The following is a 72,089-nucleotide window of genomic DNA, read 5'->3' as shown; positions in this document are numbered from 1 at the left end:
CATGCTTCTGTTGATGCAGCCCAGGATGCGGTTGGCTTTCTGGGCTGCAAGCACACATTGCCAGAGCACGTTGAGCTTCTTGTCGACCAACACCCCCAAGGTCCTGCTCATCAGGGCTGCTTTCAATCCATTCTCTGCTAAATCTGTGTTTGTGTTTAGGATTGCCCCGACCCAGATGCAGGACCTTGCACTTGGCCTTGTTGAATTTGATGAGATTCACACAGGCACACCTCTCAAGCCTGTCCAGGTCCCTCTGGATGACAATCTTTCCCTCCAGCATGTCGACTGCACCACACAGCTTGGTGTCATCAACAAACTTGCTGAGGGTACACTCAATTTCACTGTCCATGTCACTGACAAAGATGTTAAACAATATCAGCACTGACCCTTGAGGAACACCACCCATTACTGATCTCCACCTGGACATTGAGCTGTTGACTGCAACTCCTTGAGTGCGACCATTCAGCCAATTCCTTACCCACCAAGTGGTCCGGCCATCAAATAGAATCTTTCCAATTTAGAGACAAGGATATCATGGGACATGGAAGCCATGGCAGAGCAGGTGAATGTTTCCTGAAGGGACTGTGGCCTATGGAGAGCCTACATTAGGGCAGTTTTATTGAGAGCTCTACAGCTCATGGGAGTACAGTACTGCTGGTGGAGCAGGGGAAAGTGTGAGAGAATAAATGGCAGAGAGGGACCATTATGCACTGACCATAATCTTCCATCCCACTTCCCCCCTGCACCATTTGGGACAGAGAGTAGAGGAGTTGGGAATGAAGGAGTGAAATTGAGCCAGGGAGAGGGGGAAGGAAAGGTGTTATTTTAATATTTGTATTTGTTTTTCATGACCCAATTTGTTTTATTTGACAATAAATTGATTTTCCCCAAGCAGTTTTGTCTGTGACAGCAACTCATAAGCAATCTCCCTGTCTTTATTTCACCCTCCAAGCCTTCTCATCCTACTTTTTCCCCCTGCCCCTCTCTCTTTGAGGAATGAATGAGCAGGTGGCTGGGTGTTTGGCTGTTTCCCAAGGCTAAACCAACACAGCTTCAGACACAGTTGAGATTAGCATATAATGCTAATGTAATGCATAGCCTTTACTAATGATTTCTAAGAACACATCCTTTAAAAAAAATAATTAGGAACTGAGTTTCTTTGTGATATTGTAACTAACATGTTTAGCATACATTTTTAATTAAGTTGCCTAAAGCGGGGCTAAAGCAGAGGAGCAGCCACTAAGGGCTTGACTCATTTGCCAGTACTCAAGAAACTTGTGCCATATGAAGTAACCTGGGAGATATCTGGCACTTCAGAAGGGCTTCCTGTAGGTCTTATGTCTTATCTGAGCATAGCATGCATGTATTTTTCTTATGATATCTGAAATTACACTAGATGCTAACAGCTAGTTATCTCTTTGAAGATAGCCAAATATCTCTTTAGACTCTGCTAACTGAACAGACTACATTTCTTCAGACTAACATAGCAAATCTGTAAACACTTAAGTATGGATACTTGCATTTAAGTGACAATGTCAAACTGAATTTTACCCTTCATAAACATTTTTTTTTAATTTAATTTAATTTTATTTTTATGGTTTCTATTTGCAGATGTGAGATACAAGGTCTGCTCTTTCTTTAGCTTGACAATTAAATATTTCATATCCACATTCACATGAGGTGATTCCATACCAGGTTCCATTTATTGTGGTAACTGAAGAAATATATTTACAATTTGGATGAATCTGTATCTATTGTACATCACAGAAAATAAATAAATAAATAAAATTCTACATTAAAATAGATTCTGTCAAATTTGCTCAGCCTTAAGCATAATACTATGTACACAGAGGCCCTTTGTAGTTTAAAAGTTTGAGAAATATGCTATAAGTAAGTTAAAACTAATCATCTTTAATTTAGGCTGTAGGTCTTCTCAGCATGACTCATACCCTCATCATTATCTTACCCTTCCAGCATTACTAAAATGCTACTGTAATTAAGATCAGTATCTTACAAAATTTATCCTGAGGAAATTTACAACAGAAAAAGAATATGTTTCAGTTTTTGACAGTATGAGACATAACCTCCCTTTATGTTCGTAAAATTGACAGTATATGACTCCACTATATGGTAAAGAAAACTTCTATATGATTAATTGTTGTGGTTTAACCCGGCCGGCAGCTAAACACCACACAGCCGTTCGCTCACCCTCCCCCCTCCCTCTCTGGGATGGGGGAGAGAAACAGAAAAGTGAAGCCTGTGAGTTGAGATAAAGACAGTTTATTAAGACAGGAAAATAATAATAACAATAATAATAATAATGATGATGATAATGGCATTACTAATAATAATGTGTACGAAACAAGTGATGCACAATGCAATTGCTCACCACCCGCTGACCGATGCCCAGCCTATCCCCGAGCAGCCGGCCCCCCACCCCGGCTAGCCACCCCTATATATTGTTTAGCATGACGTCAGACGGTATGGAATACCCCTTTGGCCAGTTTGGGTCAGCTGTCCTGGCTCTGTCCCCTCCCAGCTCCTGCTGCACCCCTAGCCTGCTCGCTGGCAGGACAGAGCGAGAAGCTGAAAAGTCCTTGGCTTGGTGTAAGCACTGCTCTGCAACAATTAAAACATCAGCATGTTATCAGCGCTCTTCTCATCCTAATCCAAAGCATAGCACCCTACCAGCTACTAGGAGGAAAATTAACTCTGTCCTAACTGAAACCAGGACATTAATGTATTTAAATACACTGCTTATGATTGCAGAATACCAAACAGGTAAAACTAATCTACTACTCTATTAGGAATAATGTGACTTCAACAATGAGAATTAAAATGCTCAATAGAGTTGCTCCAATGTTCAGCTCTATTTTCAGTCATTTCAAGTATACATGATAAGCAAGGAACGTTACCTGAAGCAGTATTTTCAAAGACATAAAATACAGATAGAAGGATAGAGAAGTATGTACAAAGACACAAAAATTAAACAGTCTTTCCCCCAAGTTTTACAGAAATATTTAAGTACCAATATAATATATTAAATAATTCAGGTAAATATATGCATGAAATATTCTCTGTTGAAGACCTTTTTTAAATTGAAACAAAACAATACAAATAAATAAACAAACAAGCAAAGTCCTCAATGAACTTCAGAGGCAAAAAGTAATCATTTTTATCCAACTTCACGAAAAGTGTTCAGCTTCATTATGTTAAGCAAGTTTTAAATCAACAACTGTGGAGAGCTGTGTAATCAACAGTGTGACCAGTTTGTTTTATCAGCTCAAGAGCAGAATTTTTACATTAAGATCTTCATTGTGATTGTAGTAGTGAACACAGTGGGATTGGTGAAGCTGATAAGAAAAGTTATGTGTTTTTTTTTGTTTGTTTGTTTTGGGGTTTTGTGGTTGTTTTGTATTTTTTGTCCACACTTAAGAGGTACTTCTCTGGACCATGATAAAGATTCAAATACCTGCAGATGCCTTCATTTTTTCCTACACTCATTATCTCAATGTATACATGGAATCATCTCCATTACGTACACAAATAAAAAATATGAATTTACCTTATGATTCCTATTATTACATCAGTTTATTTTGCAAGTAGACATTTATTAAGTAAATATGAGTAGGAGTAACCAATAGTATTACAGTGTAAAAGTTACCCTCTGATGTTTGTGTTTTTACACCTAACCTACCATGTAGAGAACAAGGCAGACCAGGAACTGCTAGGTGAAAAAAAAATAGACTAAGAAATTAATAAAATAAAAGCTAAAAGTCAAGTAGAAATTTCTGGTTTTAGAAAACCTCGTGTTTTTTACAGTTAATATTAAGGATATTCCTGGCACTGTCTTTTTACAAATTTGTATGAGAAAAATAACATCTTGACATCAACAGTCTAAAATACAGTAGCTATCTTTACTTCCCAACATTTTATTTTTATATTACTTCATAAATAATTTCGTATTACATGAGGGATCTAGAACTAAAAACACAGCTATTTTTATGACAGTTGGCACTTTTTGTCCTGTCCTGTCAGAAATGTCAAAGCAAGAAAATTTAAGAAATGTGTCTATCCTGTAAAGATATTTACAGTGTTTTAGTGGACTTTTAATCATTTTTAAATAAGCTAACTTCAGTTCTTGAAGTAACCTAGCAACAGAGATAGAGATTTATATGAGTTTCTTTACTTCAGACCTGCAGTCCTGATTTCAAAGAGATCCCAAGGAACAAATAGATGAAATTATATGAATAGATCAATTCAGGAAAATTATTATTATTGTTGTTGTTGTTTTTATTATTATTATGACTATTAGTTTCATTACAGGCCCTGATTTCCCACATAGAAAATCAGAAAAATAGTCCCTTAACATTTCACTTATAGAAAATTAGAGGAGGAAGAGTACGCCTAACTCTAGGGATACATATGAATAAAAGCATCTCATCACCTCTTTGTAAATGTGATTGAAAAATATCTTCATTGAAGACAAACAATGAAATGGAACTGCATGTATCAATTTCACTGACTTTGCCATTCTGTGAGAGGACCTTGCTCCGTTCATCATTTCTTGGGGCCTTCTTAACCGTATGAAACTTTTAAATCATTCAGCTCTGCTGGTCGGTGTGATAGTAGATTACAGAGGCAGCACTTCAAAGCTACAGGAGCATGATCCATTTTCACTTTCTTTTGAAGGGACATGCCAGAGTTATTCCAGCCAGTTCAAAAGGCAGGGAAACAGGGAAATCAAAGCGGTAATAGAAAGTACAAACAAAGCCTAATGTCTGCTGGGCCTGATTCCCATACTTCAGCCCTTCCAAGCACAGAAGGTTGAGACTTCTTCTTTACATTTAAAGGCCAGTTCATCCTCCCCTGTAGATAACAGACAAAGGAGTCAGTAGCATACAAGCATCTGCTCTTTCTTCTTTCCTGGGTTGCTCCTACCTTTGTGTGCTAATAGATATCATTTACTTTTGTGTTGTCTATCATACTTTTATTTTTTAACTACATATATTATCTGCAGCCCTTTTCTGAAGTAGACTTTGACCCCTCTGGCTGCTATTCCTTTTTAACTGGGCTGCAGTTCTCTATGCCAGCTACTGCTAATTGGTCCCTTAGTTGCAGCTAGAGAAATAATTGGTTTATATTGGCTTCTTTGAACCATGATAGTGTCTTTATATCTTATCTTATTCACAATACTCCTGAATACCCATCATGCTGAAAGATTCAGAAGTTCAGAGCTTTAAAAATTCTAATACATTTAGCATTAAAAACTAGTTCTCAGAGTGTGTCTTTGGATTTGAGTAAGGTTGCCAGTCTTAATATATTCTGGCGTAATTATAGGTGGAGATTGTGCACAGAGTCATTCATGGGGGTTCAGCAATCAAAGGATCTGCCGCTGTCTGACCTAGTAGAATACAGTTAGCTTGTTTTCCCATAGAAATATACGTACACATTTCACTGAAATCCTACCAAATGAGGTAACATACATCTTTGTAGTGGGCTGTGACCACACCAAGAGAATACTTAAAGGTCACACAGTCAGAGCTCTGTAAAAGACACTGATAGATTATGATGCAGAGAGGTGACAGGATGCATTATTTGTTGAAAAAAATAACAGTGGCAACATGGCCACTTCCCCAGCTCCTGGAGCACAGCCAGGTACATTGGTATTATAACATAAATGAGTTTGTATAGCACATTTAATGGTGTATCAACTTGTTTCATTTACCTGATAACAGCTTTATATTATTCTTAAGAGTTTGCAATTTATTCTGTTTGCTTTTCATTTTTCTTCGTAGAGCATAAGCCATCCAAAAAATTTTGGCACGAATTTCAATGCTGTTTACATTATTAGACCAGCAAATGTGAGGTTATTGCACTTCATGGGATCATTTTGATTTGTTGTTTGTTCAGCTTCTCTTTTCATCAGTGTCCAGCAACAGTATTCTCTAATTGTTCCATTTATTTTGTTGAAATAGTAATCAACCATGTATTGGAAGTAATCAGCTTTAGGAAAATGAATACTTTTTGATGATTTTTGCCTATATACTCTTGTTGCAACTTCCAAGGTGTGACTTTAAATATGTTTAGTGCAATTTTTGGCATACTTCCACTAAAATTTTGTGACGCCATTTTAAATGAAAAAAATATTTCATTAAAGTGAAAGATTGGAATCCAGAATAAGTGGGTTATTTCCTGAGTTCTCTTATAGCTCTCTGAGTACTTTGGATTCTGTGATTAGCTGGGACAAAGTCACCTTGGACTCACATGTCAGTGTTTGTCATGCAACTTAAACAAGTAAAGCACAAGCACCCAAACAGTAGGGTAGCTGGATTATTGAAGGAAGAACTTTATAATGAGATTTGTCTGAGTGCTTCATGAAACAGCATATTAGCTACAACAAAATGTAATGAGTTTTAAAGACTCATCTACCTATTCTTTCACAGCTACAGAAAAATCACGTCCCTGGAGAATTTACTACAAATGCAGGAATGCTACAATCAATTTTATAGTACAAGTGTATGAATAGGGATATGCGCACCTTCTTTTAAGGTTTTGTCCCCTTCTATTTTTGAAGTATAAACATTTTAGGATTCACTGGCTTGCTATATATTACTGTTTTTATCCTTGCCTTGAGGATATTGATCTTAAATGTAAATTGCAGCATCTGCACTCTTCAGATCCTAAGTTATCAACAAGTCAGATTGATCTGTACATGTTATGGAGGTTATTGTGAAGCTTATTTCAATTGATTCATTTTATTCAGCAAATGAGTTAGAAAAGGATAGAATTTTAGATTTTGTGACCTGAAACTGTGTACTGAATACTAAGGTCTCTGAGGTTGATTGAATATATTTTTAATTGATTTTATTTGTTTGCTTTTTATCTGTTGTGCAGAACTTCATTCTGTTAAATTACAAAACAATAATTACTGAGACCCTAAAGGAGAAGTTGGAAACATTAGTACAAGAACACTATTTCAAGATGTCTTTAAATTCAGTGTAGCAGAACAACATAGTCAATAGGCAAAGCAACCACCCTAAGTTGAAGTGAAATCTGAGAACTCTCATGCAACAAATTAAATTAACCATTTAACACATAATAGCACAACCATGAATAAAGATGGTTACAAAGAAAAAATGATTGCAAACACACAGATAATATCTGTCCTACTGATCTTTTATGACTGAAATTAAATAATAATAGTAATAATAATAATTTATGTCAGATGGAGCCATTAGTGGAGAGTGAGGTGTTTTAGATGTTGACTCCAAGGAACTTAAAATGAAGAAAATAAAAGTTTAACATGCAAAAAGCGTTCCCAGTGGGAAAATGTTTCATCATTCATGCACACATACTCTCATGCTCTTTGAACAGAATTTCAGAAGGAAGATAATCTGTGCCATATCTTTAAAAACACCTGAACAATTTAATTCACTCTCTTCAGTGCTGAGATATATTTAAAACAATTTCTCTTTAACCTACACAAGGTGTTGCATGTTTTTTCCTTTGTTCCCAACAGTTAAATTATCTGGGTCATCCTGGGATGTGTCAGCCTGGGAGTGCCAGTATACCTGGGTGGAAGACGGGCATTTTAGGATTGCAATTAATCATGTGCATGTAGGGTGATCAAATAAAGTGGAGCCTATGGAATCTAGCTAAGTGCAGATTTAGCTCAAATAGATACAATTAGCATTGAAATAACAATTATAAATTTAACATATATAAAGAAACAACTTTTTTTCTTTTTTCTTTTAGTTTGTGGTTAATTATTCTCCTATGTGATCTTAGCAATTATATTTTGGAGTGATATTTAGCCAAATCCTCTAGTAGAGGACAATATAATCAATGGTTTATTTAAATACATTTATCTTCAGCTTTTGCTGAGTTTTGATAGTTTTAGCAAGATCTCTCTATCTCTGAAAATAATTACTGCATTACAAGTTTTGGCACTGCATTACATAAACATACCTATTTTTAGAAAACAAGGAGGAATTACAGATCTCTGTAATTCAAAACATAAGATGATTAGTTTAAAATTATATCTATCAAAACAATGTATCTCTCAAATCCGTCTTTTCTGTGGGTGTTACATATATATATATATTAGAGGATTGAAACATTTTTTCCCCCTGAGGTAATCTCAGAAGATCATCTACTGATTATTTCTTTTGATGAAACTGTATTTCTAAATTCGTTTCCAGAGTGCAGTGCATTCTCACTTATTGCACTGCTGGAAAATTTAAAAAGAATTTTCAGAAAATATATTCTTGAGATGCTCCTTTTCTCTCCCCCTCTCTTTAATTTTTGTGAATCGTTATAAACAGATTGATTTCATTTAAAAGATATTCAGGGACAAAAATCTTAGCAGATTCATACTTTTTTTTTTAATGGGGACAGAATTAGGAGCTGTTCCTGTCACTTTTCCATCACCCTAGCCTGAAATAAAAGAAAAACTTTTACTTTATATACAACTATGGAGATTTTGTGTTAGTACTTGGCCATAAATATAAATTTGAGTGAAGCTATCCTAAATCTTACTCTACTGCTTTCTTATCCTACTGGAAGCTTCAGCTGTGAAACTATACTGACTCGTACCCTTGAAGATGTGGTGTCAAGGATGTTGACCCATATGTCAACATTCCTATGTGCAGACATGGAATACACTCAGTGAAAGCTTGAAGAGAAAAATTACTTCTTTCAAGATGATGATATGAAAACAAACAAACAACTTGAATGGATCTTGAGTTAAAGAAATCTCTGATAAAGAGGTAAAGTCTTTACAGACCCTTGAAACTAGTCTGCCTCCCTACGTGTATGTGAGAGCAACAAACTTTGAGAGATGGTAACAAACCACAGAGAAAGCAGGTGGGAATCCAGTTTCTCCCTTTATTTTGTTACCTGAGCTAAATGGTTTCATACTTGCTTGGGTATTTCTGCGTGATGACGCAACCTATTGTATACCCTTAAGTCACTTTGTGCCTTCTATATGATTCTATTTTCATAGACACGTACTGGATTTTTTTTTCTTTATATCCTTGAAAGTAACGTTTCTCTAGAGATGGAAATGTACAATTTAATTGATAATTTAATTGCCCTGGTTTAAGAATAAGAAACAAAGAGATAAAGGTTTATTGAGATCAAATCTTATCAGGAGATCAAATCTTAAAAGCTTTAAACTTACATTTAATTTCTAAGATAAATATTGACTGACTATTACTAAAGTTTTTTGTTTGATGTTTGGTTTTGGCTTGGTTTGGTTTTTAGCACAAACAGCTCACAAACTTCTTGGTACAAATCTTTAGGTATTTTATGAACTGCTGATTTCAATAGTTTTGAATCTGGAGTCTGTAAATGACAAGTTCATGCCATCCAGTGGGGACCAAATAATATATCACCAAAGTGGGAGTCAGGTTGATATGCTTGCGTAAGTTAGGAGGGAACCACATAGCAATGAGAGGAGTTAAAACACACAGACTGTAACAGTAAAGGGTAAAATCAAGATTTAAAAAGTCACATGCCCGTTTAGGTCAAAATTGACCCCCAGATCATCAAACTGAATATAATGAAAATCAGGATGGATTTGGAGACAGGGACAGGCAATATGAAGGATTGGGAGGTAAAGCAGAAGCTCATGTAATTTATAGATTCCCTACAAAACGGTTTACTAAAATGTACTTGACATTTAAAAATCCTATGGTGAAATTTCTGTTAAGAAAAGCTGTCATTTTTCTAATCAACAGAATTATGTTAAAATCTATTATACCTCCATTTTTTCAGATGAAGGAATTAACACTATCCTGTGAAAATCCAGGAAAAATCTACAAAGGATATATTTTTACTCATTTTTGTTAGTGGTGATTGCACCTATGAGATTCATTCACAAGATGACAGGTGTCTACAGAGTAAATATCTGTCTCATAGAATCATAGAATAGTTTGGGTTGGAAGGGAACTTAAAGACCATCTAGTTCCAACCCCCCTGCCATGGGCAGGGACACCTCCCACTACATCAGATTGCTCAAAGCCCCATCCAACCTGGCCTTGAATACTTCCAGGGACTGGGCATCCACAGCTTCTCTGGGCAACATGTTCTAGGGCCTCACCACCTTCTGAGTGAAGAATTTCCTCTTTAATCTAAACCTACCCTCTTTTGGTTTAAAGCCATTACCTCTTGTCCTATCACTACAGATCTCTAAGTTTGCCTCTTTAAAGTATTTTTCAATTTACTGAAAACAATAAGGCAATTCTATTATATGATCATTCTAATACTTCCACGTCCCTCTTGTGCTGGGGGCCCCGGAACTGAACACAGTACTCAAGGTGCTGTCTCATGAGAGCTGAGTAGAGAGGAGGAGATCATCTACCTCTAATAGGATATGGTTAGCTTTCTGGGCTGCAAACACATTACTGAGTCATGCTGAGCTTCTCATTAACCAACACCCTTCTCATCAGGGATGCTCTCTATCCATTCAACACACAGCCTGTGTTTGTGGCTGGGATTGACCCAGCCCAGGTATAGGACCTTGTACTTGGCCTTGTTGAATTTCATGAAGTTCGCACAGGCCCACCTCTTAAGCCTGTCCAGTCCCTCTGGATGGCCTCCCTTCCCTCCAGTGTGTCCACCCCACCACACAGTTTGGTGTCATCGACAAACTTGCTGAGGATGCACTTGATCCCAATGTCCATGTCACCAAAGATATCAAACAGCATTGGTTCCAATACCAAAACCTGAGGGACTCCACTCGTTACTGATCTCTACTTGGACACTGAGTCATTGACCGGAACTCTTTGAGTGCAACCATCCAGCCAATTTCTTAACCACTGAGTGATCCACCTGTCAAATCCATGTTGCTCCAATTTAGAGACTAGAGACAAGAATATCATGAGGGACAGTGTCAAATACTTTGCACAATTCCAGGTAGAGGATGTCAGTTGCTCTTTTCTTGTAGAAGGCCACCAGACTTTTCAGGTACTGTTGGTCCTTAGTGAAGCGAAGCTGGCTGTCACCAATCACCTCCTTATTTTCCATGTGCCTTAGCAGAGTTTTCAGCAGTATCTGTTCCATGATCTTGCCAGGCACAAACGTGAGACTGACTGGCCTGTAGTTCCCTGGGTCTTCCTTTTCTCACCTTTTTTTAAATGGGGGTTATGTTTCCCCTCTTCCAGTCAGTGGGAGCTTCACCAGACTGCCACAACTGCCCACGACGGGGTGATGCCCCCTCCTCATCTCTCCTGCCTGTCCTTCCTAAAGAGCCTGTATCCTTCCATTCCAACTCTCCAGTCATGGGAGCTATCCCACCACAGGCCTGTAATGTTAATGAGGTCTCAGCCCTGTGGGCGTGCACACATTTCTAACTCCTCTTCTTTATTCCCCATGCTACATGCATCGGCATAGACATGTTTAAGTTGGGTACCTGATGAAGCTGACTTACTGGCTAGAGGGGCTGGAATTCCTTTGTGCTGTTCTTCAGGTTCTCTCCTGCTGACCCGTGACCCTTCTCCAGGCTCATCTATCACTGACACTGGCATCAAGCTGGGAGGAGTGGGATGGATTAAGGTTTCCCTCCCATGGCAACTTTAGTTTAAATTTAGTTTAAACTTAATTTAAAGCCCTCTTCATCAGATTGGCAAGCATATGGCCAAAGATGCTCTTCCCCTTCTCTGATGGGTGGACCCCATCAGCTGCCAGTAGACAAGGTTTCTCAAGGTGAGTCCCATGGTCTAAGCAGCCCATCATGGTCTAAGGGTCCTTTATCCAAAGCACTGATTAGGCATTTGAGTTTAAAGAATAATAATAATTATTATTAAAAAAATGAGTTTAAACATCAAGCAAAGAGATGGGTGGGGAACGGAATTAACTCCATGGCAATATAAGGATCTGAACTGAATGGTTCAAAACTGATTTTTAAATAGGGAAAAATAGCCAGAATATTATATTCCCAGAAGAAAAAACACCTAAGCATCTGGTGACTGCTTCACACGCTTATACTAATTAAGCACCTCCACAATGAGGTAACTGAGTAGCCAGGAAATTTTGAAGATTGTTGTCAGCAGCCTCATGAAAAAGCCAGTCTATAAAGAGTCTATTCCACCCTTGATTTTATATCAAACCTCCATACCATAATGAAAAGTTTATATCCAATATTGATAATGGAATAAGACATCTTCATTTCTTTATTCCAGCAAGTAAATCACTTTGTTTCTCTCACTCCATGTCATATGTAAGGAGCCAAATTATAGCCAAAAGTTCTAGTTAAGTGAAACATTGTCTTCATCTTACTGGTACTCCGTCATATTACATTTGTTAATAGGAAACTGGCATTTATCTCTGTGAGTGATAATTGATATATTGATCATTTGAGATACTGCACCTTATCGCAAGCCACCACACCAAAATCTGTTCATTTGGAAATTACATGTAATACCATGTTACACAGTGTATTCATCCAGTCTTGGCAAGTGAACAGGTGAAAAGATAAATTATTGACAGCATCTTAGAATTAGTTTGGTTTTCTCAGATAAAACAAAGGGAAAAAATCCACATCTGTGTTCTTAACATACATATTTGCTCTCATACATCAAATAACGTATTACTATACACTGAGATCAGATGTAGATCGCTCTTAATCTGAAAGAGAAATCTTAGTGGTAAATATGATTCCAATATGAGTAAAATTAAACAACAATACCTTTAATATCACTGGACATTTTACCTGATTTGGAGAGAGTGGTAGGAGTGGGGAGAGCAAATATTTGCCAAATTTACCAATAGTAGTGAAGAATTATTACGTAAGAGGGAAAAAATATATACAATCTGTCCAGTGCCAAAGATGGCAAAAGCTTTTATGCAAGAAAAATATGAAACTTGGTGTTTTCTTAATCATTTGATGGCAATATGGAGTCATATACTGACCTTACTTGAAAATGATCATTTATGGTTTATATTATATCTTATATCATACTTGTGTGATGCTATAGTCCTTCAATGCATTAGAAGTACACGGAGCATAATGTCTGAAACTTTTTGAAAATGTAATAAAATTTTACATTTGAGATAATATTAAGTAATATTAGTTAAGCAAAAAATACTTTTCTAAATTAAAGGGAAAAGTATGGCTTGGGTCAAATACTACACATACACACTCAAGGTATAGTATGTAAATAATGTTATTAAAAAAACTCTTTTTTTGTCTTTGTTGAAATGAACTGACGTAAGTCAGACCACAGAACAGGTTACTGTAACTCATACTGGGTTTGTTTCCTGTGGGAGCAAATTATAGGCATGGGGTTCAGTTAAGTAAGAATAAAGAAAGTTTTCCACTGGACATTGACCAGTTCTCATACAGCTCCCCACAGAAAATGACAGGAAAGGCTTGAGTGTCATCTACTTCTTCATGCATATCACATAAATCATATAAATCTGGACCTTTCTATGTGCACTATAACTTTAACCATCTCCAGTGTTATCCTTGCATTCACCAGGGCTGGATTTCATCCATATATTCTTGGAAATAGAGCAATATGTGAAAATAAATTGTTTCAACTCTGTCATCAGCTGCTGGAAACTAAGCAGCAAATAAAGTTATCAAGCTAGCCTGTGTAACAATAATTCCTCAAAGATCAACAGAATGACATTCATACCTAGTCCTTTTCTTGCGGTCATATACTATACAATGGATCTGGTGTAATGGAATCATAGAATATATTTGTTTTTCCCTTCACGGAGATAATACCTACACCATTATTCCCACTGTCTGTCAGCTTTGATGTCACTTCAGAAAACATTTGAAAACAGAGAAACACAGCCCAAGTAAACAGCTGTAGATACACAGACTTTCTGTTACCAAATGCCCCTTTCATTCCCTTAACAGCCATTCCCACAACCCACTCATTTCACTACAGTGACTTAATAGTTTCTTTTCCAGGTGCAGCAATAACAGTGACAAATTTGGCAAGCCAAATTTCCCACAGTTGACAAACCTATCTCACCACCTCTGGCTATGGCTCAGGCCACTGAAGACTCCACCAGCGTACAATAAACAAGCAGAAATAAATGTCCCATTCTGGACCAATGCCTCCCACTTCTCAAATTTGGCTTTTACTGCAATATCTTGGAGACCAAATAGCAACATTTTATACCAACATCTGAAATACATTTTATTTCAGCTGACATTAATTTGCTTTAACATTGACTAGGTGGTGTACCTTGAAGAAAGTACGAAAACAAAGAATAAATAGTTCAATAAATATTTACCACTAAAACCAGTCCTTTTTCTGTATCACTGCACAAATTCTTCTAATCAGTCTCTGATTTGTAAGGCAAGACCAAAAAAAAATTTTAAATGCACTTTGTCAGGTCTTAGAGAACCAAAAGGTAGCTCTGTCAAGAATGCAAGAATGCAGAGAATGCTGGTCCTATACTATTCTTATAAACCACATGAAAGTGCATTATAGGCATTTCTTTTTTCTCCCTACAAGCTTATTTCAGGTCACCTTACGCAATATCTTTCAGGCCTGATAGGGTATCACACTGCTTTTCATACTTCAATAACTTCACTGACTTCAGGGAGTTCTTTCTGATTTACACCCGTGTAATGGAGCACAAGATCAGGCAGCTGTTCCTTCCCAGGAGACAAGAATTAACATTCCAATTTCAGGGAAAATCTACTGCAGGCCAAGTAAAGACCTTGCAATGTCTTGATGTTAATGTGCTGTATCCCCTCCATGCTAATCATACCAGAACAGAGTTTCAGATGATGGAAATAGTTGTAGCTTCAAAATTTCACCTGAGTTATACTGTTCTCACTAGCTGAAGATCCAGCCAGTCATTCTATAGCACGGTACACAGCGCAACAGAAGATGTCTAATCAATTTTTTACATAATTAAATGGGGAAAAATATATTAATAGAACATTATGGTGGTGGTGTCATGTACACAATAGACAACATATTTAAAATTATAGCCCCCCCTCCAAGCAATTTTAACTCAGCTGCTTTGTGTTGATATATTAAAGCATTAAAACTAATATAATGTGCTGCAAAACAGAATACAACATATTTGCCAGGGTAATGAGATATCATCAGAGAGGGAACTGTAACTTTTAATTTGCTGATTTTGCTGAGCATAAAATCTAACCTTTGGCATTATTTTCCATGTCTTACTGTTTTATTATTTCACCTTTTTAGTTTTGCTGCAGTTAATTATTTGCAATTTATAAAGGAAAACATTGTCTGTTGATCCCATACACTCTATCTCCAGCTCTTGAGAGAGAAATGTCTTTGATGTAAAAATAAGTTACACAATATGAACATGAAGGATAATTCACAAATCAACAAATTCACAAATCAAATACTAGAATACAGTTCTAAGCAGAAAAGCTAAAGTTATATGGCCCTCCTCAAGTCAAGATCCTACCAGTAGCAAAATTTAATTCTTTGAGGCCAGTGATATGAAATATTTTTTTTCTAAATTGTCATTAGTGCCTAAGACAGCCAAAGTTCAGGAAATTCACTGCCAAAATCAAAGCAATTTAAATCTAACCTTTACAGATTTCAGAAAATATTCATAGTACACACTAGATGCTATTACTAGTATGTAATAGTACACACTTCTGTACTATTTCATCTAAGTCCCATTTGCACTGAAGAGTGTACAAAAATATTTATGACTTAAAATGGTATATAGTTATGTGGCTACCATTTATGTTGAAGAAAATTGCAATTAAAATGTTCTTTTTTTTATTGTGGAAAGAAATAAACATGGAAACTTATAAGGAACATTGCATGGTTTGCACGCACAATAAACTCTCAAAGAATCAGCACTCTATATCTTTTATCCAAAGCAGCCTTAAGCAAAGATAAACAACCTTTTATAAGTTAAAAAAGAATTGATTCAGTTCAGTGAAGTGATGGATGATATAGGGCTACAAGGTAACTAATTATTAACTGTAACATTAAACAAGTAGTTAACAAAGATTAATCTTCAAGTCAGTTTACAACAAGCACAGATAACTCATTAGATTATTATTTTTTTATTTGTGCCAGAATAATAGGAATGATGCACAACTCTCATTAATGAGGATGTTATTTCCTCTCTGCATGAAGACTTTTGAAATTTTTGTTTGAACATCGTGTTTGATATGCACAAAAAAGGCTATGAAGCAGATGGATCTTAATTGGACAAGCAACTAGAATTTAGAGTTAAACATGAATTACTAATTAGTTTTCTTTTTTAAGATTAACCTTTTCTATATTGCTCTGCAGGACTGTAATTTCCTATTAAAATCATCATTTTGTCATGTTGATGAGATATTGACTCAATGTTTATTCAATAAAATTTGTTTTTAAATGTTAAACATGGAAATCCATGTAATATTATAGACTCTTTCAAAGTTCTGCTGAAACATATGCTTGGCACCTGGGACAAAATATAGCTTTGAAAATTTATTGTCTTTTGAAATGTTGTATTTGTTTTGAACCATAAAATGGTTTTAAAATATCATTCAAATACTATAATTCCATTAACAGGAAGGATAGATTGCTTTTTTTTTCCTGTCTCGAAATGCAAATATAAGTCCATGACAATACGCTGTGTCTATGCTGTGGAGTTATTTCTTGATGTTCACAGCAACATCTTTCAGTAGTACTCTTCTATCAAGTTCAGGCATTACAATAAATTTATTTAGTTTTAGATCCTTATTCAGAGTATTTTGCTGTTTTTCTTCATTGTACATTTTCAAATGAACAGAAGAATCAATGACTCATTTTCTTCTAAAGACAATTCTGTCATGTCTGAATTATAAAAGTTTAGGAAACAGTTCCTATCAGTCAATTCTTTAATTAAGTTAAAATAAAACTACAGAAAAATATTCTCTACAGATTTGTGACCTAGACAATTCAGTTTCTCTCTTAGGTATATGGCCCCCCTCCAGATATACTTCAAATTTATTCTCAGAAGCCACCTTTCATTTAAATTGTCTTGATTTTAGTCTTAACCTTGAGGTCAAGCTGAAAAACACATCAACTGAGAAAAATAAGCATGAATGAGTGATGTGCATTTCAGTAAGTTTGTTGTGTGCTCATCGACAAGCTAAAATCTAGCAGGCTGAGTCTGAAGTCATACCTTCTACTTCTGAGTCTTGAGTGAGTGATCTAGAAAACTAGAATATTATTATATATCTGAAGTGAAAATAACACGACTCATTTTCTGAGGTAAATCTGTATCCAAAACCTTAACTTAACTTTTCATATTGGAATACTTAGAGCCCAAAGAACACAGAACATTAAATTAAATGGTGTCATTATGTAAACGTAATATCCTTTACCCAATGGAGTGTGACCACTGATATCCTACAGTTTCAATCTTATTGGTCAAGAAAGAGTTTTTTGGGCTTGACTCAGAGGATTCAAGTAACTATCAACCATCTGTAGGACATATAAAAGCATACAAATGTTCTTAAAAGAAAAAAAACAAAGGTCTCTTTAGCTTAGTCTCCTCTGGCCAATAGACAAAGCCAATGAAAAGGAACCAAAATCTAGATGTTTTTCTCATCCACCACGAGGATGGATGCCCCATCCCCGGAGGTGTTCAAAACCAGGTTGGAAGAAGCCATGGGCAACCTTATACAGGAGGCATCCCTGAACATGGCAAGGGGATTGGAAATAGATCATCTATAAGGTCCCTTCCAACCCAAGCCATTCTATGATTCTAGCAGGTGAACTTCCCAAACCTGATTTCAACTTTTTAACATGATGTTCCTTGTTTTTATCCTCTGTGTACCTTACTTAGCTTTTACTATCCAAAATATCCTGTGGTGAACCTCTCATTTTGACCACATACTGTGCAAAACAATTACTTGTTTTGGATAAGGTGAGAACTATTGTTCCTTGTTCACATTTTCCATGATCCTCACAATTCTACAGACTTCTGCTGTACTTCTCTCCCTCATCAGTCTTCTTTTTTCTTGCATGGGACCCTTCATAAAGAAAACACATACCATGCCTTTCATCAGCTTGATAACCTGCTCTCTTTGCATTTCTAACTTCTTGACATGGAGGACTCAAGAAGCACATATCATTCAGGAATGTTCACCACTGGTTTACACCATTATTTTAATTATATTTTGGCTTTCAACTTTGTTTTTTTGTCCTAATAATTTATAATATTCTTGTGTTACTAAGCACTAAGCTTACATTTCACTATTACAAATCTAGAATCCCATTCATGTATCACAGTAGCGGATGGCCAGTTCAACATATATCTCTATGTTTTTCATTTCCTTATGCCTCACTTTCTAACCAATTGATCTGCCACTTCATCACTCACTTAGCATCTTGAGGTCCTTCTGCAGTTCTTCACAGTCAGTTATATACTGTCTTTGCTTGCTTCAAGAGAAGCCCAGTAGAATGATCTGAAGTATAACTAGCTCAGTTTCAAGTAATAATAACCAGAAAGAAGTGAATACTAAGGATTTTCTTGGAAATTCCTGACTGCTAGCATTTACTTCAGCAACTCATAGAACTGATCATGCAAGTTCTATTTTCATTATTTAATTTTAATGTAAAAAAAGGAACAAAGATAAACACATGGAACCCCAAAGACTAGAACTTTAATAGGTTGTAAACATCACTGTGAACTTAGCCTAAAAACCTTTTGGTATTTAGCGTGACTTAGAGAACAGCTTGTATAATCCAGTATTTGATATCAATATTACATGATTTGAAGCAGCTTTCATCTTTGGAATATGCAACAAATGATAGAACCTCTAAGTGTCAAAGTGCTGTTTCAAAAGGATAAACCCATATTTTGATTAATTTACTCTGATATAGTCAAAAAGAAGGCACAGATGTATATCTTTAGGTCTATATTAATCTCCTTAATAGGAACCATGTGCTCAGTTTCACATGCTGTATAAGACAATAAAAGTTAAAACAACCTGATTAAAAATCAAAAAGGCCAAGGGGATGCAAGAGTTTATGCTGATGCCATTTTACACAACTGGGAAAAGGAACATTCTCCATGTTAAGGGAAATTTCTTTTTCTTATCCTTATGTCTTTCCCTTTATTCCACAAATCCCACTGAAAGTGAATATATTTAAAATATTTTTTACCACTTGCATTGGCTTGCTGATATTAAACTTTCTCAGTAAATTTTCCTAGTAGTTTTTCCCAGTTTTCATAGTACTTAATTTCATTAAGACCAGTCATAATCTTGCCTGGTCTTTATTGGCATGAAAGTACTCTAAAAACGATAAACAATGAACCTAAGGGCCCCCAAAAGAAAAATATGGGCAGCCAACATTAAGCAATCCTTTTACTGCCATACAAGACTGTTCAGATTCAAAAGAAGATTATGGCTAACATTACTAACAGCAGTTATAAACCTAAGAGAATTAATATGGAGAGGCCTTCATCCACCACGAGCGTAAAGAAAGGTTCAAGCTAACTCCAGTTAAAACAGTTTCAGTTACTTATTTAGTCATATTGTCCTTTCAGTATTCAAAGCTGAAGCAAAAGCACCAGAATTGGTACTTCTAGAAACAGCCCAGGTCTCTGTGCTGTGCTTTATACACTGTTGAGCTAAGCCAGATAAACAAGAACAACACAGCTGCTGCTCATCCTGCTTGATTTCTACATTTTTGCTTTGCCCCGCCCCTTTCCCAGGTGATTGGTTGGGTGCCAGGTGGGCCTAATGGTATATAAGCCGTAGGTGTCCCATCAGAGAGCTTTTTCTGCCTGAGCTGCTCTTTGGGGTAAGTGCTTTGTTTTTCCTTCAGCCAGTGGTAGGGTTCTTCAGGTGGGTCAGAGTGCATGGGCTGATGTGTTTCCAAGTTGAGAGAGCTAAGCATGTCTTAACAAGTACTAATGTTAACAACTGGTAGGATCTTTTAGAGTAAAGCAAGCTCTATAGTAGTAGGTGCCTTGACTGCATGCAGCTCTTCTTCAGGTGAGTAACTTTTAGAGCATGCTTATGGATAGGAAGATGATGTTACTTTAAGTGTTTGCTTTGTGGTTCTAGGTCTCTTAGGATTTTTGCAGAATTACGGGGCTTACTGTGAATGTGACCTTATGCCTTCACCTGTATGTCAAATGTTATCAAAGTTACAACCTTGGTGTTAAAGTGATGCAGCAGGGTTTAGGGGAAATGTATCATCCAAGTTCCCTGTGCCAGTGGGTATCTGAAAACAGCAAAAGTAAGTATGTAAGGTGTAGCCTTTTTCAGGGTTAGGGACAGTTTCTTATATTTCTGGAGCTTTTTTCTGCTGTTTTGCTGGCAGTAGAATCTTTAGACCTTGTAGCCTTCTAGGTTTTAAGTGCTTGGAATTCCCTTAATAGAGGGATATTTAGCAGAGGTTGCTGGCTAACTTGTTGTTGGGATGTGGTGGGGTACACTTCTGGTTTTGGGTTATATTTTAGTCTCTAGATATATCAAGCCATTTGTGTAACTCTCCAGAGGATTCACAAAGAGCTTCAGTATGTACTGCAAGGGACTTGACTACATAGGTGCAGTATTACCAAGAGACTGAGCAGGGTCACTTTTTTCATCTGTGAAGGGTAAGTCTGTGATTACCTCTGCTGGGGCTGCTGTGCATTCATGTCCTGTTGGCATCTGTGGATCAGAGGGTTTTTCTCTGGCTCTGGTCTCTGTGCTTGAGTCCTCTGCAAGGAGCTGTACTATTTGTATGTCCATCACAGATATGACCTTCTCTTTTTCTTTCTTGTAGAAAGAAGATAAAAAAACTTATTCTACCCCAAGCACCACTGCAGGCTGGGAGATGAGTGGTTAGAAAGCTGCCTGACAGAGAAGGACCTGGGAGTATTGGTTGATAGTCAGCTGAATATGAGCCAGCAGTGTGCTCAGGTGGCCAAGAAGGCCAACAGTATCCTGGCTTGTATCAGAAACAGTGTGGCCAGCAGGTCTGGGGAAGTGATTGTCCCCCTGTACTCGGCTCTGGTGAGGCTGCACCTCGAGTACTGTGTTCAGTTTTGGGCCCCTTGCTACAAGAAGGACATGGAGGTGCTTGAGAGAGTCCAGAGAAGGGCAATGAAGCTGGTGAGGGGTCTGGAGAACAAGTCTTACGAGGGGGAGCTGGGATTGTTCAGCCTGGAGAAGAGGGGGCTCAGGGGTAACCTCATCACTCTCTACAGGTACCTTAAAGGAGGTGTAGCAATGTGGGGGTTGGTCTATTCTCCCACATGCCTGGTGACAGGACGAGGGGGAATGGGCTAAAGTTGTGCTGGGGAAGCTTAGGTTGGATATTAGGAAGAACTTATTTAGTGAAAGGGTTGTTAGGCATTGGAATAGGCTGCCCAGGGAAGTGGTTGAGTCACCATCCCTGGAGGTCTTTAAGAGATGTTTAGATGTTGAGCTTAGTGATATGGTTTACTGGTGTAGTAGGTCAGAGGTTGGACTGGGTGATCTTGGAGGTCTCTTCCAACCTAGATGATTCTGTGTGATTGTGTGTGAACAACTTGGAAATCAGAATTAATTACTTGTTCTCACCTGCTCTTATAAATTTATGAATCTATTGAACAATGTAGATCCCAATAAAATGACCGAAGTGCCTTCCCCTCACAGTAGAGGCAAGATACTCCTGTAACTTGCTTCCTATCTTATCTATGGGAAGACTGCATTTCTCTTCTCATGACAGCTTTAATAAGATACTAATATTTTGGTAATGGTGATGCCTTTTATAAACTTGAATATTAATTTATATATTTCTTATTTATGCACATTCATTCAAAGTCCAATGGAACAACAATAGATGACTTCCTATTACAAAATCTGTATTAATACTTTTCCTTTATCCATGTGCCCCATAATACTGTAATAGCTTTGGCTAATTTATATGACAGCTTTCCCTGTCTACAGTAGTTTGTAGGTACCATTTTTAGAAATTGCCACCTTCTAAATCACTGGTGAATTTAAACAAGAATTTACATACAATAGTCATCTAGTTCATACTTTAGATCCAGTACACCTCTTTTGATCTTTTTAGCTCTTTTTCGCTTGCTGTATAATTTCTTTTACTGATATTTTCACTTGATACAAATCTCCAAACTTTCTCTGCATGGGGGGGGAAAAAAAAACACTATCATACAGTCTTCTTCCTTGCCTCCTCACTGAACATACGTGTAAAAATTAGCTTTTCTACCAGGGCTTTATCTTTTCAAAACACAATTTTTATAAATCAGTCTTTTTTTGGATTTAAAGACTCTATGGCTTCCCCTGATCCCAGTGTGTTTTTGAAAGCATTTTTTATTAGTTTTGACTTCTCCATGGTTTTCTACAAATTTTTTTTGACTTGCCTTGCTAAGGTTTTCATTTCATTTAATCTGTTAGATTTTTTGGACTTTCCTTATTCAATACAGCTTCAGTTTCCTGAAATATGCTTTTTAGCTTTAAAAATCTCTCTTGCCTTAGTGTTAGATTGTAGCTTTTTTTTTTTTTTGGTGTACTGTTTAAGGTTTACCTAACCATTTAACTAGGTTTGAGGTATTTCTATCTTCTGTTTCCAAAACATATTTGCTATCATTTGTATCAATTTTCAATCTGTTGAAAAATACAGATAGGGTATTATCACACAGCAGTCTGCATGTGACTTGCAAATATATTTCCCTTCTGGCTGTATCTTCTAATTCTTGTTTAACATGCTTTCCCATTTTATGCATCTCTCCCTAAAATTAGGCATTGTCACTGTGGGTGGATAACCTCTGTTCTGCTTTCTGGAACATACTCAAATTTTTATACTCAGTAACTTGGCTTTATACATGTTGTATTGTGTCCAGGACAGCTCTTCATCTCCCTCAGTTTTTCCAGCAGAATCTATCTCCTTTCATGCCCTCTGTGACTAGCACCCATGTTAATCATGAGCAATTATCATGAACTTATGCAAACCAAGCTAATGCCATAACACTTTTTCTGCTCTGTAGCACTGGGGTTTCTATCCCAGAGATGGAAATGATCAGTGATACCTTGAAGTTATCTTTGATCTTGCCGTTGCTCAGAGATCTTCCAGTTAGCTTTCAGAGTTCAGCTTGTGCTTTGTTAGAGTAATTCATCTCTGAACACTCTGAGATGTCTTCTATGAACCAACATATACCTTCCCTGTGTCATTTGATATACATTGGAATTCCACTTCCATACATGCCAGTTCTGTTCATACATGGAAAAGAATTGGATGCTCAGCATTGTGTGGCCGAGAGGAGACATGAAAATGCATTGAACTATTGTACTTAAAACTGTGTTGACGTTGCTGGTCTACTGTGCATCTTAAGCATTATCTTGGATTTTTTCTCATGTGAAAACTTACTGTCTTCTACTGTGTGTTCAGACTAAAACAAAAACTCATTACAATTTGAGGGATAAAATTTAATTCATGTTGCAATTAGTTATGCATGTGGTCATATTAAGGCATAGTGTGACTGTCACATGTCATATGGCTCTGTAGGAATTTAATATATCCAGATGGATTTTCCTGTAAAGATCCTGGTAATGACTCACAAAGACAAAATGGAATCATAGAAAAACTGCACTAGAAATGCTGTCACACAACTTTTAAATATGGTATAGAAATAAGTATACTGACCACTTAAGGTTAGTCCTAACTCCTCTTTAAGGAGGATACAATGCTATGAATCATTTCTGAGACTAGACCAGTTTTCAGAAAGGATGAGTTTCAGCAAATGCAAACAGATTTCTGCAAAGTAATTTCCATTCCAATCCCTATGCCAGTCAAGCTCATCACAGATGAAATGAGCCTGCGATTTTGCTTTTTGACTATCTGAAGATCAGATTCCCTTGCAACTTCCAATTTTCCACTCATATTTTGCTTGTGATTGTTTATGGTTCTGGTTTGTTTTTCTGTCATTTTTCCTAGAACTAGGTTTCTTTTTTTTCTGAAGGATGCTTTAATGGAATCATTTATTGAGTTCTGCTTTATTATTATGATCTTTTATGTAGGGTATTCCATGTCTCCATCATTTCTTAATGATAGCCTTAGGAAGTGTCCATGTACTAGCACTTTAACTAGGATTTGCCAAAGACATTTTCCTCATCGATGTTTTTCAAAAACATAATCTTGAATTGAGACAAAAACGTTTAAATTTTTCACTGAAAGACAAAGGAAAATACAGTATTTGGAGAATTAAATGTTTTCTATTGTTCTTCAGTCTGTTCCATGCTGTAGACAATTGTCTCAAAAGCTGTCCAGTCCCCCAGGCAATTATCTATCTGGAAAATCAGGCTTCATGAGGGATCAAATACAGAGTTAGTCCTCTTGCTGCAGTTTTACTAAAAGCTACAGTATCTGGGAGCTGAACAACTGTGGAAGGCAATAACTCAGGATAGAGAAGCTCTGACAGACTTAACACATTATCATGAAACAGATTCTAAGAAAACAGGAGGATTTTTTGATAAAGGAGTATGTACATTAATGGCTGAGTTTAAATCATATCTTCTGAAGTTGAATGTCATTTGATTACATTCTATCTTTTTTTCAGATATTTTTTTTTCTGTTTTTCTTTTATGGTCAGAATTTGCAAATGCTTCCACTTCAGTTGTTTCCTTTTTCCATCATTTTATGTGAATTGAAGAGAATAGCTTGAGACAAATTTCTTAATTTGTACACATGAGAAGTAATTGTCTTAAGATGTAATTGCTTGAAAGCATTAGGAACTACTTCTCCTAATATTGCTTTGTGATATTTGATCAGTTTGTGTGCATACAGTTGAAATAGTTCATTATTACTGCTCTATTAGTTTTAATTCTTTTAAATGTCTCACAACACTCCATTCTCCATTTGCTTTATGAGGTCAACAGTACAAATCTATCACATTTTTAATGCACTTAAGGTTTAGTTCTACATGTCCATTTTTATCACCTACATTTTTTCTTTTAGGAATAGTTTGGAATAGTTTTTGGCTCCCATTACTCAAGATCACCCACTTGACAGTTTAACTCGCTGGTTTTACATCCACTTATTAACTGTAGCCTATTCCTTTTTCTTTCTCTGCTGTAGAAGTAAAAGCAGATGCTGTATACCCTGATTGTTTTCAGAATGGAATTAATCAATGTCAGAAACTCTTGCAGATCTGCTTTACAGTTTTCTACCAAGGTAGAATCACTATAGAACTTAGCAGAGCATGAACTAATGTTTAAAACAGCAACTATATATCTAAATAACAAATTAGTTTGCTTCACTAGTCTCAGAAAAACACTTCTGCTTTTCAGTGTCTATTTCCAGGTGTAAAAGGAGCTTATGACAATTTTGAGGAAATTAATCTCCAAAAATTCAAGAAATTCAACTTGAATTTCTAGTTATCTCTAAGTCTGTAATTACCACCACAAGGAGAAGGGGGGAAAAAAACATACAGGCAATAATTTGCTGACAGATTCAAAGCACATCTTAGAACATTTAAAAGCAAGGACTATTCAACCACCCCTGTATAATAATGCCAAGTATTATGTCTAATTAGGTTCCTAAAAACTTGCTGATCATACTTCCACAGAGTCTGATTTCCCTTTTTTCCCTCTGTGCTGATTACACATTTCTATTCATTTTCTATTTTTTAAAAGCTACAAACTATTATCACCACCACCTGAATTTAGTGTTCTCATTTCACTTTACAATCATTGCTTTATTCTGGTATCTGGCTTATTTCCTTCATTAGTTTTTACCTTCTGTGAATGCAGTTTGTGTGGTTCTAACTGCTCTAACAAAGCTCACCATTCAATTTCTTTTATTCCACTTGCTCAGCAACACCTGCTACTTTTTATGGCATTTTAGTGCTCAGAAAGATGGCAGATTGACAGCCTTTAATGCAGAAGTCTTATTTGTATGGTTACAATATCTGAGCAACCTGGAGCAGTAAAAGATTTTATCAAGGTACCTCAGCTTTCCTGGAAAGGCCACTAATATGGTATTTAGTCCAAGTTCTCACTTCTAAATCTTCTCGGGAGCTTGCAAGTTGTAAAGGGATTTTGTTTTTTTAAATGGATCGCTGCCTACTGGACTTAGATAAATTGGCAATTTCTGCCTTAGGAACACACAAGTTCTCTCATAGGCCAGAAAACATCTATCAATTGCCTGGTCACAACTCCTGCATTCCATTATCAGTTCACAGTACCTGCTCACCCTCCACAGAAATAATCAAGAACATCATAGTATTTGTTCTAATCTAGCTCTTGTGAGATGGGTAAATAATTCCATTCCCATTTAAGTGACAAGAACATAGGGTAAATGAGATTAAAAATGAAGTTCTGTATAGTATTTAGGCACCTGAGTTTATACAGCTAAACACATTTGTTTGATCTGTGTTTAAATGATTTGCTTAAGTCCACATGGACAGTCTATCTAAAAGCACAAGGTGTTTTAAGCCAGCTAAACCCACCACTTTAATGACTTAAGCATTTATTTTTGAGATCCAAACCACTGAATATAAAAATAGATTTTGTACCTTCAAGTAAAGATGGAAACATAATTAGAAACAATCTACCTCTGGAGCCATTTTATCAAACCATTCTTTTGTTTGAATTAAAAGAGTTTGAAATATTTGGTCAAGTGCACTGAAGTTGTCACAACTTAAGACATTTTTAGTTTCCATAGTTTCCCTCCTTAGAAAATCACTATTGGCATTATTTTGTATCTTTTATACTTGAATGATGGAGGAGTAATGTAGATCTTAACACTAGCCTCATGCTACTCCATGTCCAGTGGCTTAGCAGACAGACTAATTTTAAAAAATGCAGAAGAACCATGCAGTCCATTTACAAAGAGGGTCTGATAATATCCACTTAACATTATATTGTCAAAGCACAGATCACTCAGCTACAAATAAATTGTCAACTGTTCAGATGACTGGATTAGTATATCAATGTCCTGGATACTTTAAATTGACAGAAAAGATCAAAACATGGTGATCAAAACACAGATGAGAAAAACTCGAAAAGGAATTTGTTCCATTCCTCTACGCTGATGCAAAGTTTAAACTAAGAGCTAAACTGCTTCTAGCTGGTCAGGATAGCCCATTGGTCTATGTATCTTGTTCTCAAGCTTGCTTTGTATGGAAAAAAGTGAAAGAATAACAATACTTCTCTAGATGAATCACATAACATTGCCATTTCAGATCTAAAATTACATGGATGGGGGCATTTCTGAATCATAACCTTTTCATTTAAGACTCATCTCTGTTACCATATCGTAAGCTGTTTGTGTTTGTTACAGACCACAGCCACTAATCAGTTTTGTTTAGAACACCTATAATCAACCTTCTCATTAGGAACTAATAGCCCTTGGTTAAATTAAAAGACAGGTAGTCAACCAGCTCAGATGATGCTAATTAACAGATCACCTTTCAATTTGGGAAGATAAGTCTTCTTGCTGATGTATTATGGTACAGAACAAGTTCTGAGATTCGCATTAATATGTGAAATGTTTCTTTCTTAGTTAATAGTAAAGTGTTTTGTTTTTACCTGTCCTAGTATTTAAATTATGTGAAAACTGCAAATTTCATAGAGTATACATGTAGTAGAAGAGATGAAGTATGCTATCTACACCCATATTCACTGTCTTGTTACTGTAATGCTTTAAAGGCTCACAAACTTCATCCTTTTGGTGTGAATATTAGTAACTATTGTGCACAAAGTATGGTGTGCTGCTTTCTGAGATGTTATGGGATCTAAGCATCTACAAATGTTGACATTTGAGTCAAAATCCCAGACAGAATATATTCTGAAAAAATATGAACTATTCCTCAAGATGGAGTCATTCACTGTTTTCTATTGAATTGGCTATTCATCAAAAAAGACAAGTTTTAAAATTGTATAGTGCCACTTTTCATTAGATTCATTTCAATGAAACTTCATTGTCCACTGTACAGAAGTTTACATTTGAACTGATTGTCTAGATTCCTTTCATAGTAAATGGAGAGAGGCACATTTAGTAACAATTCATTTGCTATATTTTAAAATTTGTCTGAGAATTAGATGAATTGTTGCTTGAATATTTCTGTTGTCCATATTTATGTGAATCCTCTGCTTTACATATAAAAATACCAATAGGTTCCACACAAGGGCTTGGGGAGGGTATGAGGGGGGCAAAGAGTTCCAGAGTGTGGCTTTAAGGACACACTTTAAAGTGATGATAAGCTTGTCATAGCACCTGTCCATGGCAGGAACTTCTATGTGAAGCAAAAGATCATTGGCACATTTTAAAGCCAGAGTTCCTCACAGCTGTGTGTACCTAAGAACAACCCCTTCCTATAACAGATTCAGAACTTTGTTTGACAAGAGAACACAGACAAAAGGAGAAATTCAAATCCTTGGCCAAATCTGTACAACAGTCTCTTATCAGCTTGCACACCTTTGAATCTTCAGGGACTACTAAAGAATTGCAAGCAATACAAATAGAAGTTAAGAACAACACTCCTTATATTCATTTTTTCCTTAGGCTGCCACTAAAATACCAGTAAATGCTGATTATGGCCACACTTGAAACAAGTTTCTTTAGTGATACTACCTCAACACTTGCAAATGCATTGTTTCTAGTGAACCAAATGCCACTTTTAAACCTGTCATTATAGAACAATTTGTTTTTAGATTTCCAGACAAAAATGAATTCCCTCTCACTGGAACATTAACACTGAAATGTTAGGTTTTTTTAATTGAAAAGAGGAAAAGATGGAATTCCTTAAATTCAGTATGAGTTCTGTGTCCAGCTTATTCTAAAACATTTTACTCAGTAACAAAAACTTCCAGATGTCTAGGTCATTTTAAAAGAACATATCCCTATTGTTAACAAATGTTGACAAAAAAAACATGACAATGAACCTTAATATTTAAGCTTTTTCCATAATAAAACATGACTGTAGTCTGCCTTTGTTGAAAGCACTGAGACCATAAGGGGTTCTTCACAATCCTCCTGCTGTGGAAGTAATGTCAAACTGCTACTAGCAGTACTATAAGTCAACAGTTTAGCTCCTTATTTTTTATTATAATTTGTGAAAAATAAAAAGATAGCATAGCATCTGTGACTGAATTAGAGATACATTCAATGGTGGGAAAACAAAATTAATGTGGCAGAATGGTTTGCAGGAAGATATTTGTTGCTATATGAAGCTGTATTTTGGCAAGTTACTCTAGCACTTCCTGTCATGCAAAATTAGTCCCAAGTCAAAAAGGAAACAAATATATGAAACTTAAAAGCATAACACATTGAGGTACTGTGCTTTCAAATGACTGGCTCTGAAAACATAACATTGATACTACAAGGGTTTTAGTGCAGTATCTACTTAGAAGGGTCTACTATTTGAGCAGGTATTTTAAAAAGCCATAAGACAAATTACAGAAGACACAAATTACAACGAAAAGGAAGATACAAAATCAACTTTAGACCTTCAAGTAATTTGTTTACTCAAGATGGTAATTTGAAATGACATTATTTAAATGTTGCATTAGTTATCAGAGGAAGTAATTTAAATATATTGGTCATGTTTAATAATCATTAATATAAGTCTTCCAAAAGCATACTTTCCATTCTTTTTTTACTGTCTAACGTCAGCATATTTCAACCAGTTTATAGTACAAGCTCAAAGCTAGGAGAGTTGGTATAGCTGTTTCCATGTAAGTGTCTGTTAGAAAAAAGTCATTAGTTCTCACCAGGCCCATTTTCATAAATTGTGTTGCATATCCAAAGCTCCACATGTGATATTGTTCCTTGATCTTGCATTTGTCGTAAATATCAATATACATGATACTCATTGAGACTTTCAAGGAGTGCAAAATAGATCCAGGATTAAAAGATGTTTCTATGCATTCATAGATGAGATATAACAGAATGTGATAGAGAATTCTCCTAAAGACTAGAAATTACTTTCCTAGGAAGGAGGAGCATCGTCATTTCAAATTTGCTCTTGGTTTCTCACCTCAAGATTCTGTCCCCTTTGAAGCAATTTTGCAAGCCTACAGCAGACAGATAATGGTTCAAATTCTACTTTCTAGTGACAACACAAGACTGAACCTTAACCAAGATAACAGAATTGATAACATGCCATGACCCAGATGGTTGTACCTGGAGAGGATACATCTATCTGCCAAATTATTTAAATCCAGTTTTCTTTTGTATCCTGGTCCCTATAATATTCACACCACTAATATATTAGTTTGCTCTCAAATGAAACTAGAATACTGAGATAGTTTACTCCATGCACCACTGTCTAAAGTCACTATTGACAAGAGCAGAAGTATGCATGTTTTCATTCTACATTGTCCACAACACACAATTCACTTTACCCCCCAAAAACTTACCATGCCTTTCCAGGGAACTCAACATCAAAAGGTATAAAAATACTGCTTTGAAGAATTGTGACACATCTTCATGTTATACTAAACTGAACAGGAAAAGCTTTTTTTCCCTCAGATCCACTGTCTGAAGTCCGAAGTAGCAGTCACAGCAATCTAATTGCCATGCTAAGTGGGCAAAGCCTTTCTGCCTAGATGAGGCTGACTCTGAGGAATGTGGTCACAAGCCACTTTGTATCTTGAGGTACAAAGATACTATCTAGGGATAATTTCTGAGGGCAAGAATGCCTTTAGCCATGGAGACATAACCAGTGACTGATGTGAGAATGAGATTTCAGATAGGTAGAGACTCTTCTCTGACAAATCTTGTTTTTATCAAGACACACTGTGGATAGAGCTGCAAATGATCAAAGCATTCAACAAAACCCTAAGTGGGTTTTGTTCGTGTTATTGAGTATACTGACTCCTTTTCCCTTTTGGCTGCATTTGCTATTCCTTCAAAAAACACGTACTTGTTTTTCTCCATCTCTGAGGACTCCTGAAGGCTTGCAAGTAAGAAAGAACCACTTTAAACTAAAGACTTCTTATGCTGATAAGTTGAGCTAGAAGGAATAGAATGGCTGTGAATTAGAGGAAGAAGTAGAAGCGGAGTTAGGCTGCAGTTTTATTCACCTCAGAAAAAGGCTCTTTTGCTGCACCCTCTCCTTGTTGATGCCACTAAGAAGAAGGAGGGGGAGGCTGTGGTTTTGAGCCATCTTTGCAAATTTTTTTGTTGAAGTATTTTTGTTTTTTTTAATAACTGTTCACTGTAGGTGCAGTGCAAGAGAGCAGTGACTGTGATGCCAGGATCCAGACTCTCAGACAAGTGCCCTTAGCTCTAGGCTAGAATCATGCTCTTTTTATTGTTTCTCCTTCATGCTTATAACTTGCTTGCTTTGTTGCAAGGTGGTGCAGACTCAGTAGGAAGTGCTGCAGTAAAAGGGCCTATGGTTCTAACATGGTCCTAAGAAAAAAAAACTCAGGGATCAGTCTCTCCCTGGGTGTATTTCCCAAGTGAGGATAGCCTGCAGCACAGCTCTCCTTGGGCTAGCTCTCCACCAACTAGGCTAAGTCTAAAAAGGTAGATAACATCTTCAGCACCTGCTGTCATGGAAAAGAGCATCAAACTAATTTTAAACCTATTCCCAGATAGAGAGCTTTACTCTCTGGCTCCTGAGTGAACAGCAGTATTCATTTTTCAGTGTTATTCAGATGGAGCCAGACCTGTGACAGAGTCCTGGAAAGGTAATGGTTGTCTCTAGCAATACTCCTGCACAGCATGCTAGCTTTCTAAATCACCTTCAGAAAGCACATCTCACTATCAACTGAACGAAGAGTTTACCTACCTATTTGAGTAGGTATAGATTGCCCTGCCAGTGTGACTATTGTTTGTCTTAACACACAACCTGAATCTTGTTTTAGAAATAAAAGCTTACAGAATGTCCATATTAGCTCAAATATGGTTAAAATTACACTATATGAATATCAAGAAAAAATAACAGATCTAACTAGAACATTCATTAGGTAACTTTTCCCTCACAATTCTCTATTCCAGGGCTTGGAGCTCCCCAGTGTTTGACTGCCTGGGCTCAGGGTCAGTTTCAATAGGAAAGCTGTGCATCCTTGAATGAGAGCTGTGTAGAAAGAGCTGTGTGAAAAAAATGTTCTGACAAGCAAGGATCTGTCCTCTTCAGCAAGAGATACACTGAAGTCCAAGCTCTTGCCTTTTTTTCTGCTGTCATGCCCATGTCTGACTGTGCACTTCGCTGATCTGGACCAGACCCTGACCCTTGGCTTCCTGGCTTGACCATAGGAATGCCTTGTCAGTATGGATGGACTTGCCCCACTTGCTTCACTACAGCTCTTGTCTGCTGGTTTATCTTCCCTTACTGAGTAGCTGTGGCATGTTGACACTTCATTCTCCATTTGTAACAGTACAAGCTAGGTCATGCTGTTAAAACTGCTGTCACTCACACAATTTTGTACAGCACTTTGGACCTGAAGCTAATAATGGAGCTCAAGAAAAGTCTTTAGCACATTACCAACTTTCTTAGCACAGTGAACCATAACAACATTGCTCCCTCTAATCTCCTATCCTGAATATATCAGTCTGGTTTTCAACAGTCTGTGTTTGGAAATTCCAGGTATCTCAGCAACCACATTCTCATCTTTCTGTGACACAGTAAGAGAACTTCTTTGCTTTGGAATATAACAGATGCCCAAACACTGAATCAAAGATCCATTTTAGTAGAGGAATTGAAACATGAACAATCTGAGGCAAGTCTGCTGTCCCCAAAAAGTCAGTTGGACTACTGACATGGTTCAAAGTTATGCATAAGGCTTAAGCACCTTTTAAATCATGAACAAATAGGGAAGGTTTAATGTTCATGCTCAAGTTTGCTCAGCTGTGGAATGAGCTGACAATCTAAAATCTGACAGCTCTTAAAGTGCTCTACCTCCTTCTTTTTTAAGGTTCTGTTACGTTACTCAAATGACAACAGAAGAAGGGTAAATTGTCAGAAGCAAAGAAGGGAAAAGGACAAAATTTGTTAAACAGACCTAGCTGTTAAATAGCTAATACAACAGCAGAAATTGTAAAATAGAAAACTGATAAATAAGAGGAAAGAAAAATCTAGATTGATATTGCTTTTAACAGCTAACACTTTGTAGAAGGAGAAAGACTTGGCCTGCATTTCATAGGGTCTCTATAGAATGAGTAGGTGTACTGCATTCCACCAAGAGGTGAGTTTGTCAGGTGAGCAAGTTGCAAGAATGGAGCAAATAAAAACATGACATGCAGTTCCTAACTTCAAAAAATTTTTATAGTTAAAATATTTTCTTTCAATGCAGGAAATAATAGCTTCTCATTTATTTTACACAAAATGAAAGAAAATAAGTACAACATATCACTCAGGTAAATTTGTGTTTGTGTTAGTACTTAGCATAAGACTCTTATTACAGTAAATCTGCATTAGGAATTTCATTAATACTAAAAACAAGACCATAAAGGGGAACAGTAAAAAAAATTGGTTACAGGCCCTCTAAGAAATTAAACACTTTAATTGCCATGCCTTCTGGATACTTAGGCACGTAAACAACATGCATAATGCTGGACTCCCCCAGTCAGCCCGGTCATACCCTTAGGAACCTGCAACGTTTTGCGAGGGAACAACCTTGTCTCTGACCTCTCTCAGGAGAACTGTTGATTTCCTTTCTGAAACTTTAAAATACTCTTTGCACAACTACACAGATTTATCAAGTCTTGCATAAAGACAGCCATCTATAGACAGCTGATGTATCATGTATCCCCAACTTGTAGGCCTGCAGTGCTGAGCTGTGACAGCTCAGCTCTGTTTGTGTTCTTGCAAGATCAGAACCAGTGGGTTGAGACAAGGACAGTTTAATAAGAAAGAAAAATAAATTAATTTTTAAAAAAGAAGCAAACTAAAAGAAAGAAAAACAATAACAAAAAGAATAAACAAAGCAAGAATGCACAATGCAATTGACTGATGCCCAGACAGTCCTTGAGAAGCACCCCACCCTCCCAGCTGGCCAGCTACCAGTTTTTTTGTTGAGCATGATGCCACATGGTATGGGACATCCCTTTGATCAGCCTGGGCCACCTGTCCTGGCTCTGTCCCCTCCCAGCTTCTCATGGCATACTCAGCCTCCTTGCTGGCAGGGCAGAAAAAGGAGCAGAAAAGGCCTTGGCTCTGTGTAAGCACTGCTCTGCAACAACTAAAATATAGCTGTGTTATCAGCATTATTCTCATCCTAAATCCAAAGCACAGCACCTTACCAGCTACTAGGAAGAAAATTAACTCTGTCCCAGCTGAAAAAAGGACAGGCTTTAAGAGCTAAGCTGTTTTGCCATTTCACTCTTTTGACTGTAGTCAGTTTATTCTAATAAAGGGCAGTATTATATCCGTTAGCTTCTTGTCGTTCGGGCACTATAAGGCAAATTATTAATTGTATCCCCAACACTGAGGGCACTAAATTTCCAGGTAAAAGGAAAACTATGTAGGACAGTCTTTAAATATCACAAAAGAAGAAAAGTGAAACTGAAAATATTTTCCATTTTGATTTTAAGAGGTCCAGTTTCACACAGGTGAAATATTGGTGGGAAAAATCAACAACTTGGAGGGGATTGATAGGTTGGCAAGTGACCATGTCTGTTTAACCACAGAGCTGAAACAGATCTGTCTGAAAGTGAGAGTATGTCATTTAGGAGTCAGAACATAGTGGGACCAAAGGTACTGTCACACTTCAGAGAATGCTTAATAGACATTCATTAGAATCATAGATTCATTAAGGCAGGAAAAGACCTTAAAGATCATCTGATCCAACTGTCCCCCTACCACTGATATCACCCACTGAACCATGTCCCTAAGTACAACATCCAAACTTTTCTTAAGCACCCAAAAGGGATGGTGACTCCACCACCTCCCTGGGCAACCTCTTCCAATGCCTGACTACTCTTTCTGAGAATAAATGTCTCCTGATTTCCAACCTAAATGCCCCTGGCGCGGCTTGAGGCCATTCCCTCTAGTCCTGTCACTAGTTACCTAGGACCCCCAGCTCTGCACACCTTCCTTTCAGGTAGTTGTAGAGAGCAATAAGGTCTCCCCTGAGCCTCCTCTTCCCCAGACTAAACAGCCCCAGTTCCCTCAGCCGCTCCTCACAGGATTTGTTTTCCAGGCCCTTCACCAGCCTTGTAGCCCTTCTCTGGGCACACTCCAGGGCCTCAGTGTGCTTCTTGCACTGAGGGGCCCAAAACTGAACACAGTCCTGATTAAGGATTCCTTCTTTAAAGGATTCAAATATCACCATGCATACTCTGCAAACCACAGCAGAAATCTGGGAATAGGAATTAGTGCCAAGACCCCAGACTGGCCAGACCTGAAAAGCTAAGCCAATTTCTTCTATAATACAAGTACATCATCAGGATCTGTAGCTTATCATTGTAGCATATATCTGTATCATGGTGCATAATATTTTGTTAGAATAGCCTTACACACTAGAACAGCAGTACCGTTCAAGTAGGAAGAGCAGGACTGTGAGGTTAGACTATAGAGTAATCCTAAACAAGCGATTAACAGAGATCTTCCTCCTTCCAGCTGCATCTTTTTAAGGGAGGTACCTCCCACAAGTTGGCCTTTCTCGCACCCTTCAGTGGATTTCTGGATTTTTATAAACTACAGAAAACTCTCACTAGTTTCTTAGGAATTCTTTGTATTTCAGTCATTTACAAGGCTTTCTGTAGCTCTGCTTTCTTGATGCCAGCCCTTTTCCCCTGCAAGGTATTTGTCAGTTTCTAGCAGTGCTGACAGTTCACTATCTCCTGTCCCTCTCCTGCTTCTTGCCCGTATTCTCCAGCTTTCTCTGTCCAGTTACTTCGCAGGCAAGCACAGTTTCCAGCTCCCTCCATATGGCTTTACCTGGCCCTCATCACAGCAGACAGGACAGGCAAACCAGCAGCCTTCCATCCTACTGGTTGCAATAAATAGCATTTACACACTCACCTGTGAAATCAAATCGTATGGTTCAGCCACTCACTACAGCTTGCCAAAGGCAGGAAGGTGTCACGAAGCCAATAGGCTTGTAGAAAGTCTCAACAGTGACGATTAGAAAGGAAAACCTCTGTCAAATATGTTGTACAGCACATGCATTGTCATCTTGCATGAATACAGTTGCAGCATCAGTACAGTGGAAAATAAGCAGAATCTGAACACACATGACAGACTTTTAATTAAAACTGATGTAGTTAAAACTATATTACTGGAGTTACCCCAAGCATTCACCTACAACACTGCTATCTTTCAGATTCCTAGGATAAGCAGATCAGTTTCATCGTAGCCACTAGTTTTAACACAACTACATTAAGTGCAGTTTCACCCTGCCTTTATCTGGCCTAGATATCTCACTGGGCAGCCATTCTTTGAACATAAGATTTGTTCAGTGGCTCCACACCTCCCCAGTTTAGAGATAGTGTCTCACGTTTTAGGCCACAGCATGATCTTTCTCTCACACCGCAGGATCCCAAGTGACAGCTGGTCTGTCAGGGAGATGACAGAAAACCGTACTGCACTTAGGAAATGTGACACTTTGACAGTCCAGCACTAAAAGGAAATACTTTAGAATCCCTGTTCTTCAACTACCACATTTAGAGAACATGCTCATGTCTCTTAATAAGCTTTCTGTTATCACATGTCCCAGCATATAAAAGCAGATGGGCCTTTAGATCATGGAGAAATCTACTGATTTATGCTTTACCTATTTTATTTATTTATTTATTTATTTTATTTTGTCAGCAGCAGCCTTTAAAATAAACTGTGAATGGGTAGATTAGACTCTACAGAGAGCCTGCATAGCTCTATGAATTCTATACTGGGTATACAAATGACTGTAGCCAAATGAATGCTAATGGCTATTTATACTATATATTCACAGAAGAAATATATTTTTTCTGACTAGTCTGGAATACTTTTGGTGACACAAAGCTTAAAAGTAACAGATTTGATTATATACACATATGTTTAACAAAATAAAAAAAATTAATGGTCAAGCAGGAAAGTTTATCCTACATTCACTGTGTTAAGCTTACAGTTAACTTCATGAACACAGATCTTGATCAAATGCAGACAATTCACTTTGAATACTGAGGATTTACATAAAATGTTAAATTATATTTTCCTACTTTCTATTATAGACTATAATACCCTTTTCCTTAAAATACTTTTTTAAATAAAGCAGACACAAAATAAAAGGTAATTCTAAATTTTGATTTACTTCACCCTGTAGTTTAGTTTTCTCACTGAGAAGGCAGACCACTGCAGTAAAGACAAACTATTACTTACACACGTTTAAGGCATCGCTCCCAGCTTTATCACTGTTCAGAACTTCAAACTAAGTCCCCAGTGCTGGAGCTTCAATAACTTCTCTTCAGTGCCATAATCTGCGATAGCAAATGGGCTTTTTTAATGAATGAAACCATGCAGGTCATTGGTTTATAATTTCAATAAAGAATATTAAAGTTTAATTAAAGATTAATGTGGCAAAAGAAGCCTTTTTGTTGTAGCAGCGAATGCATGATTTCAATGAATAGCACAGTCATGTAGCATATTCATCTCTTAGCAACGTTCCCATTTTATCTCTCCTGGAGCTGTTTTTATATCTTTTACTCTGAGGGCATTTTTTGCCCTCACATCCGTTAATGGTGATTCAAATCTATGGATTCTGCCTACATAACTTTCACTGGATGATAATATTGGTTTTATTTGCTTGTGGTTTTTTGTTTTGTTTTCAGAATATTTGGCAGCAATTTCAAAGTAAAAGAAAATTATCTATCTATTAATTATCTACACATTCAGGTCATACCTATTTTGGAATAAAATCTTATGATATAAATAATATGATTTTTTTTTTTTTAAGAAATGCACTGTCAATGCCTATCTTGTCATTTTTCGACAACTTTATACTGCTGTTTAAGGGTTACAGTCTAGAATTCACAAAGCTGGAATTTTTGCTTTAAGTATTTCTCTCAATACAGATTGTCAGAAATGATCTAAGAACAGAGTGAATGCTTATGAACCTCTGAATGCTTATCAAGAATCAGGCTCATTTTTCCATTGTCCTTTCTCTCTGTGATCCATGAGGTGTGTTTCCTCAAACTCCTCTGGTGCTTCTCAACACCTTATGTGATGTAACCTCACTTATGAAGCACGGGGCAGGGAGAAGAGCTAAAAAAAAGATAATTTGCCACTTTCAGTGCAAATAAACAACTAAAAAGGAAGAGATACTTGAGTAAAGGAAGAGGTAAGAAGTGGTATCTTGGTCTTTCAGTTTCAGACTATCAAACTGCCTTAGTCATTTGTGATCTCGTGTAAAAGACTCCTTTCTTTCCTTTCCCCTTCGCCACCATGAGAGTACTGTCAGCCTTAGGGTATGTGTAGGTCTGTGAATACCAATTGTTATATCAGCATAATATCTGCAGTATACAGTTGTACTAGAAAACTCTTCTGCACAAGTGAAATCTGAACATATTCTATTGTTAACATTTCATCAGCTCTCACTATTCTCTTCAAGGATTCCATTTTTCTAAGTGTCCTGGGATGTGCTTACTAAAGTAAAAACGCTTTTTTTTTTTTTTATTTATTTATTTTTCCCTCAAAGCCTCCAATTTCTGAAAGAATAGTTATTCTGGCTTTAGCAGCAAAACAACTTAAAGAAATTTCCACCCCCCTTCACTTCCCTGTCTGGGGGACCTCTGAAAGAAAGGGTCATTTTTAATTCAGGGCATTTCTGTCATCTGCTACTACAGACTCGTAAACTATTGTCTCAGCATAACAGGGGAGACAGAGGATTGTGGCACTGGAGAATTTCTAACGGATGATTTCACCCCCAAAGTCAACACATTATGTACACGCCAGGGGTAGATATAATCCAACTTAGATATGCCCAAAGTAAGGCTGAGATTAAAACTTCTGAATGTAGATATTTTCATGTTTATAGCCACATGGATACTAGGTGTATAAACTCTAGGACAGTTAATAGAGGGAAAGCTGATACATGCACACAGTGATTTAGATGGCTCAGTAGCTCACATCCAGGGCACTATGAGATATCCAGAACATCTGCATGGCAGACATGCCACAGAATCTTACTGGAAAAATGGTGACTTCTGAATAAGCACCTAAAAAAAACAGAAGAAACACCCTAAGGAGCCTCAAATGATGTGAGGTACTTATGTTTAAGCAACTGAAGTGGACTCTAGGAGCCAACCTTAGTGTGAACCACATTGGTGTCCAGCTCCACTGTGTTGACTAGCTCTCCATTGGCTAAACAGGTACTTAGACAGCTACCATGTATGTGGAGACATATGTTACAGCCATACATTTAAGTTTCTTAAACTCAAACTGAATCCCAATTCTAAAATTTTATGTCCGCGCAGTAGATGTTAGATTCCCACATATTGATATCTCATATTATTTGAGACATTCTATGATGTACAATCTACCTGGGACTGGCAGACATGAGATATGGCCTGTGGCAGACCGGTGCCTTCCAGAGATGCCAGACATGATATTCAAATAGCATTATACATCAATGTTCAGAAAAGCAAGGCCTAAGCCCTGAATGGGTAGACATTGCTTATATGTTCATAGACATTTCTCTTACAGCATTGCCAGTGTACGCAATCTTCCACCCCATGTCACCTTTTAGTTCTGTCAGGAGCATTCATCATAGACTTCCTTGCTGAAATGGACCTTTAGGCAAGATACGATCTTTCTCTGAACTGGTTCCTTCATAACTTTAAAATCAATTATATTGAAAGAAGTGATGTGATGATACAAGGGGGCACTCAGCAACTGGATGAGGAAGAGAAACAAACAGACTCAGCAGAAACTTAAGCCGCTATTACACCAGGGGGGAAAAAAAAATGGAAACAAGCAATTTCAGAGAATCATAGAATGGTTTTGGTTGGAAGGAACCTTAAAGATCATCTAATTCCAGCTCCCCTGCCATGGCCAGGGATACCTTCCACTAGACCAGTTTGCTCAAAGCCCCATTCAACCTGACCTTGAACACTTCCTGGGATGGAACATCCACAGCTTCTCTGGGCAACATCTTTGAGTGCCTCAATACCCTCTGAGTAAAGAATTTCTTCCTAACGTCTAATCTAAATCTAAATTCTTTTAGTTTAAAACCACTGCCACTTGTATTATCACTACACTTCCTGACAAAGAGGCCATCCCCATCTTTTCTGTAAGCCCCTCTAAGTACTAGAAGGCCACTACAAGGTCTCCCCAGAGCCTCCCCTTCTCCAGGCTGAACAACCCCAACTCCCTCAGCCTGTCTTCATAGGAGAGGTGCTCCAGCCCTCTGATCATCCTCACAACCCTCCTCTGGATTTATTCTAATATGTCCACGTCCTTCTTGTGCTGGGAACCCCAGAGCTGAACACAATACTCCATGTGGTGTCTTATGAGAGCAGAGTAGAGAAGGGAAGTAAATTTGGAAGGGAATATGGATGGGAGGTCTCACTCGACAAGATTTATGAAGAAGCATGGATGTGGGTGCCTCTCTTTTGCACTTCTTCCTGGACCTTAGTCATTCTCATCCTTCCCAGTTCTTTAGGGAAGAATATCAATCATATCATATCAATCTCTCGTCTCCTGGGTGCTTACAGGTCATGACTCTCCACTTCTTCCTACTCTTCCTTTTCCTGTCCCTCCTACTATTTTATTTGAATTTATTATAGGATTGAATTCATGAACCAAAGAACTGAAAAGAAAATCATTTGGTTAGGGATGTCCTGGTATCTCTTGGCTCCAGGAGTCCCTGTAGTTTGAATGGATGAGATCAGATGTGTATGTACTGTGCAATGGAGCATGACAGATCTGTTCAAGATGGAATGATGAGCATTGTATGGACAGTAGTTTGGGTCTGAAAAAGTCTAAATTAAAAATTACAGTTCTGCACTCAAGACAATGGCTTCATATTTCAGGCTTATTTAAAGGTAACCTGGAAATGCTGTCTTGCAGTGCCAAGTTGCCCATAAATTCCTAGGAGCGTGGCACACACAAAAATAGCATAAACAGAGCTTTGTCTCACAAAATAACTGAAACACTTGAAATTTTAATGCATCAGCCCCTCAAAACATCACTGACCTCAACATAGTCATGACTATGTTTTCCTCCATCTCTTTTCTCCAAAGCTTTTATTGCTGAAGATACACCATTTGTCTTCATGCACATATTCCGGCATTTCTATTTTATTTAGGACACAGGTATGTTTTTCACAGTGCTTCTACCTTCCTCACCTGAAGCCATTTTGGTAAAACCTGAAAAGTGGGAAATAAAACCTTAGTCCTACCCAACCCTAAGTGCAAACCACTTGCTATTTCTCTGTAGCCACATCTTATCTTTTCCATCAAACTTCATTTGTGTTTTTAAATCTTGAGGAAATGGTTTGAGCGGGCTTTGAAACAGTTCTCAAGGGAACAGGGAGGAAAGGGTATCTTTGGACAGAAAAACACTATTGAAGAAACCTGCACGGAGAATAGACAGAAAAGCCTGCAGTTCTTTGAACAAAAGTACTCATCACGCATTTTTATTATAAATCAACGTTCTCTCTGACACTGCCCGCTACCACTTCCCACTGACATCAACAATCTCTATTGTGTACACAGTCTGACAAGGTCCTAATCCTTTTGCTTGAGAAGCATCTTTGGACACTTATTACTCCAAGAAATTAAGTGTTGGCTTTGCTGGTTCTTAGAGGTATTCAGTAGAGTGCACTGTGGAGTAAGACTCCTAGGAAGAAACCTGGTGTGCATATCACACTTGAAAGCCTATTGCTATACACAGAATTTGTTTTTATGCACTTTGTAAAAAAGTATGCTATAAAGTCTTGCATTAGTTGCGGCGGTACAGGCAAAATATGAGGGAGAACCGACTGGTGAATTCTTTTTGATGATAACCACGTTGTCATGCACCAGTAGAGGGGTGTCAGGGATTTCTTTCAGATTCCAGGACAATCAAGAAATCACTCATGGGAAAAGTAAATCAAGTAGAAACAGAGAAAGGGAAAAAATGGGAAAATATTAAAAATGAAAGCAATAAACAGTTTACTTACTTATTCTCTACTGCAACTAGATACTTAGTTACAATCAATTGATTCTTTAAGGCCTTTCTCCAGATAATACAGGTGCACGACTTAATGTTCTCACCCATATCCTGTAACTGGTATAGGTTTTCCATGCAATATCCTCACCACGTTTGAGCTGTGATGGGTTTTATCATCTTCCCTTGCAGTTGGCATCAGGGGCATCCCCACTGATGAGTGGTGGGTTGTCAGTCCAGAGACCAGCTGACAGTGATTTTGAGTCCATACAAAGAGTAGGTGATTCCTTCATTTAGAACTTTTCTTATGCCCAGCTGGGACATAATGACTCATGCTCAGGTGAATATGATGTTGGTGATGAGCTCCTGCTCAGCTTATGCTCCAGGCTGTGTCTAGTACCTTACTGTCCTTCAGTTTATTCAATTTACATTACTTTCTTCCCTTTACCACTGTTTGTGTGAGTCTGTGATGTCAGTGGAGATTCATGATGGTGTGGGAATCCACCAGACCTCGGCTTGTCATGGTGGGACTTTGCTCAACCCACACAGTGCAGTGACTCAAGTCATAACATACTCAGAAATTCTTTGAGGACATCCCAAAAGTAGCTCCTTCTTGATGGACTACGCCATCCCAAATCATGCCCTTGCCTGTGCAATGCTTGCCACACGTTCACTGGATTTTGGGATAAGCATTAAGAGAAGGTCTCATTTGGATAAATGACACTATAAATTGCCAACATCTGGGCTAGCCATGCTGCACTCCCTTGACAACCAGTGATGAATAGCGGTCATTTCCAGAACACAATCCATTGCATTGTAAAGTAGATATTTGAGATGTCTACCACAATTCAGATAAATTACATCCTAAAATTGTAAGAGTTAATGATATATTAGACTTGGCTTTGGTTACAAGGAAAGAAATTTCAGAAGATCTAGTTAGAAAAAATAACCTTGGAAGCAGTAATCACAAATTTAAATTAAATAGTCTGTAATTAAGGCACTGTTTCAAGAGGGATGACTTTGAGCTATTAAGAAAGCTAGTTATTAAATTCAGTGTGACAGAAAAATAAAGGATTAGAACACAGTGAAAGTCTGTAACTTCCTTTATGTGCTGTGGAACTTCTACAATTACAAGGAGAAACACTGTACAAAAGGATTTCAAACTGTCCACCCAATATTTCAGAAAGAATATGGGGAATAAAAAAAGTAACAAATTAAAGAACTGGGGATTCAACAGGAGTAAAATATATATTTCTAAAAATAAAAAATAGAAAAAGAGTAAAATAGGTGTCAGAACTCAATTCATTTCTTACAGACTAAATCAAAACAAACACTAAAAGGTTATCCACTGGAAAGTGCAAAAGCAAGACAAGTAAAAGCAGATATTAAGACATAAGAATGATTTAAAATAATGTAGGTATGATCTACGGAACAGGTGACTGATGATGTGTTTTAGTTTTCAGTTTGATAATATTGGCTATAGAGAGGATAGAATGGATTACAGGCAGTGAGAGTTGGTAACAAACTAAGAAAATGTGAAATTTGATAACTAAAGAATTATAAAAACATTGTGGAAGAGTGATTAAGACTGAAGCATAGATACTCGTTTTCCAACTGTTTAAGAAAGACAGGAACAAAAGTACAAAGGAAATGCAAACTGTAGACATAGGAGTAAATTTTATTTTAAAAGAAGAACTTTAGAAGTAACATATCATCCAGGGTACAAACAGGAAAACAGTAATGGTAGGAATATACCTTTAAGTGAGACTCTCAACTGTAGTTACATAATATGGTGCCCAGATTTTGGCTATGTGCCCAGACTGTATACCCACTCCCTTGTTTCAGCTCGTCTCCTTTTTTACCTTCTCTCTGTCTCTCTTAATTCTTCCCAGCTACTCTTCTAGTCAACAACATCAAGTGATTAGATTTTAAGTACAACTTTGTCCATGTTAGTGGTGTGATGATAGCCACAAAATAAAATCTAACAAACAAAATGTGAATTGGACTTGATCTCTTCATGTACTGTCTGAGAGAGTTTCAACCCCCGAGTTCCACTGTGCCGTTAAGGTGTTTGAAAAACAAATTCCTGTGCTGAGCTGTTCAGCCACCAAGCCCTACCTAACCTGCCCTTAACTATTTACACTTGACATCTGCATTTAGCACAGCATTAAACACCTTTGCTACTGCAGGTGTTTAACCTTGAACTGACATGTTTCTCAGAAGTATAGTGTTTACAGAGAATCCTGCAATCCTCTTGGCACAAAGTGCTGATTATCCTGCATTCCTTTCTTTTCCAAAGAAACTGTGGCAATTTGACAAGAATTTTTAAGGAATGAGTGGTTGGTCCATTCCTGCTCCTATTAAAGTCAATAACCAAACAATCCATTGTTTTGGTTTTAAAAGCCTTTTTGACAAATTATCTGTAAATCTGCAATCAGCTTTATAAGTTCTTTATAACTTTTATATTTTTATTTAAATGTTTAATTCTTTTTTTTTAAATTTTATAACAGTTTATTTAAAAGTTTTTAGAAATAGGTTCTGTTTGTTAAAAGAAATCGTTTATGATTATGAAAGGTGGCAGAACTGAAGACTACTTCCCCAAAGCTGTTCAAAGTAACTATTTCTTTGTCGCATGCTTCTAAAAGCATTAAGAAGTTCACAGGTGCAGATTAGCCACTAAGTATGTACAGGGGAGGTTTTATTTTAATGTGCAATCAAACAGTCAAATGAAATAAGTTACTCAGCAGGTGCCCAGTTGAAATCTGCCAGTTACTGTAAGAATCCTTTTAATACACTAAGCAATTCCATTTAGGAGGAGTCAGGGCATTATTATTAGCCATCTGTAGGTATGGATCAAAATAGTATCATAAAGACAAGAACTAGAATTCTGTTCTCGAACTGGTATATCTGTTTGCAGTGTACCGGTACATTCCTTGAAGTTGTTTTAACTTAAGCTCTCAAGGAATGCAGATGACCTGACAATGGTCATGATTTATTCATATTTTCTTAGATATTTCTCTGAGTCATAAAAACAGATTATAACATAGTTTATCTGTGATGTGAGATCATTAAGTCCAGAAAGTAACAAATGATCTCTCTCCTGGGCAGAGTTCTTTAAAATGCTATTCCTAACAATTTAGTGGCCTCAAAAAGTTCACCACTTTGTCATATCTACCACTTGTATCATATTAAAGCTATTAACACACGTATTTTGCAGTCTGATAAATGGCTACGTACTTGTAGTAGTATTGTAATGTGATATGTCAGATTGAAGCACAGATCATTGTAAACTTGTATTTTTACTTGGAATATTCCTAGATAAGAGAACTGATATTTAACAAATGTTTCCATAACAAATATTTCCACTTTACACAGATTGAAAGGTTTTGGCATCACTGCAATCAGTAAAACGTCTGAAAAGGGTGGATCATGTAATATTCTTTCACCCAATGAGTACTGCTACAGAGACAGAAAAGAAGCTGAACTGAATGACTAGAGGAGTTAGTTGTCCTTTTATCAGCAAGGTGTTTTCTTTAATATTGTGTTTATTTAAAGTGCAAATTAGCCAGATGTTCAAAATAGTTTTATCGATTTTTCTGGGGGAGGTACTGGTTCTGTTCAATTTTTAAGGAAAAGTTCAAGTCCTGGATCTACTCAGACTTTGTCAGTCTGATAAATAGACTGAGAGGTGACTGGTAGGCAATTGATAAAAGGATGCAAGAAATGCGTTGTTCCAGAAACAGTGTTCTTGGTGGCAATCAGCACTTTATGAATAAGTGAGTTCTGTGCCCTTTAGGGACCTGTATCAGTTACTGGAGTGCAGTAAGTATTGACCTGTCAAGTCAGTCAATGGGACTCATCTTTAACTCCAGCAATCTGAAAGTTTACCTTGAAACAAATTCTCTGGGTTACATATGTAGTCAATGAAGACAGAAAGAGAAGACCACCTACAAAAGGTAATTAGGCTTATTTTTCTCTACTGGCAACAAAGACATCTAGGGTGACTAGCTTTGACTGAGATGCCTGCAATGAAGACGTGAGTTTAGGTGAGTTGAAAGCCACCCTGATAGCACTATATCAGGAATTTGTTAGCACATATAACACTTAAAGCAGTGAAGTGTTCCCTCCTCCCTTGAAAAATTTCACAGTTTTGAAGACACTTGCTGATACTAATCCCATCATACTACCTAAAACAAAATTATCAAGATATCCCAAAGCAAGGATTAAATCTACCTATAGGAATGTGTGACTTATAATTCCACGTTAGGCACGTAATAAAATACGTGTATCATCTTTTTATTGTTATGAGTAATTTGAGAGAATCTTTCCTTGGAGGCATATATTTATTTCTTTCCACTAACTGTATAGACAGCTTGCACACTTATTTAAGACTGGTTCACTAGAAAAGGGCTCCATCTTGTCTACTGTTAGCTGTTTAAAAGTTAGTTACTCTAACTTATATTTTTTTTAGTCAGTGGAGAGAGACAGACTCCTAGAGGTTGGGTCATCCAGTAGTTATTTTATCATTTCACCGGTAAAATAAATCCTGATTTAGATATTTAAATTTCAGATTCAAGTTAACTGAACTTGAGAGTCTTTCTCTGAATACCCTGGGTCTTTCATTACCTAATGTAGATGAGAGGCACTTCCACAGAGCAATGACATTCATTTCTCCTTCCATGGAGAGTGATATTTTAGCTGACTGCCTAAAGATATGAATGTAGCCCAAATGGCTTGTCTAAGTAAACTGGAATTATAGAGTTCCCACATGAAATTACATAAAACATAAACTTTGTCTAAATTTTTCTAAATTTTAGTTGAATGAGGATGTTAATTATACTTATTTATAAACCAGATGTAATTTATTTTTTGAGGAAGTTGCTTAGATTTTTGCCTATAGAATTAAATTACACAAATTATTTATCAAATTTGTATCTGTGGAAAATGAGCTGACATAGTTTTCACCCATTTATTTTATTCTGTCCAAGTAAGCTATCCTTGATTTAAGCTAATATTTATGACTAAACCTGGCTTTTTTGAATCTTAGATGTGACTTCCACAATAACCCCTGTAATAAATTAAATATATACATATATTAAATGATGTTTCCATACCAGAGAACAAACTTTATACTTACAATAAAAAATAATTTCCACAGAAAACTACATGTGGAAACTCAGTATGACCTGCCTGAAGTAACAAGGTTCCTAGGAGTCTATAAACTCAAGCATGAGTAATAATAGCCTCCACAGCAGTAAGAGAGTTCAGTCAGTGAATTACACTAAGGAATGGAAATTCATCTTTCCCCAAACAATGTGGTATTGGCTCAGGGTTTTGGAGCTCTGCAATAAACTGTGTCAGGAAGGTATTCAGTATTGCAACCTGATAGCTGTCAATAGAGCTGCATACATTTCTGAAAAAGCAGTTTCTGCATCTTGATGGGATAGTCTCTGGTCCTTAACCTAGCAGAATTGTCGTAGAGGCCCCCAAAAGCATTATGCACAGATACTTAGGCCTGCCAGAGATGAACTGAGAACTGAGGTTGAGTCCTCCATTTTTATTGGAGTTACCTCTTTGATTCTCTAGAACTCAGTGCTGTGTACTAAGCCTTAGCTTTTTTTCTCCTCATCCTATTAGAGGGAATAAAATAAAATAAAATAAAATAAAATAAAGTTTAAAAGCTTTTTTGCTTGTTTTCATTCAAGGTTTCTTGTTCTAGCAATGGGAGCACATATGAGGGCTAACTACGTTTGAGGGTGTTGTAATTGAGAGTTACGGCAGAGCTGACTTGATGGGATCTTTTTTCTTCTTTTTGCTGTATAGGACCTGACTGGAAAATCTAGCTTAGACAGAAAAATATACCTGGGAAGAACTGGTGAGGTAGCAAAGGAAAAAAAGTCACATACACCTTATCAGAACCGTATTTGCACAGTATGTCATCTTTCTAAGCTTTCCAAAGGAGGTAGAAAAATAATTACAGAATCACAGAATCATCTAGGTTGGAAGAGACCTCCAAGATCACCCAGTCCAACCTCTGACCTAACACTAACAATCAGATATTATTCCCATGAAGCATTGACTATCCTGTAACTTAAGTGAGAACCACTACAAAAAATGAGTCCTAACAAGGAATGTTAAAGATAAAGGAAACAGAGAAGCTGGGTCATTTCTGCAATGAATATGCTCATTTCAAATAGACTGTTGTATGACCAAGCTTTTCTGTTAGCTACCATTGTATGAACTTCCTTGTAAACAAGATAAACAATGCGCAATAAACATAACTGCCTCACACAAACCTTCCCAAAACTCATCTCCAACAACCTTACCCTTTAGCAGATACTTTGTGCTTGATAATTGAAATTTATTTTGTCAATAAATCTGTAGTGCCAATTTTTAATTTACACTGAATATATAACACTCTCAAGTTGGCAGTCCTCATCAGTGAGAGATGTTTCATACAGACTAAATCTAATCTAAATGACATAATGCTATTCATTTAATTTCAATTATTATAAAAGCTTGCTTAGTTAATCTACCTGCTAAGTCCTTTATGCACTGTGTTAGATGAATTCATTCAGAATGTCTGTATGAAGTGGTCTTAGTAGACAATGAATCAGAAAAGAAATCTTGTCCTACACCTCCAAGTCTCTCAAGATGTCAAATTGGGTAAAGCATGCAATGAGTCATTAACAGCAAATGGAAGATATTTTCTCACTACCACACCTTTGGGTAGACTTAGTAGATACTCAAGAAATTGTAATCTGTAACTTTTGCAAAAATGAAAATTTCTAGAAATCACGATTTTTTGCAAGGAAATAATCTAGAATGTTTGAACTGCATAACCTTAGGTGTTTAAATCTCTTGTAAGAATAACTTCAATGCAGCAAAATTCAAAGCAAAACAAAACAAAAAATACTACATTCAACCCCTCCAACAAAAAGATATGGATTAGAAGATCCCACTGTCATTACGGTATTAATATCTCCTGCCAACAGATAGTCCTACTAAATCCACAATAGTCCAGAGGCTAAATGTGTTTAGCACCACTGAGGATCTTGCTAAAAATTATTCTTATACAGTGAATTCTTCACTCTTCTGAAGGGATATAAATTTTAATGTGCATTCATTAATTTTCATGCTTGGCAAATTATATGTTAAAACATTTTAAAATAAAAAGAGAAAAAAAAGGGATTTTGACTGCATAATTTTCTCCTCAATATATATAATCTCAGTTTAAAACCTAGTAAACTGTTTATTTGAATTTAACTCTACCAGTAGGATAAGATGAAAATTCACTTTCCTACCTACAAATGCAATCAGCTCCTTGGTATTTTCTTTCATTATTTAAAAACAATAATTCCTAGGCTACTTACAGTTTAACTGAATTCATCAATCTGCAGCATTGCTCTGTTTTATTAGAATGAGATTATTTTTTTTTTAACTCTCTGAGGTCAGAAACTTCATTACTTCACAGTGATTACATAGTGCCAGAGTATGCTAATAGTCCCACTCTAAACTTCATTCACAAAGAATGTAAGTTTGTTACTGCCCAAAGCCATGAAACCCAGTTATGCAGCATGGTTTTTTACAGGTTAAGGTCCCCACTATTAAGGAGAACATCACAATCAGTTCTTCAAATAATTTAAATTTCTAAGCAATAAACCTCAGACCCTTTCCAGTCTTTGTGTAATACTGCTCACTGGTCTGGGAATTTGCCCTAATATTCATACCCATTTCTTGCTCTGCTGTAGTGCTCAGAGTCATGATGAAAGAGAAGTACTGGGAAACTGAACAGAAGCACTGGTTTTTCGGTAGGCAGAACTTTTAACAGCTCAGAAGCTGTTGCAACTATCGGGTCACAGGCTAGAAAGGTAACAGAAAACTATTTAACTATCTTCCCAAAGTATAATGATCACTACTATGACACACCTGAGCATCTGGTGCATGATCACAATGAGGGGCATTCCTCATAAGGGTGAGCAGAGAGGGAGCCACTGATCTCTTTTCTCTGGTGACCGGTGACAGGGCCTGAGGTAATGGCATGGAGCTGCATCAGAGAAGGTTCAGGCTGGATGTTAGGAAATAGTTCTTCACTGAGGGGGTGGTCAGGCACTGTAACAGCCTGACAGAGTACAAGAAGTGTTTGGACAATGCTCTCAGAAACATGATTTTTGGGTAGTCCTGTGCAGACCCAGGAGCTGGACTCAATGATCCTTGTAGATTCCTTTCTACTCAGGATATTCTATGACTCTACGATGGATAAAATGCTTACACCAGAATCAGTTGAGAAAGCACAGAGCACTGATGTATACAAATGCTGTTTTTAAAAAATAGTCAGGAAAAGCTTAGTTCTGAAAGGTTAAAACAACCATCAGAGAGATTTCTTCAAAGTAAAATATAAATATGTTAACTGTACATAATAAATATTAATTATTCCATTAGTAATCGCTAATTTGTTTTATGGTGGTTCCAAAATATTAAAAAATCACTCCATTATGAGGTATTGGGGTAATGCAGTGTACTGTTTTTTTGCTGAGATAGACTAAGTTTTCTTCATCTATGCATCTACGGTACTGCACTTCAGATCTGTCACCAAAACAGTGCTAATGACATACTGATTTTAGTTGCTGCTGAACAGTGCTTACACAGAGACAAGGATTTTTCTGCTTCTCATGCTGCCCTACCAGTGAGAAGGTTGGGGGTGCACAAAAAGTGGGGCAGGGACACAGCCAGGACAGCTAACCCAGACTGGCAAAAGGGATGTCCCATACCATGTGGCTTCATGCTCAGCAGTAAAAACTGGAGTAAAGAAGGAGGAAGGGGCAGACGTTTGGAGTGATGGTGTTTGTCTTACCAAGAAGCCATGGTGCACAAGCTGTGCTTTCCTGGGAGTGTCTGAACACCTGCTTGACGATGGGAAGTAACAAACGAATTCCTTGGTTTGCTTTGAGTGCACATGCAGATTTTGTCTTCCCTAGTAAACTGTCTTTATCTCAGCCCATGAGTTCTCTCACTTTTACCTATCCAAGTCTCTCCCCCATCCCACCTGGGGTAGAGTGAGTGAGCAGCTGGGTAGCAACTAAGTAGCCTGCGGGCTTAAACCATAACAGAGGCCATATAAAAATGTTGTCATGTAGTAAACTGATATATCCTAACTTAAATAGTTGAGAGTTATATTACACAAATTACAAATTTCCCCAATTCATTATGAATAGTAAATATTAATGTAGTTGAATTTAAAAAAAAAATGGTGCTAGGATTAAATTTTTGTTTATAAAATATCTTACTGTTTAGAAGATTACATGACAAATCACTCCTATGAAACACAGAATGGCTGAGGTTAGGATCAAAGGATATTGGATAAAGGATATTGGATATAAAGGATCGATTATAGAATTGTTTGGGTCAGACCCTAAAGACCATCTAGTTCCAAGTCCCCTGCATGGCCAGGGATACCTTCCACTAGACCAGTTTGCTCAAAGCACCATCCAACCTGGCCTTGAACACTTCCTGGGATGGGGCATCCACAGCTTCTCTGGGCAGCCTGTTCCAGTGCCTCATCTCCCTCGCAGTGAAGATTTTCTCCCTAATATCTAACCTAAATCTAAATTCTTTTAGTTTAAAACCACTACCACTTGTATTATCACTACACTTCCTGACAAAGAGACCATCCCCATCTTTTCTGTAAGCCCCCTCTAAGTACTCGAAGGCCACTACAAAGTCACCCCAGAGCCTCCCCTTCTCCAGGCTGAACAACCCCAACTCCCTCAGCCTGTCTTCATAGGAGAGGTGCTCCAGCCCTCTGACCATCCTTGTTGCCTTCCTCTGGATTTATTCTAATAATTCCATGTCCTTCTTGTGCTGGCGGCCCCAGCACTGAATGCAGAATTCCAAGTGGGGATCTCAGAACGGCAGAGCAGACGGGGGAGAATCAACTCCCTTGACCTGCTGACCACTTTTCTTTTGATGCAGCTCAGGTTACTATTGGCCTTCTGGGCTGCAAGTGCACATAGCCGACTCATCTTCAGCTTTTCATCCATCAGCAGGTACAAGTCCTCTAGAATGGACTAGAGGTAATCTAGTCCTACCCTCCTTCTCAAGCAGGGACACCTAGAGCAGGTTGTACAACACCATGTCCAGACAGCTTTTGAAGATCTCCATGGAGGGAGACTCCACAACCTCTCTGGGCAACCTGTGCCAGTGCTCAGTCAACTTGCACAGCACAGAAGTGCTTCCTGACATTAAGATAGGACCTCCCCTGTTTCAGTTTGTGCCCATTGCCTCTTGTCCTTGCACTGAGCACCACTGGAAAAAGCCTGGCTCTGAAAGTATTCTAGATATTCTTAAAGCTGAAATGATACAAATAGCCTCCATGAATAAAATCACAATGGAGACAAAAGCAGAGCCTTTCTGTGTGGAACAGAGCTTTTCACAGATACTTTGTATGATATGTATCATCTGAGAAGAAAAATGCATGCTGTTATAGCAGTGCTTCAGGCCATGTCAGAGTAGAGTTAGAGGAGGAGCCATTCTTCTATCAACTCTACAATAAAGTGGCTATTATCAAGAATCATGGGGTTTTAGTCTTTGTTAAATTAGCTTGAAATTTATGTCAAGTGCTAGAAATGAATAAGAATGGAGAAATAACATTTTAATTATTACAGACCAAAAATACAACACGGAACTGTAACAATATAGTTCCCCACTTTGTTTCTCTAGGATGATTCATTCTAATAATGGAGAAATTTATTTTAGGGCCTGAAATGTAGTTCCTGTGTAGCTGTCCATGCAGTTCTAGCTTAGAATATTCATTACTCATTATTATAATGTTCGAGAACCTTTCTTTTATGTATGCCAGAAGGATTGTTAATGGTAATGGCAATGTGATGTTGTGAACACCTGCACTTATGACATGGACAAAACCCAATTTATTTCTCAGAGATCATCATCAAAATAGTCTGTTAATAATATCTTACAGTCTCATAACAATGGGGATAGCAGAATTATTTTTGAAGTTGAAGACACAGAAATAATACAGTAGGATTAAAAAGTAATTTTTGAAAAGCTAGCATTTCTCACCACTCAGAAAAGAACAGCTGATATGCGATAAAACAGTAAATTCTATTCATTGTGCCTTATGATTAGGTATGGTTTGATGATAAAATTAGTATTACTGTCTGTTGCTTTTATGTCGTACCCACTAATTTTCATAGAATTTCAGAAAGCAAGTATGATGTTACAGATGAGTATGATTTATAATAATGATTTTATGATGAAGCCCTAATTAATTTTCAGTAAATAGAATAAAGTATGTTCCGTAAAGAACATTGTCTAGAGTTTCCAATCTAGGCAATATAAGGAGTTATTTTTCTGCTGTACATCATTGAGTCTGGAATCACTGTTTAGGCTTGAATGCCTTTGTAAATGTAAATGCAAACTGCATGCACATTAAAAAATCCTGAGGATAACGAGTCTGCTAGAGAAAATACTTCTGGTATGATACAAAGTAAGACATCAACCAATATACTATATTTTCCTGGTTTGGGTTGGGATAGAGCTAATTTTCTTCTATGTAACTGGTATTATTTTATTTAGGATGAGAATAATGCTAATAACACAAGGATGTTTTAGTTGTTGCAAAGAAGTGGTTATGTTAAGTCAAGGACTTTTCAGCTTCTCATATCATCCTACCAGCAAGGAGGCTGGGGGTGCACAAGAAGCTGGGAGGGGACATAACCAGGACAGCTGACCCAAACTGGCCAAAGTGCTATCCCATACCATATGGCATCATACTCAGCTATAAAACTGGAGGAGCTGACTGCTGTTGTTCAGGGACTGGCTGGACATCATTCGGCTAGTGGTGAGCAATTGAGTTGTGCAAAAATTGTTTTTTGTATTCTTTTAATTTTTCTCCCTTTTCTTCCCTATCAAATTGCTCTTATCTCAACCCATGAGTTTCACTTTTTTTTTTTTTCTTTTCCCCAATTCTCTCTCCCATCCCTTGGGCAAAGGTAGTGAGCAAACATCTCATGCACAGTTGCCTACTGGGCTAAACTACATTTATGAAAAGTCAGCTTTCACAATGACTTAGAAAATAGAATCAGTGTCAAAATAATTAAATAAATAAAGGGGGGGGGGGGGGGGGGGGGGGGAGGATTTCACTGGCAAGGCCAGTAAGTAAAATGTCATTCTTGCCATCCTGACCTTGTGGTGGTTTAAATCAGCTGTGCAGCTGAGTTTCACCACAACCGCTCTCTCACTCTCCTTCCTCAAAGGGAAAGGGGGAGAAAACACAATGAAAAGGACTCAAGTATTGAGATAAGGATAGGGAGATCACTCAACAATTATCACAGGAAGCACAGACTCAGCATAGGAAGGTTAATGTAATTTATTACCTACTGCTAACAAGCTAGAGCAGTGAGAAGCTCAAAACAAACTAAAACACCTTCCCCCCATCCACCCTCTTCTACCTCTGCCCCGTGAGCAGCACAGGCGAACAGGGAATGGGGTTGCATTCAGTCCTTAACACTTCATCTCCGCCGCGCCTTCACGGTCACTCTCTGCCCCTGCTCCATGTGGGGTCCCTCCCACTGGATGCCGTCCTTCCCAAACTGATCTTGCAGGGGCTGCCCACAGGCAGCAGCTTTTCAAGAACTGCTCCCACATGGCTCCATACCACGGGGTCCATCCCCCAGGAGCAAACTGCTCCAGCACGGGTCCCCCACGGGCAGCAGCTCCCCCCAGACCCCGTGCTCCTGTGTGGGCTCCTTTCCACAGGCTGCAGCTCCGGCCTGGGGCATGCACCTGCAGGGGCTCTCCATGGGCTGCAGCCTCCTCCAGGCCACATCCACCTGTTCCACCGGGGGCTCCTCCATGGGCTGCAGCGTGGAGATCTGCTCCATGTGGGACCCATGGGCTGCAGGGGGACAGTGTTCTCCACCAGGGGCCTCTCCACAGGCACAGGGGAACTTCTGCTGCATGCCTGGAGCACCTCCTGCCCTCCTGCTGCACTGACCTTCTGGGCTGCAGGGCTGCTTCTCAGTCCTCACTCTCCTGGCTGCTGTTTTGCAGCAGTTTTTTTTTTGTTTGTTTGTTTGTTTTTCCCATTTCTTAAAACTGCTTTCCCAGAGGCACAAAAAACATCGCTTATTAGCTTGGCTCAGGGCAGTGGCGGGTCTCTTTAGAGCCAGCTGAAACTGGCAGCTTCTCTACGCTTCTCAAAGAGGCTACACCTGCAACCCTCTGCTAATGAAACCTTGCCATGTAAACCCAATACAGAGCCAACAAACAGGCCTGGTACAGTAGGTCTCAAACAAAACCAGGTGAGTATCCATGCAGAAGATCATTAGTTGGTCTGCAATTCCTAAATATGTATATAAGATAAGGTGCCTCCATGAACACACTTCTGTGTGTAATAGAGAAGTTGAAGTATATAGAACCTTCCAAATAAAACCTTTATTATATATATATTATATTATTATAATATTCATGAAGCATTTAGACGATGCTGTCAGGCACAGTCAGATTTTTTGGGTGGTCCTTTGGGGACCCAGCAGTTGGACTTGATGATCCTTGTGGGTCCCTTACAGCTCAAGATATTCTATGATTATATTTAAATGATCATTTTACTGCCAGTTTTCTTGTAGATATTGACTATATGAATGAATTATTATTCGTTTCTAACAGGTCAGAAGCAGAAATCAACACAGGAGAACAAAAAAAATAATTACAGGGAGAGGTTTAATTTGCTGGTATGTTTAGAAACAATATATTGGTCACAATTCTCTACTGCGGCAAGCTGGTAGAAATCCATCAAAAAACAGTACTTCAGTCTGAACTAGCCACCGATAAGTGGGTTCTTGCAAAAAAAATGTCTGTTTCAAAGTCCTTAAGGATATATGTAGATGATATCATTCAGTGCCAAACAGTTATCACATACCCTGAAATCACACAATGTTGCACTCATTATCCTTGTGTATTAAAATGTATGCTGAAACAGTTAGTTCTCCACATCAATTGGATAATATAGTGCCAAGAATAGATAGCTAAAACACCTTTAAAAATCTGAGCTCCGTGTGATTTTGAAAACTCAATTCCACTTCTAACTAGCCAGGTATAATCAAAGTTCAAATTCAATTCTCATACCTTCTACCTTTTTTTCCTCTAACCAACAGTAAAATATTTGAGTTTCAAAATTTATCATAGTTAGGAATCCCTGAGGATTGTCAGAGGAGGTAATGATATGTAATTCCCAGCAAAGACTTATGCTTTCCACATCTCAGATATGTGAAGGAGAGCCATTTCTAAGTTGTATAACTACATATGAACACAGACATGATAGAATCAAAAAAAAAAAAAAAAAGCATATAATCATTTGTTTCCTTATGATTGATGGAAGAGGGCAGACAACAGAGAGTACCACTCTCACTGACGATGAATTGCCTTTTCTTTCACAAGCATTTAGTTTTTGGATCTATTGTGATATTAAAATGTAATATCCTTCATCTGAATGGGTTCATTTAAAATAAGGTGCATGTAATCTATCCTGGGAATAAACAAGCTAAATTTAGTCTGAAAGGCCAGGTAGATATAAATGCTGGTATTGGAAAACTGTATTCTCTTCAACTGACAATTTATTTCTAATTCTGTTTTTTATTGTTATCAACAGCAAAAAGAGACTTAAAGACAGCACTTCTTCACTTCATTGCGTAGTGTTTTGATTATTTGTTTGTGTTTTTTTGTGAGTTTTGTTGTTGTATGTATGTTTTAAATAAGACTTAGGGCTATTACAGATTTTTTTTATATATCTGGTATCTATTACCCTCAAAAAAAAAAAAAAAAAGTCATCTCTACTGATAAAATCATAAAAATAACAGGCCCAGAAGCAGCAATGGACATAATACCTAACTTGCTTGTTAAATTCGAAGACCTATGTTATTCAGGTCAGACTACTGGCTTTCAAAAGCGTACCAAATTAAAGTTAGAAACCAAATCCAGGGCATCTGTATTTGTTACTCTCTGTACAGTGCAGAAGATTTTAACAATAGCTAAGAAAAAGGAAACCTAAGAAATTTTCTTGACCAAGGGACAGTCATTCTTTGGGATTCCACTTAACTTGCTAGAAAAGAAATTAGAATGAAATATTTAAAACCTGGAGACTGAAACAGTAACTGTCTTTTGAAATTGGCTGTTTTAAATATATACAGATACAACATAAGCAGAGTCGGACATCTTGATTCAAAACTACTACTTAAAAATAATTGAAATTCCACAATGCCTTACTTCAATCCTGGAATGTTCCCACAGGGGAGAAAAAAGAAAAAAAAAAGGAAACATCCCATCTCCCATCAAAGCTTCTTTAATATTTTTTCTTATATAAAGAAATAAATGTTTATGTTTAGAAAATAGGAAATTATATATTTTCCTATTATTCCCTACATATTTTGATATAACAATACAGACTGTGTTCTAAAGTAACTAATTTAAGCATCTAAAACATAAGTGCCTTACCTGAGCAAAAAGTCAATATGAAGGCAAAGCAAGGCAAGGCAAGGAATACTAAACTAAAAGATCATTTTTGCTAGGAGTTGCTGTAATCAGTGAGGAAAGAATAAGAAAGGATATAAGGTAAACAACTTATAAAATGTAATGTTCCCTTTATTTACATAAAGGATTTGTGTGGTGTAATGCAGACCCCTGGCAGTCCATTGACTCACAGCTACGCTGGCTGGAGCAGATAGTCAGATCCAAAGCCGCAAGGTTTAAACACTAATGTTGACCCAACCCTGCCTAAGGGTGAGTCAGACAAGAGCTGTTAGTACTATGGGTTAAAAATAAGGGGTTGATCAGCAGTCAATCTCAAATGCTTCTGAATCAACTGGACACTCTCCCATGCCAGCTCAGGGAGTGCAGTGCCTATGACAGGCATGGGATGGAAATGCATCCTAGCACCTAGCAAGAGAGCTATGAAGAGCAGCTAGCTGTTGATGATCCTGCTTTGGTTGGGATTTCCAAAATAATGGCTCCCTGGGTCCTCCCTTTTTCTGTCAAGAGAAGAGCCGTCTACCATCTCTGATTAAAAAAAAAAAAAAAAAAAAAAAAAAAAAAAGTTTTTCTCTGTTGGTACCTCTCCAAACAGAGTTATTGAGACCCTTACCTTGATCCTTTTTTTTCCCTCTTGTAATGTTTTTGGGATGATTGCTGCAGTGCTTAGTGTTTCATTCAGCAACTAAACCATCTGTTGATAGGCTTGATGGCTGAAGTTCTCTTATCCAGCAAAAATAAACAAAGCTGAAAAAGATTCATGTTCCTGAAGGAAGCAGCAAAACCTATGAAGTAAAAGCACCTTGGAGTAGAATTTTCTGTTACAAGACCTTATTCAAGTCCTTTTGAAGACATCTTTGCTGAGTTGACAAGTTTAGATAATTTTCTTTAGCCTAATATGCCATTAATATTACCTGAACTTAGGCAGTAAGTTCTCCTGCTACATGTAATATAAAGTATTTTAAATTGATTTATTTTGGACTAAGTGAAACGTTCTAGCCTAGATACCTAATATGCTTTACATCTGTGCATTTATATTGGCATATTGACAAAGTGAGACCAATAAGACTGAAATACAATCAGATCATATTGTGTTGAAATATGATTTGGAGGTAAAATCTACTGGTATTAGAAATAATAATAGGAATCTGTAGAGGTGTCATATTCAGCACATTTCTGATGTGCAGTAGAGCTAATCTCCAAGAATCCTCTCAATTGCAAACCAACATTCCACTTTCTTTATCTCGCCACTTAAAAGCTCTCCTTTTGATTACACATGGAGATATTTTTCAATTTATTTGGAATGTCATTTTACTTATCCTTGCCTGACTTTCGTGAGAAAGCATAATATAGTTCTAAATTATTTGCTGAAGAGTGTTTTACTCCCAATTGACTCAGAGTTTGGAGGAAAGAGGGAAAGACAAGTTAATAGCTCTGTCTTTCTCTCTGCCTAATAAATCTTGTTCAGTCTAGAAAAGGAGTTGGAGATTGTTTGCTTACACAAGGCCTTTGAAAACCTGTCTAATTTGAAGGCAGGGACAACAGAAGAAAGCAAATGAAGTTACACGACCAAAAGTAATTGACTTTAAATATTAAAAAGTCAATACTTTGAGAAGAGTTTATATACAAAAGCCACTTCAAAGAATGTATAAAAGAGACAGAATACCTATAATTAACATGTAGCGTATAATATGTCCTATATAAATATATAGAATATATAAAACAATATTTAGCAACCTAAATCAGATTAATCTAACCTGGGAGTTACCCCTTCCGTCTCAAGTCATCATCTATGGGAGTTACCCCTTCTGTCTCAAGTCATCATCTATGATAAAGTCAGACACTTCCAAAGGCCACTTCATCCAACATATATTAAGTATCTATGCTACAATGCTTATAAATCTGTTTTGTCTGTATTCCTCCACAGTGTTGAACCATGTTCATCTCCTTCCACAGACTAGAAAGGTGTGTTAAATGTAGCAGGTGTGTTAGCATACATTCTAAGGTTTAGATGTCAAGATTGGTGAGATGATTATCCAAATCCTTGGTGATCATGTAACATGAAATATTCACAACATTAACTGTTAAGAACAGATGGCACTCAAAGAGAGGATAATGAATACATTCAACTATTTAAATATTGCATTTGGAAAGTTTCACTCAAGTGCAAATATGCTTTTGTTCTGGTTTCTCATACACTGCTGTTCTATACTGAAAATTGTTTCTGTGAAAAAAAAGACATAATTTAGTGCCAACGATCACAGTGATTTCCATATCAAGCAAGCAACAGTTAAAAATCAAGTGTGTTATTTCTTAATCACAAGGCCTTCAGAGGAAATACAAAGCCTGAAAACCTAAAGGATTTTTATAGCTAACAGACCACTAGGAATAGGGATTCAGCAATTCAGATTTACTATTTTCAATTCTGTTCATGTAGGAAGCCAGCTAAAAGTTCTCTATCTCATATTTTATTTCATCTATAAATGGAATGAGTAAACAAAGTTGAGAGTACATGATTTATCAGTCCAAACAAAAACAAAAAAGTAAATGTCAATAGCTTTTTCAGCTTTAGCTATGTATTTGTGCTGTATTAGGACTTTCCACCCCCCAGAAAAAAAAAAATATATATATAATAATAAAAAAGGTTTACTAACACATATCTAGATCTTATTGAAGAATTATAAAAAGGAGAAAATACAGGGAAAAAAAAATGTAACTTCTAGAGCTTAAATCTAAAGACTGCTGATTTTACCATCTGAAAATATTTATCTTATAACCACTGGGTCTGCTGAATAGATATCAGAAGTTAGAACTCATAGATAGTCACTCACTAGGAAATACTTCACAGTGGGTAATAATCTGTGATATAGTTTCAGTTTAACAGAAATAAAATATACTCACTACCAGTAGCATAAATCAGTTTCTTGAAGGTCATAATATCATGGCTGTCCCAGCTGCACAAATCCATATAATCCATATTAAATTGTGGCTTTAATAATATGTCAAATACACACCATATTTCTCATCTGAAAAAAAATATATATATATATATATTCTCAATAAGTCTGGTTTTGTACGAGTACAAAGACCTCATGCCATGAGATGCTGAATTTCTTTGGACAGGTAACAGACATCTTCCATTTATAGATGCAGCAGCAACTCCCACAAGCAAACTGATTCCCTTACAAAATTCATCAGATCAAGCTTTTAAACAATGTTTCCAGTGGCAGTCTAAATTTATACCCATATAATGATAAAGAGATAGCAGAAACTTTTTTTTTTTTTTTTTTTTTTTTAAGCAGAGGCCTTAAAAGAAAGGGGATAGGGACATAGAGAAAATAATTTAAGAAACAGTGGTGTGTGATATAAGATCTTTCAAAATAATAACAACACTCTACAGGCCATTGGTTATCTGGTATTCTAAAGACCCTTGCAGTGCTCTGAAACTATAAAAAGTGTTACAAATGAGTACTCATTAAATTCGCCCTAATCCACTAAACACATTTACTTTATTGTTAACATAAAGCTACCATAATTTTCCCATTTTAAGTTTAGCCACAGGAGTGTGCACGGGAAAATGCATCAATCTCACTTGTCATAACTTGAAGCTGCTGAGGGGATACAACACCTTAAATGGCTCCAGGCCAAATAAATTTCAAATCTTAAGAAGTGAGGCCACCTGCTTTTCAGCAAAGGTTTGTGGTTTTGCTATCGTTCTTGATATCATTTTAACATTTTCTATCACAATCTGTGGGAAATGTTGATTGTTAGATATTCCCCAAATCTCACTTCTGAGCATATCACAAGACTATTCTAACTCAGTAGGATTTCTTGAGAAGCAGTAGAGCAGGGAAAGATTGGGAATACTTGTAAACGTGGAAAGATTTTTTCTTCTTGCTGCAGTGCTCTATTTTTCTTGCATCTCTAGTTCCAGTTCTCCAATGGTCTAATGTTCTCCTTGTTAATTCTGCAACTATGGAAGAATAGCTTGAAAAGTAAAGTTAAGTTTCTGATTACCAATTTTGTTCTGCTAACATTGCAATTAAACTGTCAAATTAAACAATAGAGAGTCAAGTAAAGAAGAGTGAGGAGAATGATTTCCATACTAAAACTTTCCAAGGAAAAGAATGTCTCCCTCCACACACACTATTTTTGAAATAAGATTAAAAAATATATTCTGAAGTTCAAAGAGAGTGAACAGTCATAGAGAATAAAGAATCAGGCACAACAATATAAAAACAAAGACCTAGGAGGATCTGCAGATTATATACCACAGTTATCTTCATTGAATCAGGACTGAATATAGTTAGATCATTTCTTCATCTAGACAGACTGGTGGTCATCTAGGAGGAAGCATTTCCAGTAAGGGAACTGTAGTGTCCCTTGTTCTGTTGTAGTGTTTCAGTACCTGTGCAATTAGAAAGCTTTTTACAGAATTCATATTGAATCTTCTCTGAGGCTAATTAAACTTTCTTCATTACTATGCACCAGACAAAGTGTACAGCTTTTTATGTAAAATACTTATCTTTCTCTATCCTAGGCTAAGCAAGTCCAAGTCCTTCATTGCTTTCTCATGGGTCGCGTTTTCTCAATTTGTCATTTTTGTATATAGCTTCTGTTGAGACTGCTAGAAAACAACTTAATTTTCAAGGATGTTAATTCCACCTAATTGCTGTTGAGAATGATTGAAAAGAATGATGAATTGATAACTAGGGCCTAACTTACATTCTAGGATTGGTTTTGGTTATTTCCTGAAGGAGAAAATATAGAAAAAATATATATATATAACTGAACTAGAATTCTGCAAAAAGATCATTGTTATTTCATTAACATTATAATACAATGCAAACAAAAGCATGTAACCTTTTATTATAGTTCAGAGCAATGAATGTTTGTCAATACCACACAGTGAGGATATTAGCCAAAGTTTTTCATTACGTGTATACCCAAGGATGGTCCTTTATTCTACTGTAATTCACCTCCCAGAACCTAGTTATTTAATATTTGAAGATGTTGGTCATCTTTTTTTGTTAGAATTTCTCCTGCAGTATCTAAGAACACACTAATGTGAACAGAAACAGCCTGGTCCTACAAACTTCTTTCTTTCAGATATATTTATTTATTTATTTGTCACGGGCACCTTATTAGTACATTTCATGGCAATTAAATGGTTAACTGGGCAATTAGTAATTCCTACTGCTCATTTCCAAAGGAAAAACAAAATAAAGCAAAAAAAATAAAACAGCAGCAACAACAAAGCCCTGACTGTAACCATAGCTATGACTTTCATTCGTCTGGACAGAGACTGTGAAGCTGTCATTAATCTGTTTAATTCAATTAAATCAGACTGAACCTTCTTGGTTATTACTCATTCCTCTTGTTGGCTGCTGACAAGGACTGTGTGGCTGCCATGTCCATCTGCAGGTATGGTGGTCTGTCTGCCTATCTGTCTTCTGCTCTGTCAGGCTTTTTCCTAGCCACCCATTGCAATTTTTGAACTTACTGGCTAATTTTAATCAAACCTGAGAGATGTCTGGAGGCCTCAGTGATAACAACTGCCTGAAAACGGGCAACTGATCCAAAAAAAAAAAAAAAAAAAAAGAGAGAGAGAGAGAGAAATCCAAATTATCTTTCTCCATCCTCCCTGTGGCTAAGGCTGAAATGTAAAAGTGGTTATCTAATTATGCACAGGAAAAATCAAATAGCAGAGAACTACAGGAAACTAAGCTGTAAGTGGTGGGGCAAGTGAAAGCACAGCCCTAGGTATGATTAGAGGAATATTTTGAAATCAGTAGGGTAAAAAAAGTAAATTTCTGAAATAGTCTTTTTCCGGATAAGGCTGGCTGAACATGAAGGGCATGCCGAACTTAGATGACTGAATCTTCTTTTAGGTATGCAAAAGCTTTTATGGCTCTGGTACTTTCTTCACCCTGTGTTCAGCTAACTGTCATTTCCAGTTCTTTCCTCTTTACTGAAGCAAAGTCACAGTGAAGGACTCACAAATCTCTATCAAAAATTACTATTAGGCACAAAAAGACCATTGAGTTATTCTCATCATTGGCATTTAAGCACTGTTTAAACTGTACTTACTTACTGGCTTGAAGAAAAAATGTTACGCTGACTCAATCTAAAACTTCAGAAAGCTGGTGAATGAAGTTCATACTGAGTTCATATCAATAAGTGGCTCAAAAGTTGCAAGCACCAAAGACTTAGGTAGTGGTAGAGCAGTGGGGGAAGAGTGGTGGTAAGATGTTGGTAGAATATTCATCTTTTTCTTTCTTTTTTTTTTTTTTTTTTAATTGGCCAGTTGCTGATATCTAATAGCAAGGGAAACATGCAAATTTCTCTGAACTCTCCCAGATTTCTTCTGAACCTGATTAAAAATGTCACTTAAATTACACACTCAATTATGTTTCTTGCCCGTGCATTGTCATTGAAGGGAGTTAAGTGTCTTTGAAAACTCCTGAAATCACAACCCTTCCTCACCTGTATATGGAGAATAAGCAAATTAACATGCCTGGACACTGAACAGGGAGCATCCCAGATTCATTCTGTATGTACCATGCCATGTCTGACTCAATGCTTCACAGTAATCATTTCCTACAACCTGCAATTTTAAAATGTTGGGTTCTCATTTTGGTTTTGCAACTCACTCACTTTCTGACTGTTGTATCTACTTGTGTTCAGGCATCCTATCCCCATCATTAGCTTCCTGGGGAGGTCAAGCACTCCGCAATAAATGCTTCTGGACTCTGCTCAGTCATGGATGGAATTTAAGATCCAAAATGATGCATTAGCTATTTCTGTCTTTAAGGTGCCTCCAGAGGTATTATCATTTAAGAACACTAAGATATATATATGTACATAGAATCTCAATTTATAAGACATGATTTTCCAATAAAAGTCACATTTTGATAATTTGCAAAATCTTGTTCAGATCATGTAGTGTAACAACATATTTCATCAGACTGGGAAATCCAGGATAAACAAAGTAGAACTTTGATTTTTTTTTTCAGTTTTCTGAAAAGGAAGTGTGTCAAAAGTCAGAGGAAATGGCACATAGTGTCTGATAACTACTTATTGCTTCAGGAAGTAAATGCAAAACAATCTGTACCAAAGAAAAGAGAAATGCTTTGACCCCAGTAAATACAGCCAATGAACAAGCCTCTAGAAAGATACTCACCCTGAGAATAAAAAGATGTCAAAATCTATTAATTTAGCTTTTAACTCTGTAATTAGCATTTTCCCAAAGGTCTTGTATTATAACTTTCTCTACAAATCCTGAGAATAATTTAAAAAACAAACAAAACAAAAACAAAAATAAATTCATCTGTTTCAAACTGTGGAAAGCGATTCAATTTGCTCAAGAGTATGTACCTGCAATCATGCATATTTGAATATGTATGCTCATGGTGACTAGTAACACACCCTGATTCTGTTATAACTTACAGAAACTTGATACATGCAAACACTCACACTGCATCGCTATGCAGCTGGGACAAATAACTAAGAGACATATTTTTCAAAAAATAAAAAAAATAAAAAATAAAAGATACAGGGAAAACAACAAAACAACAACAAAACTCTTACCAGGTGGATAAATAACTCAGTGGCTGAGGAAGTTGGAAGGCATATATCCAATTCCCTTATCTCTGTCATCCAGGCTGGAACAGTAAATCTCATACAAGAGTTGTCAGGTCAAGGCTGCCTATTTCTCTGTTGTGTTTTCTCAGACTTCACACTGGAACTGAGTGGTGCAGTTCCCTGGAGAAAGTTTCAATGAAACTGGTGAGTTCCCATGGAAAATTTCACTTGTTTTGACAAAGCACCAGAAGTATTTTTTTAACCAAAGCTCTGAGCACACCATTAGAGTGTTTCTCACATGCTAAAATACTTCAATTTTCCTATGCATGCAGGAATGGTCCATCATCAGAAACTTTTGTATACACTTTGCACTACTCTGTATGTGACTAATAAACATTAACTATGATGTCATAGTTCACCTGAATAGAAGAGAAGCAACTGGGCTTCATTTCTATTCTGCAGCCAATATAATGAATCTTGATTGGAATTCTAGGTTATCATGCCTCCAACATTTTGGTCTCTTCTTTTTCATACCTCTTTTCTACTTCAGGATATTGATTGATGGCTGAAATTCCTTTGTCCAGCAGACATAAACAGAGCTCAACAAGAAATATGACAAGATGAACATTCCTAAATGAAGCAGCAAAACTTATGAAGTGCCATGCATGTAGCACCCTACTTGGTTGCACACAGATTACCACTACAGTCTTTTTCTTTCCAGAAAGCATGAAAATTTCTTTCCATATCTCTTAGAGAGGTTTATAATAAAATTATTTCTCTATTCAATACAGCCATTGCTGCTCTCCAGAAATATATCATAACAGAGGAACTATCTATTAACTTCTTCCCACACAAGGTGGCATATGCTTATTACTAATTATAGAATCAAAAACTTTATCAACTTACAACTAAAGGACTCAGAATATTGTTCCTACCTTGCAGTAAAGAGCAAATATCACTGTTAAACTGGTGGTTAAAAAATCAACAACCAATTAGTAGTTGGTCAGAGACATAAATTTCCTGTCAGTGGAGACACTCACTAGTTATACAAGCTCATACAGATGGGTTGAAAGGTGCATGTAGCATAGGCAATTGAGACATCTGATTTTCAAGGCATAATAAAAGGCTCATAAATACTTTCATGAAGGAGCAGATCTGAGGATCTGTGGATCTAGCCTGCAAAATTTCATCACGTTACTGGAGCATATACAAAGCAACTGTAGAAGAGACCAGGAACTCTATCTTTTTCTGCTATATAGGCCTATAACTGTGTAACCTCTTCACAGAATCATAGAATGAATCATAGAATCACAGAATGGCTTGGGTTGGAAGGGACCTTAAAGATCATCTAGTTCTTGCCACCCATGAGATCAGTTTTCTCAGGGCCTCATTCAACCTGGCCTTAAACACCTCCAAGGATGGGGCATCCACAACGTCTCTGGGCAACCTGTTCCAGTGCCTCACCACCCTCTGAGTCAAGAATTTCCTCCTAACGTCTAATCTAAAGCTCCCCTCTTTTAGTTCAAAACCATTCCCCCTCAACCTGTCAATATCCGATTGAGCAAAGAGTTGCTCTCCTCTATTTTATAAGTCCCTTTTAAGTATTGAAAAGGTCACCTTGGAGCCTTCTCTTCTTTAGGCTGAACAGCCCAAGCTCTCTCAGCCTTTCTTCACAGGAGAGGTGCTCCAGACCCTTGATCATCTTTGTGGCGCTCCTCTGGACCTGCTCTAACAGATCAACATCCTTCTTGTGCTGGGGGCACCAGACCTGGATGCGGCGCTCCAAGTGGGACCTCACAAGGGCAGAGCAGAGGGCAACAATCACCTCCCTCCACCTGCTGGCCACTCCTCTGCTGATGCAGCCCACAATGCAGTTGGTCTTCTGGGCTTCAAGCACACACGGCTGGCTCATGACAACCTTTTTGTCCACCAGAACCCCCAAGTCCTTCTCTGCAGGGCTGCTCTTAACCAACTATTCATCCATCAACTATTGCTGCTGTCCTGTTTTCAGCTAGGACAGAGTTAAGTTTCCTCCTAGTAGCTCGTATGGTGCTGTGTTTGGGATTTAGGATGAGAATAATGATGATATCACCCTGATGTTTTAATTGTTGCAGAGCAGTGCTTACACTAAGCCAAAGACTTTTCAGCTTCTCGCTCTGCCCTGCCAGCGGGCAGGCTGGGGGTGCAGCAGGAGCTGGGAGGGGACAGACCCAGGACAGCTGACCCAAACTGGCCAAAGGGGTATGCCATAGCATATGGCATCATGATGAACAATATATAGGGGTGGCTGGCCGGGGTGGGGTGTACCAGGGATAGGCTGGGCATCGGTCAGCAGGTGGTGAGCAATTGCATTGTGCATCACTTGTTTGTACACATTATTATTAGTAGTACTATTATCATTATTATTTTCCTATCTTTTCTGTCCTAATAAACTGTCTTTATCTCAACCCACAGGCTTCATTTTTCTGATTCTCTCCCCCATCCCAGAGAGGGAGGGGGGAGGGTGAGCAAATGCTGCGTGGTGCTTAGCTGCTGGCCAGGTTAAACCACAGCAGCTGCAAACCACTGCCTTTGAACAGGGTTACTACACAGAGGGGTGTTCTGAGAAAGTCCTTGAGAATTTTAAGAATCTGAGAGTCTTCTTCACTCTTTTCCTCTTCTTGAAAAAATATTCACAGGAGGACACTGCTATTGGTGTTTGATGTGGGGTATGTTGCTTTCCTGTTCCTGCTGTGGTCTGCCAGACAATAATCCTCTGAACACCATCTGACCTCTCAATATATTTCTGAATTATATCACACAGACAAGTTAAAACAGGAAGCATGGCATCAGTTCCCTCCCTTCTCCCCTGGAAGACTACCTATACTAAGCTAAACATTGACACAAGTTTTCGTAGGCTGTTCATAACATCTTCTAGTGATGGAGATCCTACAGTCTGCCTCAGCAGTCTGTTTCATTGCTTACCTATTCCTGCAACTAGAAACATTTTTTTTTTAATCTCTAATTCTCTCTTTTTGAAATATGATCTCATTATTTGTTGTATTGTTCTCTGTAATTATGAAGACCATTTCATTCACTTTCTCTCTGCAGCCAACTTTTATGCACTTGAAGTCCATAATCACTATTCACTCCTGCTGTATTCTTTGGGTAACATAGTTATAACAGGTCACATCTCCCAGACCTGTAAATATTTTTATTATTCTATGGTTTCTCTCCAAGAGGTCTGCAGTCCTAAAAACTGCAGGAAACTTAGGAAGTTCCTAAGTTTCTAGTTATCCTGTAAATTTTATTTTCATCAGACATTAAACAACAACACTCAGAAGCCTGAACTGTTATTCCCAAGGCCTGATTAGTGTAGCTGTGATTAATCTATGGTAAAACATAATTTTTACCTATATCCAGAAGCCTTCCTTCCTACTGTAACATGCAAATAATAAACTTTGGGGTTATTAATCCTTAAGAAAGTATTCCTAAGGGCATTATTCTATGGACACAGTATCTGAATTTTTTAAGTGCCTCATGATAATAGATTCTGGGATTCTAGAATAAATATTTCCTTGTTCCGAAGAAAAGCAAAATAGCTATGCTGTCTACATGCTTGCAGCCATCTGGCTGAAGCTCTCCAGATTATTTTATCTTGTGTTTATTTAAATATTTACATCTTTTTTGTTTTTTTCCTGAATAACATATTTTCATAATTTTTCAGCATTCACATTTCTTTCTGCATTCCTAAAATTTTAGACTACTGTTAAAATGTAGAGAACCACACATGATATAAAGCTTGTCAGTCACCCATATGGATAACATTAAATGATATAGCATCCCAATCAGCTGAAAATCATTCTGCATTTAGAAACATAAAGCTTCATTAAATTATAATGATTTCATTATTGAATCAAACCATGACTAAACTATTTCAGGAATAATTTATGAAAATATGCAGTTACATTGGAAGTTATAATAAAGTAATTGATTGGGATAATAACTTAAACAGTATAAAATTTTACTTTTTTTAATAGAGATGCTATTGTTCAATAATTAAACATTAATTATTGTTTAAGAAAATTAATTGTGCTATATGCAAATAAAGGATAATTGAGTTTCCTGTGTGATTTAGCAATAGTTATATATGAAATAGAGAATTATAATCTAATTTATGGAAGTATCATGAAAATTTTGGACTGTGCAACCGCTAATTTGCAGAAGCTCTACAAGTGTCTATGAACTTAATATGAATCATCTATTAGAATAAAACTACTTTGAACACAAGGTTGTAGCATTATGTTCAGGACTTTTAAAGACCAGAGGCAAGGTCAATATCGTGGGCTTTAATCCATCTACAATGAAAACAAGGACCAAACATTTGGCAGATGAAAAATATATCTGCATGTCTTTTATGAGTTTTAACAGTTCTCCAAGAGAATAAAAATGCATGCATTTAAAAATAAGCTGACCCAGTACTATTTTGTTCACATCGAATAAACTAATCATGCTTCTATTGTGCCGAACTGCCTCTGAAGTTATTCATGTACCACTGGCTACTGGACTTTTTGATACAAGATTACCAATGGGAACATACAGTTGTCTGAGAATTTGCTAGTATTTACATAATCAATGCAGAATTATTTCAAAACATTTCTACAGGGACCCTTCTTTAAGTCCAAGACAAAGGAATTAGTTGAGTTATACATCTTCAAAAAATAAAATAAATGAGGCTGGTAATTTAAACACAAGACAATAACATTTAAATACCCAGACACTTTTAGTATCTTTTTTCCAGAAGTTGATATAAATGTAAATATTTATTTGCTTGAACACTTTTTTTTTTTTTTCCCCATATGCAGCTTGGGCTGCATATGAAAAAAGTTGCTTTAATTAAGATAAAATTTCATGTATTATTTTCTGATGCATTTGTACTATTTCTTGCAGACACTACAGCTTCAAGACTTCCTTTGTCCAGTAGATGTTAATACAATGCAAAATAATATGAGTGACCAAATGCTTCAGCTTTTATCTAGGTGGATTTGTGTGAAAGATGGCTGACAGTGGAATATCTTGGAAAAGTTACACTACTCAACAGAGCAATAAAGTATTGTTATAATCTTTGTACCATTTATATATTACGATTTATGTACCATATATGTATTATGATTTTCTGAGGATGAGCTACAGGTGGGGACACTTTGTAAAACTATGGCTGTCAAAGCGTTATTTTTTTTTTAGCTTATAAAAACTATAGGGGGTTGTGTAAATAAGATAGTAAAGGAATTTTTATTAGAATTAGAATTGGAGCATTTAAAGAACTCTGCAGAGAGCAAACTGTGGCATCATTCCTACCAAAAATTGTGAAAAACGAGCAGTGTGTTACAGAACTGGCACTCTCTGTGTTATGTTAAGATACCTCCCAATTTCCAGTGACCAGGTCACTGAGAGATGGCTTAGCAAGGCATCTAAAGAGGATATTCTCCAGCTTCGTCCACAGAGAAGCAGCTTGTTATGGGAGTCGGGAAAGAAGTCTCGAACATCATAAATATGCTACGCAATGCTTCAGTTTCTGACACGCACTGTGGGTTTTCGGTGCATCTGTCACAAGACAATTATATTCCTTATTTATTGGAAGGGGGCAAGCTTCTTGTCTAACCACAGTAACAAATAGCTCTGTTGTCCCCTCTGGTAAGATCCAAGCATGGATGATGAGAGGATGTGTAACTGGCAAGCAAATAGGACTATTTCCTCAGAATATACTCGCAGACACCAGGGAACTGGGAAACAATCACCTCTTGAATTGGAGGTAGAGACTCCATGTCTAATAGCCTCTGATGGATTTTTCTTTTTTTGTACTCCTTTGGGTATTAAAAAGTGTTAAAAAGGCTAGGCACTTCAAAAAACATAAATAATTTAGATCATTTGAAAGACTACTTCTTTTTAACATGGATAAGGCTTTGGCTTGCTGCTCCTTTTATATCTCTGGGAGGAAATTTCTCTAATGTATTTTCTTAATTAATTTAAAAGTCTTTCAGTGTCTTTGATAAGTGTTTGTTACTTGTGTCTTTTCTCTGGAGACTTTACGCTAAAAGGAAAATCTTCTAGTTGAAGAACTGGATGAAGGAAATAGAAAGAAAATAATTATTTTTTTCATAATCTTTTCATCTTATTCATGAGTAGCTGTCATTAAATGTAATAGGGAGTTATTCTCCCCATCCCAAAATCTCTGTGTCTATGAACTTGTACTGTGTGAATCACTTTCATTGTCATCAAACACACCATGTGGCACAAAAAAAGTATCCAGAGACTTTACCCAGGACAAATAAGTCAACGTAAGGCAGTCAAACTTCATTAGCATCATTTGCAAACCACAGCCACACAGTACTGACTTTTTAAATGAAGGCTTTGCTGAATGCTAAGCCTAAACAGAGCATGAACAGAGCATCATGCTGTCAAGATGAGTCCTTTGCGTTTTGGAGCAGCATTCTAGTATCACAGTGCACAACACATTTTTCAACTCTTTTTCCAAATCAAACAGTGAATCAGAACAATAAGACAAACCATAAACCTTCCTACCCTTTTGCCAGTTGTAGTAGGAGCAGTGCTAGCTGTCACTGCTCTGTATTAATTATTTTTTTTCAATTTTCAGTCCCTTTCCTAGGTAAAAGCTTTGTATTTTAAAGGTAGGCTAGTCGGACAGTCCAAAGGGCTGATTCTAGCGAAGTTAGCTACATCTCAGCTGTCTTTAATTTAGCTAGCTCAGGTACTGATCACAGTGCAACAACAGCAATACAGAGGTTAGATTTCTCAGCCCTTGAATCAATATCAGGACTGTTATTGACATGTAGGATTCTGAGTGTAGATATGCCTATGTGCACTGCAGTCCCTGAGCAGTACTGCAGAGGATAATGTGGGTGGGAATGATTAAGATTAATTGTTTTAACCTATATATATTTTAAAAACTGTCATTTTTCCAGTATATAGTATTATGAGGTCTGTCATGTTTTTTAATC

The 72,089-nt window shown here is 37.2% G+C and overlaps 1 long non-coding RNA gene across 1 annotated transcript; it reads right to left on the bottom strand.

Moving 5' to 3' along the window:
* Window positions 1-24,088: 24,088 nt before the first annotated feature.
* Window positions 24,089-32,464, bottom strand: LOC121067887. The gene is made up of 3 exons (XR_005818500.1): window positions 32,387-32,464; window positions 30,814-30,903; window positions 24,089-24,231 (listed from the first exon to the last, which is right to left on the bottom strand). It is a non-coding gene; the product is annotated as an uncharacterized LOC121067887 (long non-coding RNA).
* Between the last annotated feature and the right edge of the window lie 39,625 nt (window positions 32,465-72,089).

Source organism: Cygnus olor, chromosome 3 (genome assembly GCF_009769625.2).
Source record: "Cygnus olor isolate bCygOlo1 chromosome 3, bCygOlo1.pri.v2, whole genome shotgun sequence".
Lineage (NCBI taxonomy): Eukaryota > Metazoa > Chordata > Aves > Anseriformes > Anatidae > Cygnus > Cygnus olor.
This window is presented reverse-complemented; position numbering and strand designations above follow the sequence as displayed.